The following is a 72,089-nucleotide window of genomic DNA, read 5'->3' as shown; positions in this document are numbered from 1 at the left end:
GTGATGTTAGAAAAACATACATTTTCCTAGATTTTCTGATTGAATATACTTTTGTGTCCCACAGTTTTCAAAATTTTCATGAGTGTATTTTGTCAATATTTCAATAAATTGTTCTGGGCAACACAGTGTCCAGATCTCACTGTCATCACTTGTCCTCCTTAACAATATCCCCTTATATACCTTGTGGTATTGTCCTACCCTTTCATACCCCTTTTCCTCCAGATAAATTTTCACTAACTTCCAATCTGGGTTATAATTTTTGTTCCTTCAGATCTCGTTACGCATGTTTCTTACCTCTTGCCCATCTTTCACCCCCTTTAAATACATTATTTTAAACTCTTATCCACATTTCCCACCGCTGTCTTTAAATTCACACCTCTTCCCCCACTGGCAGCCTTGAGAGTGCTTCTGGAGCCAGGTTATTCTTCCCTTAGATGTATTTGATGATATAGTTGAACTGTTGAAGGAAAAGAGCCCATTTAGTTATTCTATTATGATGCAGTTTTCAGTCGTGTATGTATTAAGTTCCTTTAATATGCCAAAATGTTCCTTCCAATTTCCCCAAGTAATTATATGTCACTACAGTGCAATGAGGGCTAGTTTTTCCAAAAGTTCTCCCCCCCAACACAAATCCAGTGCATGAATGAATTTGGCTATAGAAACATGAAGTCAAAAAAGTAGAACACAATATTTGTAGCACCTCCCTTCAAAACATAAATGGATTGTATTTTCTGGAGTTAGATATTGGTGGTGTTTGGTAGAAACAAAAAGTATGATCTAAACTAGTTATGAATTGTATACATCCAAATTTGTCCAGCAATTCATCAATATTTCCCAGATTATCTGTGTTTCTGTTTCTCAAAATTTATTTAAATGCCTTGAGTCTAAAACCAGTCTTACGCACCTATCTCATTTTGAAATTACAACTATAATCACTTTCACTCCTCTCAATTATCTACCAAAACTCAATTTTTTTATGTCCTTTCTCTACAACCTATTTCTTTGAAAGTGGTACTCCATAAAGTTCAGCAAGGAATTCATGAGGTCTTAATCTTACCATACATTCATAGTTTTTCACATTCCCTTGTCTACCATAAAAAAACATTATAGTGCTCCCCTAGTAATTCTTTTAATTAATCTTTTTTCCAAGACTTAACTTTTCTGCTCCTTCCAGTTTAGCCTCAGCTAAGTCCCCACTATTGTTATCGTGATTGTAGTACCCTCTCTCATCAGTAAAACTTACCTCCCTGATCTGTGCATTACTATCTAGAAAGTTTTGAGTAATCAGATTTGTTTCTGAAGTGATTTTTGTTTTTGAGTCAGTCTTTTGTTGATTGAGTTGAATTCTGCCTCTGTTTTGATTATCCAGTTCTTACGCAAAAGAACATGTGTTTTAAATCAAGGATCACAATGAAACCTTTTGTAAACTGACCATCAATAATGGGAAAGACACTAGTACTTGCCTGTGAACAATCTTACTATGCCTACCCTTTGTTCCTTTTATATTAATCAAAATGTCTAGTAATTCAACAGTCTTTATCCCAATATCAGGTAATTCAACAAAGTCTTCAATATATTTTATTTCTTAATTTTTCTAATATACTCAAATAGGGCTACTAGTGTCAATAAGACACTGAACTTCCCAGTTTTCAGTCCTTATATAAATTTATGAACTTCCACATGTATCAGCCTCTTTATCTTCCTCTTCTTCATGTAATAGGCCACTGACTTTTAACAAAACCCACGTCTCTTAGCCCTTTCTTATCTGTAGATTTTTCCTTTTCTGTTTGTAAATTACTTATAATTACACCAGATTCCCCTTCGCTGACATGATTTTCATGCACAGGTCAATTGATTTCTACAGGATTTCCTTCATCATACAGTGTATGATGGGGATTTTCCTCACAGAGTATTTTTACCTTTTTTTTAATCACTTTATTAAAATTATGGTCCTTTTAATTAGCCTCAGAGAAAACTGACGTATTGTTAAAAATATTATGAAAAAGATAGCTGGTACCCACCATATAGCAGAGACGCTGAGTTGCAGAGAGCACACACACACACACACACACACACACACACACACACAAATGTTAGAAAGTGAGCTTTTGGCAAACAAGGCCTTCATCAGAAATAAGAACATACATACACACACACTCATGCAGACACAGCTCACACACATATGACCCCAGTTTCTGGCTGCTGAGGCCAGAATACATATGTCTAAGCTTCACTGACAGACTATGATGCTCATATTAAATCTTAATACATAATTCCATCTAATTCCCCTCCAAAATCATCTCCACTACTATCATCATTATTGTATACACTGTTATCAGTCCTTAGAGCATTATCACCACCATCATTCAATACTGACACATCTTTGTCCCCATTTGCATGATCATCATCCTCTCCAGTAACAATATTAGGATCATCAGTATGGTTCTCTAGATCACTCTCTTCATTACTCATTAATCTACCTAAACCAAATTAATCAGAGTTACCATCTGAAAGAATTTTCCCCTAATTGCCCATGTCTTCACATTGATTATACGAATTATTGACAGTTTTTGTTGTCTAATTATACCTCCTCCAATGCACTCTTGATTACTACTTTTTCTATTGTTTGCATACTTATTCCTAGCTTTGGCACAGTGAATGTTATTTATCTAATGTGCCCTCAAATTATTCTTACTGCATGACTCCCTCCAGTTTCTTTGACAAATTGACTCTGGTATTTTCTCCCACTGTCCCTTACTCTGTTGTGACTAGCCTGGTTTTGGTTCCAGTTTCCTGCCCCAAACTGACAGGCTCCCACTGGGATGTTGTGCAGTTTAAAGTTCTATTTTCTTCATTCCTTGATCTCTGATTTTCCTGTTGCCTATTATTCTCTTCCCATTGCCTACCTCTACTTTCAAATTCCCTATTCTCATCCCTGTTTTTATCATTCCAATCAATTTTTTTTCTGTTTTCTTTGTCAAGGGTGTTCATTATTATAATTTCAATTTTCTCTATTATGTAAGTTTTCCTTCCACCCCCCATGTAGTGGGCTTCCAAAGTTATTTTAATTAAAATTTTGTCTCTCGTTTTTTTGAATGGTCTGTCTACCTTATCAAAATTTTAAGAATTAATCTATGGAATCATCTGGTCCATAAACTGATCCCCACTGAACTCTCTCAAGTTGTTTTTAATGTGTCTATTTGTCTTCATTTGTGAAAAGGTTTGTCTAAACCAATTAATCTCCTTAATGACAGAAAATTTTTGTACTCCCATCACATGTACATTCATCCTTTCAGGAATTTTCTCTCAGTCCTGGCCTTTACTGATTTTGGCTAAAATTTATTCAAAAAAATTTTCCCAAATCACTACATGACATACTTGGACTTATTCTGATTGGCTCATGAAAGTGCCTGCCTTTCTAAGAACTTTGTCATGAATTTTATTTTAAATGTATCTGTCATTTCAAATTAAAAAATATCATGGCAGTGCTGGAAAAGTCAGTGTGATGCAACTTTCCATCTCCTGGAAAACTTTTGATTGGAAAGCTATTGCACATGTGCCACAGCTACTGGCAAAACTTTTCTGATTTACTCCTTCTTGTAATTCTACAAATTTTCTCTTTAAATCTAGTACATTATTTTTGCACGTGTCATAGGTATTGTTCCAATTTTTTTCTACATCATTAACTCTGTTACTGATAGCACTGTTACCTGTGTAGGAATCTACATTTTATTCTAAAAACTGCCTAGTCTGGGCAGTCTCTACTTTAAAATTTGAGTTTCATGTTTTAGAAACCTACTTAAATTCTCAAAATTTTTCTGTCCTCTTTGTAATTTCTTTTGGCAGATTTCATTCTGTGTTTTGAATTCTACTTTCTGCTAGTACTTCCAAGGGTTGAGGAGCCCTGCACTGATTCAGTAGCAACTTTCAGTATTTTAATTTCTTTCCCCATTTCCACAACCAGTGTGCAGTTGTTTTCTATCCATATTTTTAACTTGGAGGAAACTTTATAATTTTTTCATTGATTTGATGTCATATTTCATACAGGTTTTATCAAAATTCGAAAATATGTTGTTTGTTTACAATTCATTTCAAGAAATTACTTTTGAAATTCTGCTGTGTTACTTGGTTAGTTCCTCATAGCTTTAAGGTGCCATGATATCTTTTGTGGGAATAGGCATACGTAAAATATACAGAGCTGTGAGACATTTTGTATCTGGTTGTATAGTAATATGTAGTGCTGTAATTTCCAGCTGATCTGCTTGGTTTGTCCCATTACAACACTCAACAGTATACCTTGGATATAATCCAAATATTTTCATATGCTCCCCTGCTCACTGCTTCCACAGGTCCAAGAGCTGAGTCCATTTACAGACACTCCAGAAAGTGTCCATAGTTACATTCATGCTCAAGAACCAGTTACATGAAAATTATTTGCAAAATTATATGCTTATCTCTAAACCTATAGAACAACAGTCAAGAATTTCCATTTTTTCCTTTAACATTTATTACCATTGTATGAAAATACATTACATAATTCCTGTTCCATAAAATTTCAGGTGTGCAGTCACATAAATTCAGCTTCCTCTTCTAATATTTTGGCTGAATACCATCCAGCCATCTTCAGAGTGAGCCGAGGTGACTAATGCTTCAGCACTTGCTCCATCCTTTAAACCCGAGGACCGAACCACTGCATATGTGGCCAAAGATACAAATGGCACCAGAAACATTGATAGGTGCTAAAGAGTGTAACATACACATGTAAATTAACTCTATGGCTGCACAGTCTATCCACACGGTGATATCAGTGTGTCACAAGAGCTGCACCATCATGACACCTTTGTGATTTAATTACAGAATTTGCCAGATTCTATGATTTGTCCACATTGAAGCCACTTTCTCTATTAATTAAATTCATCATCAACTGAATTTCAATTGCTTCTCTCACTACTGAAGCCCAGAAAGATGAAGTCAAGGCTAAACTTTTGACATTAATGTACACCATAGAGTACCCAGTGTCAATACAGTGGTCAGTCACCACAGATTTTAAGGTTGTAAGAGACAGGTGTACTTGCGGTGCTCTGTGCATCTCTCCTGGACTGTACGTGTTATCTGTCTGATGTGTGAATGGCTGCACTCACAGGGGATATTATAAACCCCAGGCTTCCAAAGCACCAAATCATCTTTAACAGAACCCAGGAGTGCTGCAGTCTTTGGTGGAGGCTGAAAAATCACTTTTAGTTTCTGTTTACTGAGTATCCATCCTATTTTTGATGAAGGGCTTCAGGAAGTATGACAGGAAAGCCATGGATTTAAAACTTTCTGCATCTTCTTCCACTTTTCTTGTGCCCACTGTTGATTTCATTTGTAGTGCCTTATGTATCTGCTGAGGAGAGTACCCGTTGACTTCAGAAACTCTTCTCAGGTGTAGTAGCTCGCCCTCCAGACTGCTTTGTCAGCAATGATGTGTGCTCTGTGTACTAGAGTTCTGAGTACACTCATCATCTGTGAAGGATGGGGGCAGCTATTTGTACATAAATATAAATCTATGTGAGTCAGTTTGTGATATGTTGCATGCCCCAAGGTGCCAAAATCTTTGCACCACACCAGCACATCCAAAAATGGAAGGTATGCATCTTTTTCGATTTCCATTGTGAACTGAATTTGTCTGTGGGTAGAATTCAGATGTTCTAAAAATTCCTTTAGCTTGTCTTCAATATGGGGGCCACACTAAAAACATGACATCAACATACCTACAAAACACTATGGGTTTCAAGCTAGCTGATTCCAGCACTTTCTCCTTGAAGTCCTCCATAAAAAAGTTGGCCACACAGGTTAGCAAAGAACTACCCATGGCAACACTGTCAGTCTGTTCATAAACGTTTAAGCTACCACTCTTCCCTGCATACAAGAACCCATTAAAGTATTGAATCACTAAGACAGAACCCATTTCCTTAACATTAATTAACAGAAGGATACAGTTTCCATTGACCGCTTAAGGCCAGGATACATGGAGGATTTCTTGATTAACAGTGTGAGCCCTAAATAGTAATGTGTACCACAACCTTTTACAGTTCCTTCTCTGGCACCTATCTCCCTCCAACCAGCCTCATTTTCCCAAACCAATTGGCAGATTAAGTGCCGCTTTTCTCATAAAAGAGGAGCTCCTGGTTATAGTTATATATAGTGCATCAATTGTTTGATCATTCCAATGCTATGCCCTTCTATACAAAAACAAGAGAGGATGATGTGGCAATGGTAAGTGATACAATCAACCACCAAAAGTAATACCATTGATTAAAATGTATTATCTTTTCTGTTTTGTATTCTTAGAACATTGGAGTATGGACACTCCTTTATGTGGATGTCTATTGTGTGGTGTTTCCTGTTCAGTGTATTTAGTGAGTAATAAAGGTGTTTCAGTCTCTTTACTGTTGTGTGTGCTCTTTGTATGAATAGTTTACCTTGTGCACCCACAGACTTATTCCATAGCTTGTTAATAATGTTCTCAAAATAGATATATGGCTGGCACAAGCAGAGTATTTCTTAATGATTTCTTTCACGATGCTTTTCACATGGAAAATAAGAGGAAATTTTTAAATTAATGATTTTATTCCCATACTGATCCATTGAAAAAATCTATAAAATGCAAACTGAAATCAGATGTCTGGTAAAAGTGAACTTGGTACCCCCACACTGTAAAAGTAATCAGCCTCCAGTTTTTCAACAATGGTTGTGGTTGTGGCATTGTCTTTCTTTATAGGGTATATTTTCATGTGTTTTGAAACTGTATCCAGAACTACAAAAATATGCTTACAGCTTTCTGTGGATGTTTTCAATGGACCTAGAAGGTTGACAACAATTAATTCTCTTGGGGCATCAAAAAGCACTGAATGCATTAAATCCTTGAATGGAACATGAAGAATAGTAGGATGTGTACCCCCACTTATCTGCTATGGTTTCTTCCCCAAAAAATTATTATTTCTTTCCAAACATCCTTTATCTCTAATAAACCCATGGGCATAGTATGTTGTAGGAATATAAAAACTATAAGTCCATAAATAAACCTAATTTACCTTTACTTCAGTAATCAGTACATTCACTCGTTCATTCTACTTGACATGACATGGTTACCATGGAAACTCTTTTATCTAGAAAATATCATCAACTGAGAATCATTCTCTAATATGACCTGATGGATTTGGAGAGAGGTAGAAGTCATATTTCAGAATAATGTCCTATTTTAGTCAATAGTGCAAAATTCCAACTTTACAATAACATATCTTTTTTGATGTAAGATCTATTAGTTTCTGAAATAATTAGTAATGAAGTTCCTGAAAACTTTCTATCTAAAATTCTCCTCTTATGCTTGTTAGGTTCCGTACTTTTAAACACATAGTTTTGTTGCTTAAATTCTTCTGCATCTTATGACATATAGTACTAATTCATTAAGTTACCAATTAATAATTTCATATAAATTAATAAAATTTCCATTATGGTGTAAATTCATGACAACAAAGGGATTTACATTCCATAAGCACTTAAAGTTTCATGTCTATTTCAAAATTTCCTACTCATAATATGTTTCACGAAACAAGTTCCAATTCCTGTCTATAGTTCATTTAAAGCAGATAAATTTATTATAGCTGATTTCTGAAACATTATGTAGTTATGGAAATAGCAGTTTATTCTTATGCCACTGTTTATAAGACCCGCCCTTACTATAAAATAGTCAATCTGCTGTGAGTCTGCAATGGAACAACTTCTGCATTGGAGTTGGAATGAACGAGTGAATGTACTGATTACTGAAGTTGAGGTAAATTAGGTTTATTTATGGACTCATATTTTTTATATTTCTACAACATACTATGCCGATGGGTTTATTAGAGATAAAGGATGTTTGGAAAGAAATAATAATTTTTTGGGGAAGAAACCACAGCAGATAAGTGGGGGTACACATCCTACTATTCTTCATGTTCCATTCAAGGATTTAATGCATTCAGTGCTTTTTGATGCCCCAAGAGAATTAATTGTTGTCAACCTTCTAGGTCCATTGAAAACATCCACAGAAAGCTGTAAGCATATTTTTGTAGTTCTGGATACAGTTTCAAAACACATGAAAATATACCCTATAAAGAAAGACAATGCCACAACCACAACCATTGTTGAAAAACTGGAGGCTGATTACTTTTACAGTGTGGGGGTACCAAGTTCACTTTTACCAGACATCTGATTTCAGTTTGCATTTTATAGATTTTTTCAATGGATCAGTATGGGAATAAAATCATTAATTTAAAAATTTCCTCTTATTTTCCATGTGAAAAGCATCGTGAAAGAAATCATTAAGAAATACTCTGCTTGTGCCAGCCATATATCTATTTTGAGAACATTATTAACAAGCTATGGAATAAGTCTGTGGGTGCACAAGGTAAACTATTCATACAAAGAGCACACACAACAGTAAAGAGACTGAAACACCTTTATTACTCACTAAATACACTGAACAGGAAACACCACACAATAGACATCCACATAAAGGAGTGTCCATACTCCAATGTTCTAAGAATACAAAACAGAAAAGATAATACATTTTAATCAATGGTATTACTTTTGGTGGTTGATTGTATCACTTACCATTGCCACATCATCCTCTCTTGTTTTTGTATAGAAGGGCATAGCATTGGAATGATCAAACAATTGATGCACTATATATAACTATAACCAGGAGCTCCTCTTTTATGAGAAAAGCGGCACTTAATCTGCCAATTGGTTTGGGAAAATGAGGCTGGTTGGAGGGAGATAGGTGCCAGAGAAGGAAAGCTAACAACTACAATAACATTTAACAAGCTAATACCTGAATGAGATGTTCACTCTGCAGTGAAGTGTGCACTGATATGAAACTTCCTGGCAGATTAAAACTGTGTGCCAGACCGAGACTCGAACTCAGGACCTTTGCCTTTTGCGGGCAAGTGCTCTACCAACTGAGCTACCCAAGCACAACTCACGCCCCGTCCTCACAGCTTTACTTCTACCAGTACCTCATCTTCTACCTTCCAAACAATTGTAGAGCACTTGTCCGCGAAAGGCAAAGGTCCCGAGTTCGAGTCTTGGTCCAGCCCACAGTTTTAATCTGCCAGGAAGTTTCATATCAGTGCACACTCTGCTGCAGAGTGAAAATCTCATTCTGAAAACATCCCCCAGGCTGTGGCTAAGCCAAGTCTCCACAATATCCTTTCTTTCAGGAGTGCTAGTTCTGCAAGGTTCGCAGGAGAGCTTCTGTAAAGTTTGGAAGGTAGGATACAAGGTACTGGTAGAAGTAAAGCTGTGAGGACGGGATGTGAGTCGTGCTTGGGTAACTCAGTTGGTAGAGAACTTGCCCATGAAAGGCAAAGGTCCCGAGTTCGAGTCTCAGTCCGGCACACAGTTTTAATGTGCCAGGAAGTTTCAGGCTAATACCTCTTAATAAAGGAGGGCACTCTTGGCAACAAAGTGGTGCCAAAGGTGCCAGGGTTAGAATAGAAATAAATCTTCCTGGTAGTCCTGCTGTCCACTGCATTTCACTCCATTGTTTGGACTACACTCCATGCACTGCTCTAATTGCTGATACTGGGAGAACAAACCAGACATCTGGCACCAAGCTTTGCACACCCACAGTCAATAGAAGCACCTTGAGAAGACATAGCTTGTGCAGGCAGCACGGAAAAATGTGGTAGACCCCATTTTGTTAGATGAACTGTGACAAAACAGTGATGACAAGTGAGGGTTAAAAATTCTACGGAATGTGCATACCCCAGCAAAAGGTGTACCCTGGTGAAATGTGGCAAATAGTGACGTGGGCCATGTGAAACTGTGTGGGCAAGCTCCTGAGAGCACAGCCAAGGGTGTTGCCACAATGGAGTGGAACAAGAATCTGCTGGAGCAATGGTTCGGCATGCCTCATGTCTGGAAAGTATGGCCATCTAAGTTCTCCCTCAGTGGAAGTGACCAATGAGGGTGTTGTGGAGCTAGTTTCTGGTCTATGCAGCCCATTGTCTACTGCTACAGATGAAGGTGATGGAAAGAGTCACCATACCGTTCCCCCATTTCAAGGAAAAAATACTGGTGTCAATTGCACAGAGGGGTGTTCGAAGCTGACTGATGATCTTTCTGGGGGGCATGCACTGGTTATTGCTGCTGTGTTTGTACTCATGCATTGGTTTCCAGTGAGAGGAGGGGCATGGATGCCTGCAGCATGCAGCATTATGAGCGTGAGAAATAGCATTGCTGCTCCAATGGTGCAGGTTCTAACAATACCACCACTTGCAAAGTAGGTTAGAAATCAGATTAATAATGTTGCTCACACAGCATATATTCACTTTAACAACAAAGTTATTGACTGTGGATTGTATCATCAGAATGGAAATAATGAGGTCACTGTAAAAAAGTCATTAATTTGGCACTTATCTTGAATGGATTCCCACATAGATTTCATCAAAGTTGTTATGGCTCAACTTGTTGATTCTAGGGTGATTCCACTTTGACTGATAGAAGGTCTAGATCTGTATTTTAACAATATTTGAGGACCTAAGAAATGCGTTTTTCTGGAAATTCTTAATGATCAAACTATCCCAGATCTGAACAATGGTATGGTAGGAATAATTTTTGACTTGGTGTTCATGATCCACATTTTTATTAAACTTCTTGTAAATTCACATATACTTCTTCTTAATTGTCACATCATCAAGAAAACAGTTTTGTATCAATCTTCATATATTTAATTTCCACTTTAAACAAACACAAGACTTGACTGTTCTTTTACAAAGCAAAATAACAACTTAACTTCTGCCAAAGTGAAACAAAGACTGCTCTGTGCGCATTCATACCAAAAGGGTTACAAGTAAGTCAAAGATTATGACAGTCTCACAGAAATGAATACACACAAGAACCATATCACTGTAATATATCAGTACATAATAGTACCTGTACATTAATAAAACCAAATGTGAATATTGTCACTAAAATATGTCTGTTACTTCGCAGAAAAGTAGTACGATATTACTGGTATTGAGAACTGGGGTTGGAGTGCCATAATGTTCACGTAAATAGAGAACCACTACAACCCCTCACACACACACACAATTCCATGCACAAGCTGCACGGGATTGGGTGTCCCAAAAAACAAAGTTATTAAAAGAAATTAATCTCTAATTGAAAATAAGTTGCAATACGTATTATGAAAATAATGATTTCTGAAAATGCTCAATGTACCTACAAAACTATTCAATATCCATTATATACACAAAAAACATTAGAAATGCTTATAATACATCAATTTAGGTCAGTCTGTCATTCAATAATCCACAGTATTTTGCATGTAAGACAAAGTCAATAAATTATTCAGTTTTAATCATTTCCTCACAAATCCAGTTCTTTGTATTTCTCTCCCAACATAATTGTTTGAATGTACACATCTCCATTCCTTTAAAAACATGACACACTATCCATTTCATCACTATCAATCTTGCTCTCATGGTCAAGTCTCTCCTCGATAGGTAGGTCCATAAATCCTTCCTTTCATATAGTTCCTTTTTGTGCTAGTGTGTTATATTGGTCACTCAGGCAGTTAGTCTGAAATTATTACATGAGTCTTAATGCTTAGTTCATTACAACTTTCTATACAAATATACATAATATAAATATAAAAAAACAAAGATGCTGTGACTTACCAAATGAGAAAGCACTGGTAAATAGACACAATAAAAAAACACTTAAACACAGACACAAATTTCAAGCTTTCACAACCCGAGGTTGCTTCATCAGGAAAGAGGGAAGGAGAGGGAAAGACAAAAGGATGTGGGTTTTATGGGAGAGGGTAAGGAGTCATTCCAACCCCGGGAGTGGAAAGACTTACCTTAGGGGGAAAAAGGACAGGTATACACTCGCACACACGCACATATCCATCCCCACATATTCAGACACAGGCAGACATATGTAAAGGCAAAGAGGTTGGGCAGAGATGTCAGTCGAGGCGGAAGTACAGAGGCAAAGATGTTGTTGAATGACAAGTGATGTACGAGGGGCGGCAACTTGAAATTAGCAAGGTTGAGGCCTGGTGGGTAACGGGAAGAGAGAATATACTGAAGGGCAAGTTCCCATCTCTGGAGTTCTGATAGGTTGGTGTCAGTGGGAAGTATCCAGATAAGATGTGCTGGCCGTGCCAAGATGTGCCAAGATGTGCTGGCCGTGCACAAAGGCATGTTTAGCCACAGGGTGATCCTCATTACCAACAAACACTGTCTGCCTGTGTCCGTTCATGCGAATGGACAGTTTGTTGCTGGTCATTCCCACATAGAAGGCTTCACAGTGTAGGCAGGTCAGTTGGTAAATCACGTGAGAGCTTTCACACGTGGCTCTGCCTTCGATCGTGTACACCTTCTGGGTTACAGGACTGGAGTATGTGGTGGTGGGAGGGTGCGTGGGACAGGTTTTACAGTGGGGGTGGTTACAAGGGTAGGAGCCAGAGGGTAGGGGAGGTGGTTTGGGCATTTCATAGGGATGAACCAAGAGGTTACGAAGGTTAGGTGGACGGCGGAAAGACACTCTTGGTGGAGTGGGGAAGATTTCATGAAGGATGGATCTCATTTCAGGGCAGGATTTGAGGAAGTCAGATCCCTGCTGGAGAGCTACATTCAGAGTCTGATCCGATCCCGGAAAGTATCCTGTCACAAGTGGGGCACTTTTGGGGCTCTTCTGTGGGAGGTTCTGGGTTTGAGGGGATGACACAGATTCACAGCACACAAATTATAAATATCAAATGTCCTCTTATGTCTAAGCAAATGTTCAATGAATGGTATGTATAAAATTACAACTGATGTATTACATGTCATAGTACATAGGTAAATCAAAACGTGAAAATAGGTATCTCTATACAACAAATGATTCATTAAGCAATAAGCACACAAAATAATCAGTGCTCTATATCTCCTTCAAACATTAAGTAAATTTCATAATTATATGTAGTCCTCACAGCATATACTGTACATAAAGCAAAATATGAAAACAAGTATCCTCACATGATAATTAGTCCAATAAATGGCAAGTGCCCAGTACAAAACACATTCTGCATCTCCTCCTAACAGTAGATAAATTGTATAACAATATACAGACCTCATAGCATAAGGCATTGCATAAATTTTATAAATAATGCATAGTGTGAAAAATCTTCCTTGTGTTTTAGGTTGTTGAATTAGCAAGTTTCATCTTAGGTCTCTGACTTATATGGTTTCAGCTCAGTTACATTTCAAAATCCAAATAATTTTCTAGACTTTGGGTAAAATAATCTATAAGCATTGAGATGAGGGTTTTCTTTCACTTCGAATGGCTCTATATAAATGCCAAATGCAGCTAGCTCTTTATTCGCATGAAGTAATGGCCGCTATCAACAGGGGATCTCAAGTTAATTCCGTATTTCTAGATTTCCGGAAAGCTTTTGACACCATTCCTCACAAGCAACTTCTAATCAAGCTGCGGGCCTATGGGGTATCATCTCAGTTGTGCGACTGGATTCGTGATTTCCTGTCAGGAAGGTTGCAGTTCGTAGTAATAGACGGCAAATAATCGAGTAAAACTGAAGTGATATCAGGTGTTCTCCAGGGATGCGTCCTGGGACCTCTGCTGTTCCTGGTCTATATAAATGACCTGGATGACAATCTGAGCAGTTCTATAGGTTGTTCACAGATGATGCTGTAATTTACCGTCTAGTAAGGTCATCCGAAGACCAGTATCAGTTGCAAAGCGATTTAGAAAAGATTGCTGTATGGTGTGGCAGGTGGCAGTTGACACTAAATAACGAAAAGTGTGAGGTGGTCCACATGAGTTCCAAAAGAAATCCGTTGGAATTCGATTACTCGATAAAGAGTACAATTCTCAAGGCTGTCAATTCAACTAAGTACCTGGGTGTTAAAATTATGAACAACTTCAGTTGGAAAGACCAGATAGATAATATTGTGGGGAAAGCAAGCCAAAGGTTGCGTTTGATTGGCAGGACACTTAGAAGATGCAACAAGCCCACTAAAGAGACAGCTTACACTACACTCGTTCGTCCTCTGTTAGAATATTGCTGCACGGTGTTGGATCCTTACCAGGTGGGATTGATGGAGGACATCGAAAGGGTGCAAAAAAGGGCAGCTCGTTTTGTGTTATCACGTAATAGGGGAGAGAGTGTGGCAGAGATGATACGCGAGTTGGGATGGAAGTCATTAAAGCAAAGATGTTTTTCGTCGCAGCAAGATCTATTTATGAAATTTCAGTCACCAACTTTCTCTTCCGAATGCGAAAATATTTTGTTGAGCGCAACCTACATAGGTAGGAATGATCATCAAAATAAAATAAGAGAAATCAGAGCTTGAACAGAAAGGTTTAGGTGTTCGTTTTTCCTGCGCGCTGTTCGGTAGTGGATTGGTAGAGAGATAGTATGATTGTGGTTCAATGAACCCTCTGCCAAGCACTTAAATGTGAATTGCAGAGTAGTCATGTAGATGTAGATGTAGAAAAGGGCTGAGTTCATCCCACTTGCCGACAGCGCTCGGTAGACAAGTTGGTTATCCATGCATGTGCTAGCCCAGCCCAACAGCGCTTAACTTCGGCGATCTAACAGGAACTAGTTTTAATACTGCAGCAAGGCCATTGGCAACAAAGTGAAAAAAACTGGTGATGAATCAATACAAAAATTCAAGACAACACTGGTGATTAATGGTTACTAACAGTGGAGAGAACATGACTGTGAATAACCCTTCAGTGCTGTAACTAGAATGTCTATCATTTGAACGCTACTCAGTGTTGAAGCAAGTGAGAGCATGACACTTGCACAAATTGACGTTTCAACAGCTTTTCTTTATGGTGATTTGAAAGAAGCCATATATATGCCGCAACCTGGAGGTTGTGACAAGGGGTCTGAAAGAGTATATTGCTTGAAGGACACTCTGCATGGACTGAAGCAGGCTTCTTGTTGCTGGAATGAGAATTTCAGTAAACATACCACCAAACTGGGCATCCAGAGGAGTGAATCTGATCCCTGTTTTATCTTGATGATGCAGCTCACAATGAACAGGAACTTCGAGCACTTATCTTACGTCTGTAAATTTATCAACAGGAAGATGGATCTGTTCATTTAAGTCAAGCTAATTATATTACTAGAGCCCTTCAACATTTGTTACTGCAGGGCTGTAGCTACTCTGGTTATAAAGGACAGTGATGCAGAAGAAAGTCTTCACAACACTGACTTTCCATACAGGCATGATGTTGGTGCACTAATGTTTCTGATGTGTGAGACATGTGCTGACATGGATGTCAGTGTGGTATCAAGAAATCTTGAGAAATCAATAGATCATGACAGAGTTAAGAGGATTCTACAACACAAATTGTGGGCTTGTTTAGAAAACCAGTTCAAAGCAATGGATTTAGGAATGCTATAGTGATGCAGATCACATTGGTGATATTGGCTCAGGGTACTCAAAGAATTGGGCTATTTGAAAGCAACAACAAATTTACAGACTGAAAATGAAGCTGCTATCTGTCTTACCCTGTACCCTGAATTTAATCAAAGAACTAAACAAATTTGCATAAGGCACTCCTTTTTTTGTGAGTTAGTTAGTGTTGCTGAAATTATAGTCTTAAAAGTTGGCACTAAAGGACAACTTGCTGACACATTAATGAAATCTTTGTTTTCAGTTAGATTTCAATATTTGTGTAATAATATTTGAACTTCCAAGTTATTAAATAAGGAAGAGTGAGGATTAATTTTACCTTTGCATTACTTAATAACTGAACACTGTATCTTTGTGTTCAGTGGCTGTTAGTACAAGTGTAGCCTTCTTCTTTCTCATGTGTGTTATGCCTTTTGAATAAAGCATTTGCTTTACAAGTCTGTAAATGTTCTTTTTTTATACAGTAATTTTCAGCAATCTGCAATGGCATCAGCTAGCTTTTGATCATTAAAATCTTTTTCTCTTCTATTTCTTAGTTGCACTATTCATCTTCCTCCCATGCATCTAACTTTGCCTCTCACCCTACCCTCATCATTGCACATTTGAACTAGTCTCTCTGATGCATCACTACTCACATTCATCTCCACTCAATCACACTATGGGTTGGACTCTGTTGTTCCACCCTGGGCACTCCCTTCCCTGGGTACTGTGGGAAGCGGTGGTTGGCAAGTGTCATCATGCACATATGCGCATGACCAATCATACTGTAGCAGGTGCATGTGATTTTGGTGAGGCAAGATAACTGACATTATTGATGATTTCATTAACACATTGTCAGTGATACAAAACCATAACATCCACCCTTCATGTACAATCCTCACAAACATATGTCCCTTTCCACTCTGATGAAGACATTTTTAGTTATGAAAGATAGGTAGTATATGTGTCTTTACTTTGAAGTTCACAGATCTCACAATCTGCAGTCCTGGTCAGAGATGTTATTTCAGTGATGTCCACACAGAGACCCCCTTCCCTCTCCCTTCCCTGGGAACTGTGGGAAGCGGTGGTGGCAAGTGTCATCATGCACATATGCACATGACCAATCATGCTGTAGCAGGTGCATGTGATTTTGGTGAGGCAAGATAACTGATATTATTGATGATTTCATTAACACATTGTCAGTGATACAAAACCATAACATGAACAAAATTGTACAGGCACCATTCAACTGGTTGTATCATGTTCTCAAAGTGGAATGTGTAGCAATGATGCAGTGAGTCACTGCACTGGTGTTAAACTGTCTAGCTAGTTGGGTAATGTGAAACTGGTCAACCTAGTCTGACTCACAGTACATGCATATTATTCCATGAAGAATTCCAGCTGCATCAGTGTGGAGCACTGAACATGTCAGAAGGTATTCTCTCTCCAGGTGAGCCATTTTCTGAGTACTAATATAGGGTGAAACACAGAAGATGCACTGCATTTTTCATCACTGTTGCTGGTGTCTGAATGATGTTCAGTAATGTTTGTAGCTATGTTCATGTGTGTCAGGTTTTCATGGGGGAGTTCACCACTATAGGAAGAGTGAACTATGATACAATAGAAACTGCTTTCCCAATGATATATTAGATTATTTCAGTATAATTATACTTTACTAATCGCACACAATACAAGACACATCCAAACGGCAGTGAAGTCTAAACCTGACTGAAGTCCACAGATCTCCCATTACTTGGTCTGGGGACCTTGGTCAGAGATGTTATTTCACCGGTGTTCCCACAACCTTTATATATGCCTGTTGGCAATACTACATATTTTGGAGCCAGAAGGTAAGAGATGGCTTGCATTTTTACTGCAAAGTTTAGAGTCATAATGGCAGTGATATAGAAATTGGCTATACATTATAATACCCCATGACAACTGAATTGTACTATTTTTAATGTTTCATGATAGTTAAAAAAGTTGCAGATTTTCTATCACAAAAGTAAAGTAAATTTCCTTTGTCCTTCAAACTGCCTGGCTGTAACTAGATGAGCTAAAGGAATCATTACTTCAGAAAAGTTTAGAAGTAACCTCGAAGGAAAGAAATTGAAGATAGCACTGAATGTGGTGAAAAACAAGAACTGTAAGATAAAAAAAACCTTTAAAATGAGGCTTCAATTCAGATTTCTTTAGGATACTGAATGACCAGAATTTTGGCCACAAGGAGTGTATCACACTACAGCAATAGGGGGGCGGGGGGTAAAAATATTAATATGTTTAACTTTAGTTTTTGAATTTCAAAATGCTTGGTAGGCTTGTACAAGTTTTGAATACCACACCCTTCCTTTACAAGGACTTGAAAGCTATTTGTGCAAACATCTAGAAGGCAATGGAGAACATACTGTTCATAGTGTCCAGTCAATATGTCCACATTCATCACATCAAAACTGAAATTGGTCTTTTTATACTCATGGTGTGGACAGTGAAGGAAACACTCACTCCAAAATTGGTTACAGCATGGCAACAACATTCATCCAACACCCTTTTTGACTACAAAATTGTCTATATCATCATTAGTTGATGACCTGCAACAATCTCAATTTTCTTCAAGGTAAATCTGTACTCTATTTTATTGTATAAAATTCTCAGCCTGATGACTTTTAAAGTTTAGCCTCCAGAATTTTACAAATGGAACAGTGGGTAGATGATGGCCTCTGAACTGCCACTTTTTAGTTTCTGTGTCTTTGTTAAACTACAATATCGTAGTGAAAGTTGATACAGTTTCACATTTATTTACATCAGTTACAGAGCTGTCATTTTCACCTTGTATCTTATATACTAATATTAGTTAATCTATTCCGTTTCTGTAGTTTTTGGTGCAAAAATTGCTTATTGCTCAATAATGAAAAATAATTCAAACAGTTAACAAAAGTTCATGAAAACTTCTACTAAATTTTTATGACAAACTGATTCTTATTCCAAAGTAAGACCTTGCTAACTATAATATTATGCACTTTTGAGATTTAGAAAAAAAGTGGAATAATTCAAGAGGTAAAAGAGGTAGCCTCTTGAAACCCTATAGGCTCAGAAGCAGCAGCAACAACACATTTCTTGAATAAACTTTGAATAGCCTCTTCAAACACTATAGGTAGTGTTTTTATAACCAGCTGAACTTAATTCCAAAAGTACAACTTTCCAAGTATAATATTACATGCTTTTAAAATTTTATATAAGCTACAATTTTTAAGAAACTAGTTTTCAGATCACCCTGAGGCTCAAAACCTTTGATACTGGCTTAGTTTTACATAATCTGACCAAGTTTTGTAAAAATATTTAAACATTTAATTTTTCATAAGATTGTTGCAAGATCCCTTTGTTCACTGTTCATGATGTGCATTAGATATTGTTGGCCTGCCCTGACCAAGTGGAAGAGAAAAATAAATAACTCACTTATCACCAGCCATATCAGTAAGTGCTTGCTTCTCCACAAGTGCACACAAATATTCTCTTTTGAAACATCAAAGGCTTAGAAACACAGTACCATACATACCAACAGAGAAACCATCATCCTCACAGAAACCTTTTCACCAGAAGAGTATAATACGAAAGGGTGCTACAAATTTCACTCTTTCACATGCCAAACCACAGGCAGATCATCAGGAGGAATTTCCATCTTCCTCAAAATATATCCAGAATTCACAAAGAAACAAAATGAGATAAAAACACAATTATTGTTAAATTGCATCACAATAATAGGCTCAACACAGATGAAATTCAAAGAATAGCAGAAGTTCTAACAAAAAAACAAAGGCTGAAAAATTAATACTTGCAGGCAATCTCATCACAAGGGGAGACAAACCAAAACTAAAACAGAACTGATCCTGCAAACACTGTAAGGAGGAGGATATATCCTCAAAAACAAACCTGTAGATCTTCTAATGAAATCAGTGCAATAGTCATATTATTCAGTGACAGAGCACATCAGTGGTAACACCAATAAGAAAACATATACCAGTCACAACATCTTTTGAATTTCATCACCTATTACCAATAACCAAGTCCAAACCAATGGGATATCCAGGAAATTAGCTATAGAGAAGTTAAAAGAAAGTGTAGGAAAAGTAGAAAAATCAACACATCTGATACAGTTCCACCAAGCAATAAAAGCAGTAGAACTATGTGCTGTAACTCTGCAGTCCTATCAAACACAAATAAAAGATAGGGAAAACACAACCAAGGTTTGACAAGGTGTTTTATGATGAACAGCAGAAGACAATGTCAGCACTAAACTGTGCCAAAGCTACAACGAGGCAGTATGATGTGTCACTATGTGCCAGGCAGCGAATATCAAACAAAACACAAATAAAGAAGAAGAAAAAGGCAGACCACATAGAAGGAGATGCCAGACAATGAGAAGCACACTCTCTAAGAGACCCACTGATAGCCATCAGAAAATCAAGACCACCAGCAATAAAAGGATTCTTGATGAACACATGAGAAAACCATTTTGAAGCCATCCTAAACATCAAACACAAGGAAACCCTTTTTGAATACAGTGCAATGGAAACAATAGAAATTCATACCCCTATAAGGACACAAGAAATGCACCAAGTGATAACAAAGGCAAAAAGCAATAATACTTCAGCACCAGATCACATATGTGCAGAACACTTCAAAGAATACTGTCACATGATGGAAGACTAGTGGATGTAATGATTCAAAAACCCACAAGAGCTGAAGAAGACTATCAGAATAACAGAGAACATCAGTGATGATAATTATTTTCAAAGCGAAAGTAGAAACCTGCAACCTGGACTCCTTCAGAGACACTGAAAACACATCTTTCAAAGTTCTCATAGAAATGTTAACCAGCAGGCTTACTATGGAAGTGCATGGCCAAATACGAGAAAACCAACTTGTATTCAGAAAGGGAAGAAGCAGCCTACATGCAGTGAACTGCTTAATAGAGCAAGCTCAAAACATACTAAAACATCAAGGGAAAAAGTATGTTGAGGTCTTTATAGACAACATGTCACATTTACCTGCTTTATTTCTTCATTGATAGCCCACATCATCAACATATTGCTTTGTTATACTCACTGTAAAATGGAGGGTAGAAATTCAACACTGACTACTATAAATTATGTAGCTAACTGTTGCACATTTGTGTTTCACTGTTCTTTTCTTGCACTGTTCACAACTTCCAATATTACACAATTATATGGTCAGTTCACTATTGGTAAAAGGTGATAAGCCTCATTAATAGGTTGCAGGCTACAATAGTTTGCTGCTGAACATCTATGAGCAGTAAAAACCTAACCACACAGTTCACAGCTCTTGCAGAATAATGCAGTACACGTGACACTATTTTCCAAATAAATTAAACAGACATTATTGCTAATTGTTGTAACACATGTCCTATTTGTGTTATACTTATTCCACTCCTAAGTTGATGCATTGTTGTTAATCTAATAAATACATGTTTCACGTCTGAAAATCCGCAGTGGATTGACTGACTGTCATGGGACCAAAAATCAGTCCTTTGTATATCCTCACAATAATAGGCACTAAAGTTACATACGCTTCAATGTTTAAGTTACAGAAATTGTGATTAAAACATAACCCATTCAATTAACAGAATATATCAAAAAATTTATTCTTTTTAACAGTTCCTTCTACCACAAATGTTAGGCCAAATTATTTGTTTAAATAACAAAATTCACAGATATAGTTATACAAACAATACTTCTGACAAAACTGGTAATTATTTTGGAATTAATTAAGGGCTGGATTTGCTAATATGTTTCCGAATAGAGCCAAATAAATACTTTTAAGAATCCTAGTAGTTCTTCTTCCAATGTATAATACTTTATAATAAGTACAGAATTTAATTTGGTTGTAAGTCAACAACAGAATCTAAATCATGAAACAGTTACTGATTTCGCCTTATAATGATCTGTAGCAAAACATATTAACTAAGCACAAAATTAGACCTGGTGCTATAGTCCTTAAAACTGAGGGCCAACCTTTCTAATTAGGCAAAAATGAAAATAAAATGAATTTAAGGAGGCAGATAGCAAAACAAGAGAGGAAATAAAGAGATCCCAGCTTGCTACATAACCAACAGTAAAGCTTTTGACACTATTAACAACAAAAAACTCATTGAAAATTCAGCCTGTCATTTGGTGGCACAACCAAATAACAAAAGTGGTTGAAGATGTCCTAACTTACAACCACATCCAGATATCAGATGATATCACTGCTTCCAAGAATTTCACACAAACAAATGGAGTACTACAAGGAGACCCAATAGGTCCAACATGTTCAAGATCATGGCAGCAGGCTTCACAAAGATCACTATGGACAGATCAGCAACAGTTGTTCATTATACAGATAATATGGTAACACATATGGATTTACAGGCATATATCATTAGGGGAAAGATTGATATTTCCTACAGGAAATTTAAAGAGGTCTTTGGCAAAAAGAGAAGCAGTGGTATGAATATCAAGAACTCAGATGGAAAACAAGTTCTAAACAACGAAAGGTGGAAGAAGTGTATAGAGGGTCTATAAAAAAGAGGTCAACTTACAGGCAGTAATGTAGAAATGAAAGAACATGTAGAATAAGATGAAATGGGAGATATGATTCTGTGAGAAGAATTTGACAGAACAGTGAAGTTTTGCATTGAAGCTGAAACAAGGCCCCAGGATTAGACAACATTCTTTCAGACCTACTGATAGCCTTGGAAGAGCCAGCCTTAACAAAACCCTTCCATCTGGTATGCTAGACACATGAGACAGGCAAAATACCATCAGACTTCAAGAAGAATATGATCATTCCAGTTCCAAAGAAAGCTAGTGCTGACGGGTGTGATTATTACCAAACCATAAGTTTAAGTTATGTTTGAAAAATACAAAAATGAATTTTTTATGGAAGAGTGGAAAAACTGGTAGAAGCCAGCCTCAGGGAATGTTAGTTTGGATTATGGAGAAATGTAGGAACATGCAAGGCAGTACTGACCCATGGACTTCTCATATAAGCTAGATTAAGGAAATGCAAACCTATGTTTACAGCATTTGGAGACTTACAGAAAGCTTTTGACAATATTGACTGGAATATGCTCTTTGAAATTCTGAAGCTAGCATGCCTAAAAATCCAGGAAGTGAAAGGGTATTTACGAATTATACAGAATTCAGATGTCAGTTGTAGGAGTCCAGGGGCATGAAAAGGAAGCAATGTTTGAGAAGAGAGTGAGAAGAGCTGTAGCCTAGCAGCAATGTTATTCAGTTTGTACACTGAGAAAGCACTAAAGGAAAGCAAAGAAAAATTTGGCAAATGAATTAAAGTTCAGGGTGAAGAAATAAAAACTTTGAGGTATGCTGGTGACATTTTAATTCTGTCAGAGTCAGCAAAGGACTTGGAACAGCAGTTGAATGGAATGGACAGTGTCTTGAAAGGTGGATGTAGGATGAACATAAACAAAAGCAAAACAAGGATAATATAATGTATATGAATTTAATCAGACAAGGCTGAGGGAATTAGATTAGAAAACTAGACACTTACAGCGGGAGATGAGGTTTGCTATTTTGGCAGTAACATAACTCATGATAGCCAAAGTAGAGAGGATATAAAATGTAGACAGGCAATGGCAAGAAAGCATTCTGGAAGAAGAGAAATTTGTTAATGTTGAATACAGATTTAAGTGTTATGAAAATTTTTCTGAAAGTATTTGTGTGGAGTGTAGCCATATATTGAAGTAAAGTATGGATGATAAACAGCTTAAATAATAAGATAATAGAATCTTTTGAAATGTGGTGTTACAGAAGAATGCTGAAGATTAGGTGGGTAGATAACTTAATTAATGAGGAGGTGTGGAATAGAACTGAGATGAAAAGAAATTTGTGGCACCATGTAACTAAGAGAAGGGATTGGTTGATAGGGCACATTCTGAGACACCAAGGGATCACCAATTCAGTATTGGAGGGAAGTGTGGGTGCTAAATGTCATAGAAGGAGAGAATGAATTTGTTATACATTTTCAGGAGGATGCAAGTTGCAGTAGTTATTTAGAGAAGAAGAGGTTTGCACAGGATAGAGTAGCATGGAGAGCAGCACCAAACCAGTCTTCAAACTGAAACCACAACAACAACATGGTAATAGGTTCAGAAGAGCAACAAAATGTGCTGAACAAAGTCATAATACTGACTCTGTAAATGACCTCCAAATAACCATGGCAAAGGTACACAAATGATTTTCAGGAGAGGTGATAAGTTGATAACTCTTACCAAAGGACATGCTGGCCCTCCAAAAGAAACCACTAGAAGTGGTACCAAAATATGAACATCTCAAAGTTGCTCTGCTAACAACACTCACACCATTTAACACCCGTGTGAAAGAAAGAGCAACAGCAACAATAAAAGTAATTTACAGCTTATAACAACCTTAAAAACACTCAATAGAAACAGCAAATGACATTGTTTAAAATGACTGTAGTACCAGTAAATACTTATGGGACCCACATAATATGGGACAAACTAAAAGTCAATGACATAACATTAGTGAAAGTCAAATCCCCCTATGTGAAACAAATCCTGGGCATTGGGAAAACAGAGCCTTCAAGACTGGTTTATGTCTTAATGAAAAAAACCTTCTTCACAACTAACATAAGACTACAGACGCTTTTGCCAAACACAAAGGGCTTCAAAAGCACACACTAAGTACTCATAGAAAACTCTTATCTGGGACAACATCTACTCAACTGATGCAATAATGCCAGAAGAAAGGAAACAGATAAACCAAAAACTTCAACATGTAGTAACATGATATGCAACACAAAGTTCACGCCACAGGTTCTGCCAAAGCAAGACATTCCATCAGCTGTATGAAGACTGCAGGAGTGAACTGTGCAATGTACACTATGAAAAATATCATACAAAAAACTGCATAAAAATAAAAATGTCAATAATAAAACAAAGACTATAGTAATGTAACTCAGATTTGTATTTGCTCATTTTGCTCATTTTCATATATAAATAAATAATGAGAGATGGTGCCTGGATCCCAAAGAATACAGAGAAACTCACTGAAAGAGAATGAATAATTTTAGGCATAATACTGAAAGATAGATAAGAAGTGAATTATGCTGAACATAAGATGATAAGTGATTAAAATCACAAAATTTGTAGTTAACATGTACTTTAACATCTACATCTACATCATACTGCACAAGTCATCTAATGGTGTCTAGTGGAGGGTACTTTTTGTACCACTAACTGAGCCCTCCAACCCTGTTCCACTCACAGTGCGTGGGAAGAATGATTGTCAGTAAGCTTCTGTATTGGCCCTAATTTCTAGAATTACCTCCTCATGGCCATTACATGAGATGTATATGGGAGGAAGTAATATGTTGTCTGACTCTTCCCTGGAAGTGCTCTCTTGAAATTTCAATAGTAAATCTCTCTGTGGTGCCACTATTATAATGTCTGCCAACAGAGTTTGTTGAGTGTATCCGTAATGCTCTCGTGTTGATCCTTTGATGGAATGTGCTGCTCTTCATTGGATCTTCTCCATCTCTTCTATCAGTCCTATCTGGCAGGGATGCTGAATAGATGAACAATACTCCAGATCTGGTTGAACAAGTACCTTACAAGCCACTTCCTTCATGGAAGAGTTACATTTCCATAAGATTCTTCCTATGAATCTGAGTCTGGCATCTGCTTTTCCCACTATTTAGTTTTATGTGGTCATTCCATTTAAGGTTGCTCTAAATAGTTACTCATATATATTTTACAGAAGATACTGTTTCCAGCAGTTTGTCATCAATAGTGTAGCTTTACATTAGTGGATTTTTTTCCTATGCACATGCAATATGGTACATTTATTTGCATTCAGGCTCAACTGACAGAGCCTAAAGTGTTTCATTTCAGCTTGGGCTGCTTTGTGGATTGTTATACTTCACCTCAAACACCAAACACTTAAATAAGAGGCCACTTTAACACTCCTTTTTTGTACAATCAATGTTGTTTACTGAATATTCAGTCACCATTAAGTAACATTAATCAGTGTCCAGCTAGACTGTGCCCTGAATCCTTGCGCCTTCTTCCTCCAAAATGATGCATAAAACATTAATGTAGGCCTTTGCTGTGATAGTGCCATGGAAAACAACTAGGGGTGCAAGCCCCCTCAATGAAAAACATAACCACACCATAAAATCACCACCTCCGAAAATTACTGTTGGTAGATGATGTTCACTGGGCACTTGCCATACCAATGCCCTGCCACCAGATCACCACATAGTGTACAGTGATTCATCACTCCAACAACGTTTTTCCACTGTTCAGTTGTCCAATGTTTATGCTCCTTAAACCAAGCGAGGTGTCATTTGGCATTTGCCGGCTTGATGTGTGGCATATGAGCAGCTGCTCAACCATGCAGTCCAAGTTTTCTCACCTCCCACCTAACTGTCATAGTATTTGCAGCGGATTTTGATGCAGTTTGGAATTCCTTTGTGATGGTTTGGATAGATGTCTGCCTATTACACATTACGACCCTCTTCAACTGTTGGCTGTCTGTCAGTCAACAGATGAGGTCAGCCTATACACTTTTGTTCTGTATGTGTCCCTTCATTTATTTCCACTTCACTATCACATCGGAAACAGTGGATCTACTGATGTTTAGGAGATGGAAGTTTGGTGACTCAAGTGACACCCAATCACCTGACCACATTCAAAGTTCATGAGTTCCATGGAGTGCCCCATTATGCTCTCTCATGATGTCTAATGACTACTGAGGTCGCTGATATGGAGTACCTGGCACTATGTAGCAGCACAATGCACCTAACATTAAAAAAAAAAAAAAAAAAAAAAAAAAAAAAAAAAAAAAAAAAAAAAAAAAAAAAAAAAAAAAAAAAAAAATTGTTTTGAGGGTGTCCGGATACTTCTGATCATATAGTGTATTTAAGGATGTGATACCACTCATTCAAGAAATGGGACATATCACTATGTATCCCTCGACTAAGAGAAAAGATGCCGTGACCACACATTCAACTTAAATTATTATACAAGTGTTACACAGATTGACATGATAGCTTTGTTATCAATTTCAGTTTTTCTTTCAATTTACCATTGTAGTAAGTAGCTCTTTGTGTTTGGTTTTACCATTAACACATATTTCATTATACCTTATTAAGAAAATCTGTTTCTTTCTTGGAGAAGGTAAATATTATCTATAATTCTGGGATCAAACATCAGAGCACTTTAAAATTACATCGTGTCCTCTGAAACAGGTAAATTACTTAACTTTAATAATTTTATTTAATCATTCTGGAGAAAATGCTCCCTTATCCAGGGACTCTACCATTGTGCACATAGTAATGCTTGTAAACATTTCTCAGCACTGCCCTCCTCTAACTTTGAACTCTTGCTAATGTGATGCACCTCTCTTCCCATAAAGTGGTTGGGGTCCTCCCTTCCTTGGGTCCACCTGAACTGGGTATAAGTTTCCTTCTCTGGGGCAACTTACCCATAAACTTCGATGAAGGGGTTGGGGTCTTCCCTTCCTTGGGTCCAGTCAAACCTGGTATAAGTTTCCTTTTCTGGGATAACTTAACCATGAATTCTCATAAAGTGCATCACATAACTTCTTTACTACTATTTTGAGTACTCCAGTTCTTCTACCTTCTGTTTTTCTTTTTCCCATCTCTACACCTCCCATCAAACTCCTGCAGACTCCTGATTTTCTCTGGACAGTTCTCCTGCCTGACTGCTCTTCCTATCACTACTCTCCTCCAAAACCCTTTTGCTTCTGTTCCTATAATGTTTCTTACATCTTCTTGAGATTGTGCAATCCCTTGGGCATTGTTGGGTAATCTTGTAAAACACTGCTTGATTATTGTCTTTCGTCCTTTGTCATATTGTACAAGATCATATTATTGATAATAGTTTTCAACTTAAGTTTTGAAAACAGTTGATCATGTGTTTTATACATTTACGTAACCCAAAATGTTCATTCCCTCAATGGATAAAGTTAATTAAACCACACCCCACTGTTTGTGGTATACACAATCTCCATTCTAGTCAAACTTTGTTAATTCTCCAAAATAGCGCATTCTGCAAGTCATGTGGCTGTTGTTACAATTTTCCTCCTGGATATTTGGTCACTTGGCAATAATTTACTTCTTGTTTCTTATGAAACTCCTAGTTATACTTCATATTTTCATGACCCACATCTTCCTGATTTGGACTATTCTTTTCATTGTTCATGGTATTTAGATTTTCCACAAATGATAACAACTCATTTACAGTAGCCTCCTCCCAGTACAAAATTTCTCTACTTACATAATAGGGTAGCCATCTCACTAATACTTTAGCTAAATGAACTTTGCCTAGTGGGTTGTATAAATATTTAGATCATGTTAAATACCACTCAACATACTTTTTAAAGCTTCCCAATGAACTACTGCAGTGCTTTGGACTGAGTAATTCAAAAGTTAATTTGTCTTGTATCATTTGTGACCAGTATTTATGTCTAAATTTCTCTTGAAAATCCTTCCATGAAGTAAATTCTTCTGAGTGAGGATTCCCCCAGAATCTAAAGTCTATTTTCCAAGAATCCTCCCATTTTTGAAGTAAAGTTCTCAAAAAAGCTCATAAGAAATATGTTGGGCGTACATCTCGGTCAGGTTTAAGTTTTGGGAAATGCTTGTATAGGTTCACACTACTGCCTGATTGTATTTCTTATAACAAAGTAGTTGTAGCTAAAGTTTTTCTTCTACACTAACTTTCTTGATTTCTTGTCTCTTTGTAGCTAATGCACCCCACAATCATTTGAATTCATTATTTGGTTGACTTATTCCATTCCTGGAGAGCTGTGCACTATTTAAAGATTGTGCACTCTCTTCCAATTTTTGATCCGCTAAGGCCTGTACTTTTTCCTTCAAACCTGCAAAGATACCATGTGAAGAAATGGCATCTCTGTTCTCACACCTTTGCTCTAAAGGTATGGTATGGTTTTGCACATTTGAGATCTGATCATTCACAAGTTTACATTCATTACTGCAAATTCTCACAAACTGTCCACATCAGTATGAATTTCCCTAACATGTTCCTGAATTTTTTTGCATTCAAGTTTGCATTGTTGAAGCATTTCAGTATGAATTTTGTTTTTAAAAATATTTAATTTATGATATGGTGTGTTTGCTAAACACTCCTCCAAATGCTCAAGTTTCTCATCAAATCGAGCAAATCTGTCATTGGTACTGTTAAGTACCTCTTCCTTGGATGACTGTATTTTATTATTAATCTCTTTAATTTTTTCCAAAATTATTTCTAAATTAATTTCTCCTGACATGATCCCCATTCTTGCGTGACAGGCATAAACAAATATTTTATTTCGCATCTCAACATACTTATTGTCTATATTGATGTTTTTAATTTTAAAATAAATTGTTTTGTACTCTTGTCTTATTGTATCACTTACAATACATACAAATTTTTTGAATTGTTTACAAGCACAGCTCACTGTTAACATTATACTGTGTGCTGCTGACGGACTACATGTCGACTGCTAGTTGTACATGGCTGCATGCTGCCAATGTGGTGCATGTAGCTGCAATGTGCTGATGACTGCATGTGCATTGCAATCTTTAGATGACACCTTGTAGATTGTGTACTGTCATTGGGTGAATACTGGTCCGTTACTCCTCAACAGAGTTCTTCTTCCTTTTTTCTTAATTTTATTATTCGTTTCGGATTCAGTTTGACGTTTGTACTGTATAGAACATCTTGTTGTTGTTTTTCACATTGCATTTTATAAAGATTTTCTCTTTGGCAGTTTCTTATGAAATTTTCTTGAGATTTAGCTTTTTTGTTACACTTTATCTGTCTTTTAGCTGCTACAGTCACCACTTTAAGTGTTTCAGATTGGCTTGTGGTTTGTTGTACTTCACCTCATGCACCAAATGCTTACATACGTTCCCAGCTGAACACCCCTTTTTTATACAATGAATGTTATTTACTGTACATTCATTCATTGTTAAGTATTACTAATCAGGCTCCAGCTAGTCTGTGTCCTAAATCTATGTGCCATCTTCCTCCAACTTGGCTCAGACTTCGCATCCTTACAAGCTGCAGATAAAGCTACTGAATAGTAACTTCCCATTCTCATTCACTCCACCACATAGTTAAGAAGTGAGATTCAATTCACCTTTTTATATAATCTTCAAAATTACAACTCAATACATGATAAATGAGCTATGTTTACCAACTTGTATATGGCCTCTCTGTACTATGTGCATAACACATCTACTATTCAGCTTGATAATTAATTGTTACAATACATTTATCTTTGACATTTCACGTTCTTAGTTTTCATGGAGCTGTTTCTTCCTCACCGCCCGCTCAACGGAACACCTATGTCCATCTCAGCAGGTAGGCGTCTGACTGCCACCCAATTCCATACAGTCTCTGGATCATTAGTTCTGGTACCAGCACCTATGATTTAAAACACATCCCAACAATTGGGTGCTCACCACTTATCGACTACTCTGTCATGACCATCTTTTCTCTGACATATGTATTTAAGGATGTGGTACTTCTCATTCAATGAATGGGGTGTATCACTACATGCCTACAACATTCATCAATTCTCTGGAGATCATTCTGAAAATTTTTGCTATCTTCTGGCATTGCTAATTTGTTTTAGGCAACTGCATCACCTGAAAATGGTCTTAAAGAGCATCCAACCCTTTGTACCAGATTTATATATTATCCTGGCCTCGAAAACATCAACAAATTACTCCGCCAGGGATATGACTTTCTCAAGGCAACCCCTGAAATGAGATCATCCCTTGACAAAATTCTCCCCACACCACCCAGAGTTGCCTTTCGTCGCCCCCCTAACCTCCGTAACATCCTTGTTAAACCCTACAATATTCCCAGACTACCTTCTCCACCCAGCGGTTCCTACCCCTGTAACTGACCCCGCTGCAAAACCTGCCCCATGCATCCCCCCACAACCACCTACTCCAGCCCCGCTACTGGTAAAACATACACAATTCAAGGAAGGGCTATGTGTGAAACTACACATGTCATTTATCAACTGACATGCCTGCACTGCACAGCCTTTTACATCGGCATGACAACAACCAAACTGGCTGAGCACATGAACGGACACAGACGAACTGTCCGCCTAGGAGATGCCCAATACCCAGTAGCGGAGCATGCCCTCCAGCATAATTCTAGGGACCTAGGAACCTGCTACACCGTATGTGCCATTTGGCTTCTCCCACCCAACACCAGTCCCTCTGAACTGCAGAGATGGGAACTTGCACTCCAACACATCCTTTCATCCCGCCATCCCCCTGGACTGAACCTACGTTAAACAACCTCACTCCCATTCACTCTTCAGTCTTCTCCTCTTTTCCTTTCTGCTTTAGACATTCACGCATCTTTTCATCCTACATAGTTGTGTTTATCTTTATACTGTATACCTCTTTACTTCTGTATGCATCCTCTTTGGTTTGAAGCTGGCACAGTACTTACAGTAGAATATCTTTGGCTTCCCTCTGACAACCATGCCTCCATCCTTGCTATCCTCGTTTACCTTTCCCTGTTGCTTCATAACCTGGGTTGTGAGTAACTGAATCCACTTTCCCTTCTTCCCTTTTTTCCCCTCTCTCCTCCCTGATGAAGGAACAAAGTTCTGAAAGCTAGGAATGTAAATTTTCAGTTCTGTTTTATGTGTATCTATCGGCTGTACTGAGCTGAGGTATATATATATAATGTGACTTACCAAACGAAAGCGCTGGCAGGTCGATAGACACACAAACAAACACAAACATACACACAAAATTCAAGCTTTCGCAACCAACGGTTGCTTCATCAGGAAAGAGAGAAGGAGAGGGAAAGACGAAAGGATGTGGGTTTTAAGGGAGAGGGTAAGGAGTCATTCCAATACTGGGAGCGGAAAGACTTACCTTAGGGGGAAAAAAGGACAGGTATACACTTGCACACACACTCATGCCCAACCGCACATACACCTCCTGTCTGCTTGTGTCTGTGTATGTGCGGTTGGATATGGGTGTATGTGCGAGTGTATACCTGCAGCTGGGTATTCAGACAGTTTTACATTGTGTACATGGAATAGATATGACCAACTGTCAGAGTTGAGTGGAGAGAAGCCTCATGTGGCTGTAGATGTAGGGAACATGCAGCAGTCCTCGGCAGTTTGGAGGCCTAGGTTAGTTGAAAAGTCTAGCAAAAAGAAGAAGGTTCTGCTGCTAGGTAGTTCCCATGGTAGAGGTGTGGACCAGCAGTTGCAGGAAGTGTTGGGGAGTGAGTGAGGTCATCAGCATTGTGAAGCCTAGTGCAAGGTTGGCCCAGGTGACTGATAGCATAGGGGAGTTACGTAAGAATTTTATGAAGGAGGCTCAGGTAGTGATAGTGGGTGGAGCAGGGAACAGTCTTGATGTTGTTGTTGTTGTTGTTGTGGTCTTCAGTTCTGAGACTGGTTTGATGCAGCTCTCCATGCTACTCTATCCTGTGCAAGCTTCTTCATCTCCCAGTACCTACTGCAACCTACATCCTTCTGAATCTGCTTAGTGTATTCATCTCTTGGCCTCCCTCTACAATTTTTACCCTCCACGCTGCCCTCCAATACTAAATTGGTGATCCCTTGATGCCTCATAATATGTCCTACCAACCGATCCCTTCTTCTGGTCAAGTTGTGCCACAAACTTCTCTTCTCCCCAATACTATTCAATACTTCCTCATTAGTTATGTGATCTACCCATCTAATCTTCAGCATTCTTCTGTAGCACCACATTTTGAAAGCTTCTATTCTCTTCTTGTCCAAACTATTTATCGTCCATGTTTCACTTCCATACATGGCTACACTCCATACAAATACTTTCAGAAATGATTTCCTGACACTTAAATCTATACTCGATGTTAACAAATTTCTCTTCTTCAGAAATTCTTTCCTTGCCATTGCCAGGCTACATTTATATCCTCTCTACTTTGACCATCATCAGTTATTTTGCTCCCCAAATAGCAAAACTCCTTTACTACTTTAAGTGTCTCATTTTCTAATCTAATTCCCTTAGCATCACCCGACTTAATTCGACTACATTCCATTATCCTCATTTTGCTTTTGTTGATGTTCATCTTATATCCTCCATTCAAGACATTGTCCATTCCATTCAACTGCTCTTCCAAGTCCTTTGCTGTCTCTGACAGAATTACAATGTCATCGGCGAACCTCAAAGTTTTTATTTCTTCTCCATGGATTTTAATACCTACTCTGAATTTTTCTTTTGTTTCCTTCAATGCTTGCTCAATATACAGATTGAATAACATCGGGGAGAGGCTACAACCCTGTCTTACTCCCTTCCCAACCACTGCTTCGCTTTCATGTCCCTTGACTCTTATAACTGCCATCTGGTTTCTGTACAAATTGTAAATAGCCTTTCGCTCCCTGTATTTTACCCCCGCCACCTTTAGAACGTGAAAGAGAGTATTCCAGTCAACATTGTCAAAAGCTTTCTCTAAGTCTACAAATGCTAGAAACGTAGGTTTGCCTTTCCTTAATCTTTCTTCTAAGACAAGTTGTAAGGTCAGTATTGCCTCACATGTTCCAGTGTTTCTACGGAATCCAAACTGATCTTCCCCAAGGTTGGCTTCTATCAGTTTCCATTCGTCTGTAAAGAATTCGTGTTAGTATTTTGCAGCTGTGACTTATTAAACTGATAGTTTGGTAATTTTCACATCTGTCAACACCTGCTTTCTTTGGGATTGGAATTATTATATTCTTCTTGAAGCCTGAGGGTATTTCGCCTTTTTCATACATCTTGCTCACCAGAAGGTAGAGTTTTGTCAGGACTGGCTCTCCCAGGGCCGCCAATAGTTCCAATGGAATGTTGTCTACTCCGGGGGCCTTGTTTCAACTCAGGTCTTTCAGTGCTCTGTCAAACTCTTCACGCAGTATCGTATCTCCCATTTCATCTTCATCTACATCCTCTTCCATTTCCATAATATTGTCCTCAAGTACATCGCCCTTGTATACACCCTATATATACTCCGTCCACCTTTCTGCTTTCCCTTCTTTGCTTAGAACTGGGTTTCCATATGAGCTTTTGATGTTCATGCAAGTGGTTCTCTTATCTCCAAAGGTCTCTTTCATTGTCCTGTAGGCAGTATCTATCTTACCCCTAGTGAGATAAGCCTCTACATCCTTACATTTGCCCTCTAGCCATCCCTGCTTAGCCATTTTACACTTCCTGTCGATCTCATTTTTGAGACGTTTGTATTCCTTTTTGCCTGCTTCATTTACTGCATTTTTATATTTTCTCCTTTCATCAATTAAATTCAATATTTCTTCTGTTACCCAAGGATTTCTACTAGCCCTTGTCTTTTTACCTACTTGATCCTCTGCTGCCTTCACTACTTCATCCCTCAAAGCTACGCATTCTTCTTCTACTGTATTTCTTTCCCACATTCCTGTCAATTGTTCCCTTATGCTCTCCCTGAAACTCTGTACAACCTCTGGTTCTTTCAGTTTATCCAGGTCCCATCTCCTTAAATTCCCGCCTTTTTGCAGTTTCTTCAGTTTTAATCTACAGGTCATAACCAATAGATTGTGGTCAGAGTCCACATCTGCCCCTGAAAATGTCTTACAATTTAAAACCTGGTTCCTAAATCTCTGTCTTACCATTATATAATCTATCTGATACCTTTTAGTATCTCCAGGGTTCTTCCATGTATACAACCTTCTTTCACGATTCTTAAACCAAATGTTACCTATGATTATGTTGTGCTCTGTGCAAAATTCTACCAGGCGGCTTCCTCTTTAATTTCTTAGCCCCAATCCATATTCACCTACTGCGTTTCCTTCTCTCCCTTTTCCTACACTCGAATTCCAATCACCCATGACACAGTCTGGATAGGGACGGGGAATATGATGTAGGTGGTGACCTGGTTAAGATAGCTACTCAGACTGGTGGCCCTAATGTGCATTTTGTGCAACTGTTAAGCGTCATGATTGGCCTCACCTTAATGCGGCTGTTAGGTGCATTAACATGGGGCTGGGGAGGGCGCTGATGGCAGAGGGTATGGGTCACATCTCAGTGGTGACAGTTGGGTCTGTCAGTAGATCGAGTTTTACTAGGCATGGCCTGCACCTCAATGGGTATGGGAAGAGGAGGCTGGCTAAGCTTATAGGAGACAGTGTAGTGGGTGGTGGTGGTGGTGGTGGTGGTTACACTCATGGAAAAATTCCTGTAGTAGTTGGTGTTAGAGCTGCACTATTTTTAGATTGAAGTCAGCTGACAGGTATACCTGCTTAAAGGAAGTCCATCTAACTAAGCGCTCACCTTCCAAAGACATAATGTTTCCAAGTAGAGAAGGAATTAGCATATTTTATCAAAATGTAAGAGGTATTAGAGATAAAGTTAGTGAATTGCTTATAGATGTTGACTCTGAAATTATTGCTATATCAGAGCACCACTTAAATAATTTGACAATTCAGAGGCCTCCTTTACCAGGCTACAGATTAGCTCGCTATTTCTCAAGGAGTTCCTTGGGGGGGGGGGGAGTGGCTATATACGTAAAATATAGTATTTCATTTGAGTCCATAGATGTATCATGACACTGCACCGAATAGATATTTGAATGTTGTGCAGCGGTAGTTGAATTCAGTGAAACTTAACTTCTAATTGTTGTTGTTTATAGGTCCCCTAACTCCAACTTCAGAGCATTTTTGCTCAAGCTAGAGAGGGTTCTTGATTCACTTTATGAGATGTACCAGAAACTAATTATATGTGGTGATTTCAATATAAATTTTGTATATAATGGTGCAAGAAAATGGATGTTGGTAGATCTCCTAAATTCATATGATCTGATGCAGACTGTGTTTTTTCCAACTAGGGTGCAGGGGAACGGTAGCACAGCCATAGACAATATTTTTATTCATTCTTCATTACTAGATGGGCATTCTGTTAGTAAAAGCGTGAATGGCCTTTCAGATCATGATGCACAAATTTTGACACTAAAAGGCTTTTGTACTCAAACCAATGTCATATTTAATTACAAACTACGTAGGAAAGTTAATCCAACAGGAATAGAGAGTTAAAAAACCTTGTCAAGGAACAAGACTGGCAAGATGATAAATACAATACTTTCTTAACACATTTCTCATGCTCTTTGAAAGTTGCTTTCCATTAGAACATTCTAAAAGGGGTACTAACAGTAATGGGCAGCCTGGTTGGCTGACTACTGTGATAAGGATATCTTGTAGATCAAAGCAGGAATTATACCAAAATGTTAGAAGTAGTCACAATCAAGCTACAGTAGCCCACTACAAACAGTATTGTAAGGTGCTTAAAAATGTTGTTAGGAAGGAAAAGATTATGCAAATAGAATAGCTAATTCACAGGATGAAATTAAAACCACATGGTCAGTTGTGAAGGAAGTGTCTAGACAGAAGCACAAGGTCGACAATATAAAGTCAGTTCACAGTAAAAATATTTCTGTTACTGATAAATCAGATATATGTACAGTATTTAACAATCATTTTCTGAGCATTGCTCGTGAATTAAATAAAAATTTAGTTCCTACAGGAAATCATATAACTTTCTTGGCAAATGCCTTTCCGAGATTGATGTCTGAAATACCCCTCTGTGATACAGACAAGAGGGAGATTGAGTCAATAATCAAGTCACTGAAGACTAAGAACTCTCATGGCTATGACGGAGTGTGTAGCAGAATATTAAAGTACTGTGCTAAACATGTTAGCCCTGTATTTAGCCATATTTGTAATTTTTCTTTTAGGAATGTTCAGTTTCCTGAGCGATTAAAGTACTCAATAGTAAAGCCGTTTGATAAAAAGGGAGAAAGGGATAATGTAGATAATTTTAAACTAATCTCTATGCCATCAATGTTTGCAAAAGGTATTGAAAAGGCTGTGTATGTAAGGATAATTGATCATTTTATATCACACGATTTGCTGTCAAATGTAGAGTTTGGCTTTAGAAGTTGCTTAACAACTGAAAATGCTATGTTCTCTTTTCTCTGTGAGGTACTGGATGGGCTAAAAAAAAGGTTTCAAACGCTTGGCATATTTTTTGATTTAACTAAGGCATTTGATTGGGTTGATCACAAAATGTTGCTCCAGAAGTTGGAACATTACGGAGTACGGGGAGTAACTCACAATTGGTTAACCTCTTACTTTAGCAACAGGCAGCAAAAGATCATTATTCACAATGTTGATAATGGCTGTGATGTGGGGTCTGACTGGGGTACTGTCAAGTGGGAGGTGCCCCAGGGATCAGTGCTGGGGCCACTCCTGTTCCTTATTTGTATAAATGATAGGCTCTCTAGTATTATGGGTAACTCTAAAATATTTCTGTTTGCAGATGACACTAGCTTGGTAGTAAAGGATGTTGTGTGCAACATTGGCTCAGTTTCAAATAGTGCAGTACATGACCTCAGTTCATGGCTTGTAGAAAATAAACTAACGCTAAATCACAGTAAGACTCAGTTTTTACAGTTTCTAACCCACAATTCAACAAAACCTGACATTTTAATTTCACAGAATGGGCATATGATTAGTGAAACTGAAAAGTTCAAATTTCTAGGTGTTCAAATAGATAGACCATGGAGAAAGAGAGTAATGGACAACTAAATTTTTTGGATGTAATGGTTATTAAACAGGCAGACAGGACTTTAGGGCACAAGGTATATAGGAAAGACACACACACACACCAATCGTTACCTACATAAGGATTCAAATCATCATCCTAGGCAGAAGAGAGGATTCATAAAAACTTTAGTGGACAGGGCTAATAACATCTGTGAACCAATGTGTTTGCAAGATGAATTAAGCCATTTGTGAATGGCTTTCAAGAGAAATGGGTACACTGAGAACAAAACAGATCGAACACTCCACCATAGAAGAAAAGTGCCCAAAAATACACGACAACAACAACCGTCGGTTGGAAAGGTTTTTCTTCCATTTATTCATAACATCACGGATCGAATTGGGAAAGTTTTGGCCAAGTTTCAAGTAGAGACAATCTTTTGACCTACCAAGAAAATTAGTGAAAGTTTAAGATCGGTGAAAGACGCACGACACCCCTTAGCTACCCCAGGTGCGTACAAAATTCTGTGTAGCTGTGGCATGGTTTATATTGGACAACTAAAAGGAGTGTTAATATCTGCCTAACAGAACACAAAAGGAACTGTAGATTGGGACAAATTGTCAAATCAGCTGTAGCGGAACACGTTTTCAAAGACGGTGATCACGAAATAAAATTTAGTGAGACAAACGTGATAGCTAGGACATCACATTATTATACCCGCATGTATAGAGAAGCTATAGAGATCTAGAAGCACGAAAATAATTTTAATAAAAAAGAAGAAGGATTAAAACTAGACAAGATGTGGCGGTCGACTCTGTACCAATGACGTGACTAACAATTACCTGTAATCAAGAGAGATGGCACAAGCCTGAGATAGTTTTACAGTTGAAAGCACATGATGAGTGGTGGCGCCATCTAAGTGCTCTATATAAGCGGGACCTCCAGCACCTAGCTGCCAGTCGCCGACTCACCTCAGAAGATGTTGCCTGCAGTAGACAACGAAACATCAGGAAAGAGAAGCAGTTTTATATATGGAACACGGTAATTCAGCCCAGAAGTTTTAATTAATGAAGACACCGGTCATGAAAGCTTACATGTTATGATTTTATAGCACTTTTTGCAGCAATTTTCACACCCTATAAAAGAGATATGATGTTATGAGAATGCATGTGTGACTTCTTTGGCAGGGCTTGTGACTTCCACACTGTAACACTTCACTATCTGCACCATAACCACTGTTTCCTCTTTCATCACTCAGTGTATCTTGTTCAGTGTTGGAATCGTTTTCACACCCTGGTTTCTGGATTTCTTCAAAATCAAATTCTCCACCTTTGGAATCATCAGTTTCACTTTCAGCCATCACTGCTTCAATCAGCAGCATAATTCTCCACTGTTCTGCATCATAAAAACATGCAATGATGCATTTAAAACACTTACAAGACACTAAAATAAGGTACTAAATAAGAAAGGGTCACTTCTAACACTTAATGAAGCCAATTCATGCATGCAAGGAAATAACGATAAACTGACACCAGTGCATGCAGCTCATCCTTTATACGCTAGAACTGTTTGTCATAAGCTAGTTGGGAGTGCTGTTGTTAAAGTATCAGGCACACCATACCATCCGACTATTATTATGTTCATTGAAAGGTACTGAGAAGATACCTTCTTGGAAGCAATCGTCAGACACTGTATTAATGTGAAGATATTGTCCTTGGTCTCTCAGACCATGTGCTTCTACTTATAGATGAACAGAACATTTTCAGTGATTCACTAATGTGTTGCATATAATAATGATCATGTGCAAATGAGAGTACCGTGTGGGCAAAGAAACTGTGCTACCATTTGACATAAATCATTCTTTATTTATTTGCTTTTGAATCATCTAGTTAGTGTTTTTTTTTATTTGCTTATGTGTATGTGTGTGTGTGTGTGTGTGTGTGTGTGTGTGTGTGGTATTAGTAGCAATTTGACATTCTATGTCAGGAAATATTTTTAAATGCATGATTGAATTACCAATTATTGCAGTTAAAAGCCAACAAATCTTAGTAATTTTTATTAATTTATATATCTTTGTAGGAATTATTGTGTGAATTATTGTTACTATCATTAAATGTTATCTCTGTTTGGAAAGAATTATGCTTCATTTATGTTTCATTTGTGTACATGCGCCAGGTACGTAATCATATTACCATTGCAGTTCTAGAGTTTGTCATTCAGATGCTTATTATTTCTTTAAAAATATACCTTTCTAATTTTATTGTTTACTTCAACATTACCATTCCAGGTATCAGCACCAAAAGCTCCACGTTTGAAAGCAACAAATCCCGTGGATGAAATTAAAGCTGGTGAGTAATTTGCTGATAGATATCTTTAGTCTAATTTCAAACATTTTTGTTTATTTTACTTTCACTGGTAACACTGGACCATGTTTGCCTGCTGCATTATGTGATCTTTCTCATTCAGCCACCATGTTTTTTCCTATTTGGGGAGGTTTTAACAGTCAGCTAGTCAGGCAATACCTGCAAAATTGCAGTTATTATGAAAGGGAATAGATGGCATCTTAGAAAAATATTCCAAAACTCATAAAAATTGAGGGCAAGATTTTTGTTTTTTGGGTAGTTCAATGGTGAGGTGGAGAGAGAAGTGTCAAAATGCTTTGACTGTTCATCCATTAGTCCATTTCTGGAGAAGAGAGGTTTTTGCTCTGCCATTATAGCAAGTAACTGTCATAGTGTATCCAAATGGGAAGCTGTTTTCTACAGTGACTTATTGCTCAATTTCCATTTATTATACCACGTCTTTTTGTAATTTATAATTTTGAATATTTTTGTGTGCGATCTAGAAGATGGGGTGTATTTCAAAGAATTAAATATTATAATCGGTAATATTGTTGGCGGTTTCCCAGCCTTGGTTGCATCTCTTGTTGAGAGTATCATCTTGATCTGTGTTAAGTGTTAACCATTCCTACATCTTTCCTGATTAACATACAGCAGTTTTGAAAGCTGAGGTAGTCTTTTGTTCTTTCATGTGTAACTGTTAACAGAATTGGAAATGAGCTTCCTTGTAATTTTATTGTACCTAGCATTTCATACAATACGTGAAAATATCTGTTACATACACTGGAATGAACCATCAGTTTCATTTTATTTATTTAAGATGTATTCCCCTGGTTATCATTCACAATATTAGTCAGAATCCTTCCTCCAGTTAATTTAGTTTCTGACACATTCTAGACTCTATGTAATTTTATCTTATGCTGATCTTGCCCCTGTCTGTTTAAAATATGGTTAAACTCTAACTTAAAACAGATGATTCATGGAACAGCTCCCAAATTGTGACACTCATCTTAGAGATACATCTAGGAAAGATGTAGTAGTAGTATGAGCATCTGTCATCAAAGTTACCCAAACACATCATTCCCCCTAATGTGAGACAAAATCATATCTGATTTAAATTCTGAGCTGTGTACATTGTTCCTTTGCCACTCATATACTTGTCCATGAAGAGAAAGTATGCCAGTGAATGCAATGATACATATTAAAAAGAAGGACAGATTTTATTTCATATTAGCATACTGGAATGCAGATATTATGTACCTTGTGATGTAAATACATTTTGCATTATTTGTAGTACATGAAATGTTCCATCTTGGACTACTTTAACTTATTTGATGTTATGTTAATATTTTCCAGGGGTGAAACTTCGCAAAACTGGGCGGTGGGAATCAGAGGATCAGAGAGAGGTGCGAACTCCTTTATTTTCATTTATTGATTCACCCTTAAAATTAAAATTTTCAGTATGATAAATTCATGATATAAGCAGTTAAAATTCTTGGACGCTTGTCTGGCATTTGTATGAAGCATATAGTACCATGATATGTGGAAAATTAAAACTCTTCTCATCATTAATAATTAGCTTAAAATTTTCCTTCATTTGCTTCCAAGAAAACTAATAAATCATGAGTCCAGAATGATCAATCAATCAATCAATCAATCAATCCCTTTATTCATCCATTAAAAATATATACATTGTATGGGTGTAGTGAATTACAATATAATTTGTTATATTTAATTTGTTTCAAAAACTTGGATAATAAATACAAATATTTTATATTAGTATACATAAATAATAGTACTTTTCCAAATTCAGATATTCTTCACTGTTATAAAAACTATGTGTTAGTAAAAGCTGTTTAAGATCTATCTTGAATTTATGAAATTCTTTAATTTTCTTTATTGTAGCAGGCAATGCACTAAAAAGTATTTTTGGCTGTAGTTAACACTTTTTTGGTAGAGCGCTCCTTCGTGGGTGTCTCTGTGAAAATGATCCCTGTTGCTTGTCTTATGGTTATGAACCTGATTATTTAAAGTTGAAAATTACTGGTCAGTTTTCAGAAAACAGACACATTCGTAGATGTATAAGCTAGGAAGAGTCATTATTTTAAATTCTTTAAATATTTCCCTGCATGACACTCTACAGGGACCCCCTTTCATTATTCTAATAGCCCTTTTTTCAAGTCTGAAAGCTTGTTTTGCCATACCTGTATTTTCCCAGAAGATCACTCTAAATGATTCAGAGCTGCAATAGTTCTGAAGCATTCTTAGTACATAGCAGCATTTACTTAGTTTTTTATTCAAAACTTCTTTTCCCATCTCAGGTGCTCATCCACCCATATACATAGGAATTTTGTGTATGGAGCTTGTGCAATAACATAGTTCCCTAACTAAGCTTTTACTCTTCTTCTAGCTTTACTTTTAATATTACAGAAATTCACCAATACCATTTTATCCTTATTTATGATCAAAGCATTATTGCTAAACCATTTTCCTGTGTCATTTATTCTCCTAGAGACACTCTGCTGTAGATTATCCTTGGTGTATCCTTTTATGCTTGTGTCATCAACGAACATAATCATTTCTGCAACTGTCAGATGGTTTGGCAAATTGTTCACTTACACCGAGAACAACAAAGGGACTAACACAGCAACCTGGGGCTCCCTATAGCTAGTTTTTTGGTATCTGAAAGATACTCTTTGCCTTCATGATGTATTTGTACTCTCTGTTGTCTATCAGAGAGATAAAACTTGAACCATTTGAAGGTAAGTCCCAAGACCCCATAAAATTCAAGTATCATAAGCAATAAGTCATGGTTGGTTAGATCAAATCCTTTAGATAAATCTAAGAATATATTGGAGCTTAATTCATTCTTGTCCAAGGCATTTAGGACCATTTTCATGAATTGGAAGGCTGCCATTTCTGTGGATCTGTTCTTTCTAAACCCATTTTGAGCATTAGTCAGTGTTTTATTTTTATTTTTGTTTTATTCTAGGCTTTCATACATTACTATTTCAATTACTTTAGATAAACCTGATAATAATGACATTGGCCTATAATTATTTATGTCAGCTGTATTATTCTTTTTGTGAGATGGCTTTATTATAGAGAGTTTTAGTTTTGATGGGAACACTCTTGTCCTGAAAGAAGTATTAATAATGTCAGTTATGTGAGTATCTGCACTGGTAGAACTATGCTTGATTATCTTGTGTGGAATTCCATCAATACCACAAGAAATTTTATTTTTTAGTTTATTAACAGCATTTTTAACTTCACATTCTGGTACTGAGTACAGAAACATTGTCTTTTCAGAAGTTGTTACTTTTATGTTTTTGTTGTTTGAATTGCACAGACTTTTAATTAGGTACAGTGCTATGTTCACATAATGTTCATTGAATATACTGGCTATCTGTTGAGCATCTTCTATCAGTTTACCCTCACTTTTAATTTTGAAATTATGGGTCTTGATTTTACATTTTCCTATGCTATTGTTTATAACCTTCCAAATCGATTTTGATTTATTGCTTCCCTTGTTAATGTATGAATCATTGCTTAGCCATTTTGCTGCCTGTAAAACTTTCCTATAGATCCTTCTATATTTCCTATAGTATGGTTTTATTGTTGTATTTATTTTAGTATGTTTGCTTAGTTTTCCAAGGATGATTGCTGATTATTTAATCCCTTGTGTTATCCATGCGTTAGTCTTCTCACTGACTTTAATTCTTTTTAATGGGAATACCACATCATAGCAATACTTATAATCAGTAAGAAAACTGTCATACTTTTTGTCTACATCATCAGTTTGTTCTATACCTCACTGCACCCTTTTTAGCATACTATTAAAAACTCTTATGTTGTTTGCATTAATAAGTCTTTGTATATATTTTTCAGTTACTGCACATTTCTTATTGTTCTCATTCCTTATCACTATTTTTAAAGCCATATGGTCAGAAAAGCCTGTATTTGTTACTTCAATGTTGTACTCACAGCTTTGTTTGTTGTTAAATATCTGACTAAGTGTTACTGCAGACCCATCCCCATAGCTGCTAATTTCCTGCACCTTAAGTTGCATGTTGGATGAGTTAAACAGATTTAATAATTGTACCTTGTTCTTATTACTTTTGTTAAAATTAATGTTAAAGTCACCAAGAACTATCGTGCATTTTGATCTGTCTCTCAATTCATTTAAAAGATCATCTATATAATATAAAAATTGCATAAAGTCACCTGATGGGGATCTATAGATGCAAGCAATGGTAGTTTGATAGTCTAAGTTCACAAATACAACATTCATAATCTTTTACTGCACACTTCACCTTGCTAAGTTTTAAGTCATTAGATTTAACATTACTTCTAACATAGATGCCTGCACCTCCACATTTATGTTTCCCTGCAAAATCTACTTATTGAGTCAAAGTCAGGTATATTTGCTGCCCACATCTGAGTGCCCCAAAATCAGTGCTCATTGATACATAGCGCAGAAACCTCCTTAAGATTACAGTTTAAAATTACTTCCAGCTCACGCAATTTGTTGCCAAGTCCTTGTACATTCTGGTACAGCAAAGTCAAGCCACCTAGATTTGGTACATAGCTCACCTTAGTGTCCCCTTCAGGTTGCTTGGTAGAAAAAAATCCTTCAAGTGTAAGGGTCGTGTTACTCTTCTTCTGATTGACGCTCTACTAATTGCTTCTACTGGACTGGATGCCTCTGTTGACAATGATGGTGTGTCTGCTGCTGCTGCTGCTAAAGCTGACAGATTCTTTGCTGGTACTGGTGGCTGCTGTTGATCTGCAGCTGATAATGATGATGCTTCTGTTGTTTGTTGTTGTTGTGCTGCTGCTGCTGTTTCTGGTAATGATGGAAACTCAACTGTTGCTATTCTTCTTTCTGCAAATTAGGTCTGTCTTCTTAAATGGTGTCTTCTTTCCTGCCACATCATTTGCTGCTTCTTCTAACTTTTTCACTGATCTCTGGGGTATGTTTATTTCTTGAGTACTTGTGCTCTCCACAGATACAGTATTCACTTTTAAGGATACTGTTGTTGTTTGTGTAGGAGTTGTGTCAGTAAGAATTCTCGCTGATTCTTTATCTGAAACTGCAGTATCCTTCCATTTAAGCTCTATTGCTGTTTTGTACACTTCCCTGTTTTTTTCCACTGATTCATGAATTCTTGTAGCCATTAGTTCTTTACCAGTTGCATTTAGGTGTTGTCCATGTGCTGTATATAGCACCTTGTTACTATGAGTATTAATAAAGCTAGTGTTTTGGAAGCCTTTCACTGTTTTTTTAATTTTTTTTATTGAATTTCTAGGTTTACACAAGACCATTCAGGCAGGTCATGCCTGTGTGGTACTCCAACTAGAGTCACATTTGTATTTTTTAATGCTGACGAGGCTTTTTGTAATGAACAAATTGGCGAGTTGGCTTCATTCATTGCTACATCATTAGCCCCTGCCCAAATGAGTGCAAAATCTTCATTTGTCAGCTTATGAAGGTCATTGCATTTTTGTAATATTACACTAATTGGGGCACCTGGTATCACCTTCTCTTCAATTTCATATTTATTTGAAGCTAAATTTAAAGTGTTTCTTGCACAGTCTCTGCTGTGGCTGTCACAGTCAATGAATATTTTGGGTCTCCTACTCACTATCTGACTCTCAGGAGCAAAGTTTTGCATTTTCATTGCTGCACCCTTAGATTGCTTTCCCTTCAAAATGCCTTCTTAGTTGTGATATGCACACCGTGTTGTGAATCGATCTTTATGTTGGATGCCTCGAATCTGTAGTTTTTACAAATTTCTTTCTTGGCTGATTCTCGCTTCTGGAGTTCGTTTGTTAGTACGTAAGTAATTGTTTTCATATACTTGAGTTTCTTTCTTCTATTTTGAGTTCGTTCTTTAACTTTTTGCACACACACGTTTTTAGCAAGTCTGTTTTGATTTCGTCCATATTGTCACATTCAGGATGAAAACAATCAATGCATTTCCAGCTTTTCACTCTATTTGTTGCATTTATGAACGAGTAATGGAATTTCCTCTTACACTTTGCACAACTTATGACTTTTTTTGCTGTTTTGTTACAGGAACATGGTTTATTTCACTCTTCCTCACTTATTTCATAAATAGTATTCAAATTTTCCAATCTGATAATGGCCATTGTGCATGAGTTAGCTACAAAACACTATATGTCCCTGTTATTTCAACAGATCACTATACTTTTAGTTATGCACAAAGAACAATTACTAATCCACATGTACACATAATAATATGTTTAGCTTAAGCTCATTATACTATCAAAGTAACTTATTTCATGTACATTATCAGTATACAGCCATTCCAAAAATCGTCCAGACTAATGCTGTTACTTACCTAAAGCAGACAAAATATAAAGTACTGCAGTTGACCCATTACCTATATATCAGTATTAACAGTTCCCTCATAAGGGAAGTGATTTGTTTGTGGTGGAACATGACAAAGCAAGAGCAAATCACCCAGACCATGGAACGAGTGAGACTCATCTGCAGTGTGGATGAGAGGAGACAGAGATTAAGTCAGAGATGTGTGAAAGAGTGGGTTAGACATGGTACTGCATAAGACAGCTTTAGTAGTATCTGAGCAGAGTGGCAGTGACAGGTTTTCAGAGGTGAATGAAAGTCATACTAAAAAAGTACTTCCACATATACAGTGAAACCTCTTTATAACATTCCTCCATATAATGTTTTCCTCTATATTACATCCGTTTTTTTCGGTCCCAACAAATAGCCCATATAAACAATGTTAAATTTTCCTCTTTACTGAGTTTCCTCTGTATTACAATTTCCTCCATGTAACACTCGTATTTTTGGAACCCTGGTCAATTATTTACCTCTTTATAACATTTAAGTGACTGGATGTAGACACATAGTTTTCCGTTCTGTGGATTCACAATTTGCACCAGCTCAGAAAGCCCGCGCTCAGCGTGTTTCATAGCTCAGTGGCAGAACCCGGTCACATGACATGTGATGCACATTCTGCTTGTGATCTTTTTGGTGCCATTTCAGTCAATGCTTTGTATTCATAGTGCTTTGTGTGAGCTGAGCAGCAAACAGTTTGTGTGTCTAGTGAGAGTGTGTCTTCGATATAACTTTCATCAGTGGACATGAGTGGAAAGTGGAAGAACATTTCTCTGGAAGAAAAGTTTTCTGTTATTAGAAATGTGGAGGCATCTCCTGGTGTGAGTCACGGGGAGCTAGCGAACCAATTTGAACTAGCCCCCTCAACACTCAAACTACTATGAAAAACAGATCGTTGATGATGGAAGGGTTTGAGAATTGTGAAAATTCGAAACGTATGCGTGTGAAACCATCGACTTACAGCGAAATGGAGGAAGTTTTATTAACTTGGTTTCAGCAAGCACGTCCTGCAAACATTCCTATAAACTGAACTATTCTGAAGGAGAATGTGCTTCATGCAGTTAGGAGTGGAAAATTTTAAGGCATCCAATGGATGGATTGATAAATTTTGACAGCATCATGGTGTTGTATACAAAGCAGAATGTGGAGAAAGTAAAAGTGTGGATGAACCAACTGTAACTCAGTGGATGCAGACTCTCCTTAATCTGATACATGGCTACAAACTGTGTGACATTTATAACGGTGATGAAACCAGCATGTTTTTCAATTTAATGCTGGATAAGACATTTACTTTTCGTGGGGAAAATTGCCATGGCGATAAGAAGAGCAAGGAACGTCTTACTGTTTTGTTGTGTACAAACGCTGATGGCAGTGAAAAACTGAAACCTTTGGTTATCGGGAAGCCAAAAAATCCGAGGTGCTTCAAAAAAATTTCCATGTTTCCGTGTAAATATACAAACAATGCCAAGGCGTTGATGACGAGTGATATATTTTTACGTTTTCTCAGAGAATTTGACGCCAAAATGGTGAGTGCTGCAAGGAAAGTGCAGCTGTTTGTGGATAGATGTGTGGCACATCCACCAGATGTATCCTTTCTGAGAAATGTGAAAGTAATTTTCCTGCCACCCAACTGCACCAGCCACCTGCAATCTTTGGACTTGGGAATGATATACACCCTGAAGGTTAAATATAGGACAGCCCTTGTAAAAAAGGCCTTGAATTTGATGGACCAAAGAAAACCGGGAAGCCAGCAAAGCTCACAACTGAAGCTGAATATTTTACAGGCAATGAATTTAATTATGCACTCGTGGAGGAAAGTCAGTGCTGAAACTATTAAAAGCTGTTTCACAAAAGCAGATTCTGTGAGAATGAGATGGCAGCTCCAGTGGAAGATGTTGCAAGTGATTTGCAAGAGTTTCAGGAATTAATACGCAGTGATTCTGTCACTTTTGAGGACTTTGTGGCTGTGGATGACAACGTGGCAACCACAGGAGGACAAAGTATTAAGGAGTTGACTGCAGATAGAAGCTTGGAGAATAATAGTGGTAGTGAAAGTGACAGTGACAGTGACAAGGAAGATGACCCTGTGCCCTCATATACTAAGGCAGCTGAAGCCTTTGAAACATTCAGGAGATACATGATGACCCATAGACTTGAGGACAGAACGAGCAAGAAATGAATGCCATAGAGTCAAGGAGAAATAGAAAACAAACATGCTTGCTTGAATATTTTAAAAAATCATAGGTATGTGATTTTCAGATTGCATAGGTTCCTAGAGTTTTGTGCAAATTTAGGTTTCATTTCATAATTTAATTATCAAAGTAATTTTTTTGTAACTAATTCTTTTTTAATCTGTACCACTTACTGTGTTTTTATGTAATATGTGCAGTATATCATAAACAAAATTTGGCTCATATTCTATAATTGGGTCAACTGAAGAATGGGATACCACCTGTCAGCTTTGGACAATGATGTCATATCTTAAGAATCTATTATAACTTTTTACTGTACGAACTGATCCATTTACTTTCACCCATCCACCTACCGGGCCCCATGTTTTAATTACAAAATACTTATCATTTGATACATTGATCATTTGCAATGAATATCATATTACAGTATTGTGAAAATGTAAAATGTCATCTGTGGTACCACTTGTCAAAGCTGATTAGTGGTATCCTTATCTTCAGTAATGCCCTATAATTATTATTTGGAAGCCTTCCTCTTTATAGTGTTTTCCTCTATACAGTGTTCAGAATTTGTGGTCCCTTGAAAAACGTTATACAGAGGTTTCACTGTATTGATTTGGGCTACAGTGGAACCCTTCAGGAAGAATAAATGCCAGAAGTGTAGACAGTTTTAGAGGAACGATTATATTGTGGGGGGAAAATCTGAACTGAAGACCAAAGGGCAGATGCAAGATAAAATAGAAGCAGGAGAACATGATTTAAGCCAACTCATATGCAGGAAAGCTAAAACACAAGACATGCAGGGGCAGACAGCATAAGGCCATTTGCCCAGTAGGAGGTCTCAGGCACAAGAGAATGAGATTCAGAAGCACCTCTCTGCAAGAAAATGTAAGAAGCATTCACATGTTCTCCCTCCTGTGCCTTCAGATTGTTTATCAAAAGAATGCTCTGCTATGTGGTGTCTAAGAGCAGTCTCTGTACTGTCTTTTAGCTAATGATAATTGATATTAGGCACATCTAGCTGCCTGCTATGGTTGAGTACTGAATGTAAAATTACAGGTAGATGGAAAGACTTGTCAGGACACCTGGTATCACCTTCCTTTCAATGTTATATTTATTTGAAGCTAAATTTAAAATGTTTCTTGCACAGTCTCTGCTATGGTTGTCAGATGCAAAGAATATTTTGGGTCTCCTACTCACTAACTGATTCTCAGGAGCAAAGTTTTGCATTTTCATTGCTGCACTCTTAGATTGCTTTCCTTTTAAAACCGTGTTTTCAGTTGTGATATGCACACTGTGTTGTGAATCGATCTTTATGTTGGATGCCTCGAATCTGTAGTTTTTACACATTTCTTTCTTGGCTGATTCCCGCTTCTGGAGTTCGTCTGTTAGTACACAAGTAATGGCTTTCAAATACTTGAGTTTATTTCTTACTATTTTGAGTTTGTTCTTTAACTTTATGCACACACATGTTTTAAACAGGTCTTTTTTTATTTTGTCCATATTGTCACATTCAGGACAAAAACAATCTCTGCATTTCCAGCTTTTCACTCTCTTTCTATATAACCTTGCAACCAAGCAAGGAAAGCTATCATACTGCAAGCTACAGCTACTGGCACTAGACTTCATAAAATTCTTAGTAGAATACCAACTGATCCAGGAGGTACTCCAAGGGAGGTGGAAGGGGATATACAAGGACAGCACCTGAGTTGTTGGATGTGCTCCTCTAGACCTACTTCCTTCAGTGCACTCTGGCAGATAACACAGACCAGGAGTCAGTCCCTGAGAGGTATTGCTTTAGAGTTAATCAAAGGGAAAAGTTTGAATCTGACAAAGAATATGTTTATTTAAAAAAAAAAAAAAAAAAAATCCAATGCGTGGTGGGAAACTTTTGATCATTCAAATCACCAGGCCCAGATGGATTCTTTCAGTTTCTGCTGCAACAAGCAAGAGTTGGTTAAATTGAATTCCTTTGTAGGTGGTGTAGGATCAGCCTAACAACAACCACCATTCCAAATACTTGGAGCTTAGTAATGGTTTTTTCCTTTGAATCCAGGGAGAACTGACCATACCAAGGCTAAGGAAAAAAGACTGACCTATTTGTTCTCCTTTCTTCTAAAGACATAAGATAAACTGGTTAATTTTCATGTTAAGGAAAGAGGTTAACTGAGTTTCCTCTGCATGTAAACAAAAACATTTATCAACCAGGGAAATTATGTGAAACAGCACTTCACCAATTTGTTGGGAAGATAGAAAAAGCTCTACATTTTCAGGAAACTGCTCTCTGCAACTTCCTGGATATAGTGTGGTTTTTCTAGAAATATGATCTTTGAATACATGGCCAGAGTTGCAGAAGAGCATGGCAGGTGGGTTAAGAACATGCTAAGTAGAAGAAAGGTAGAAGCCACCACCATGAAAGTGAAAATGGTGATCAACACCACCAGGAGTATCTGCAAGGTGGGGTTTTGTCCCCCCTGCTGTGGAATCTATAGTGGTGAATGAATTCATTGAAGAGTGATAATACTAGTTGCTACTTTTTCTAGGTATTTAGTCATAGTAATACTTGGCAAATTTGATAGTAATGCTAGAGTAATGGCACAATGATCACTGAACATTGTGCAAAACTGGTGCCAAAAGCAGGATCTGAGAGTCAGTTCGAAGAAAACCATTGTAGTACCTCATACAAGTAAGCATATTCAGCACAGGTATCACAATCTCAATCTCCTTGATGAAATCATACCACTAAAGGGTATAGTGAGGTATCTAGGTGTACACCTGGATGAAAAAATATCATGGATGCCTCACATAAAGAATATACATTTCAACACTAAAGGCACTTAGAAAGGCCTGCGATAAAAACTGTGATTTATATCTCTGCAGTATGTGCTGGATATATACCACAATTGAACAAAGCTCCGGGGCCCAATGGATTCCCTATCAAATTCTATACTGAATTTGTGGCTGAGATAGCCCCTCTTCTAACTATAATCTGGTGTAGATCATTTGAACTAAAAACTGGGCCCAGCTCTTGGAAAAATGCACATGTCACACCCATCTACAAGAAAGCTAGTAGAAGTGATCCACATATCTGAAGTGATCCACATATCTACCATCCAGTATCCTTGTTGTAAATTTTTGTAGAATCTTAGAACATATTCTGAGCTCAAAAATAATGAGGTATCTTGAACAGAGTGACCCCCTGAATGCCAAACAGCATGGATTACAAAAACATTGATCATGTGAAACTTTTCTCACATGATGTATTGAAAGCTTTGGATCAAGGCAACCAGGTACATGTAGTATATCTGTATTTCCAAAAATCATTTGATTCACCACCAGACCTGTGCTTATTGTCAAAAGTATGATCGTATGGGGTACTGCATGAAATTTATGACTGGATGAGGACTTCTTGGTTGGGAGAACACATTATGTTATCTTGGGTGGAGAGTCTTCATTTAAATGTAGAAGTAACTCCATTTGTGCCCCAGGGAAGTGAGTTTGGACCCTTGCTGTTCATGTTGTATATTAATGATCTTGCAGACCATGTAAACAGTAACCTAAGACTTTTTGCAGATGATGCAGTTATCTATAAAAACAAGATCATATGACTATAATATCACTGCTGAAATTGGCCAACTCATAAAAATACTTCAGTGTAACAGTTTGTAGGGATATGAAATGGAATAATCAAATAGGCACAGTTGTGGATAAAGCAGATGGTAGACTTTGGTTTATTGCTAGAATACTGGGGAAGTGCAATCAGTCTACATAGGAGATTGTTTACAAATCACTCACGTGACTGGTTCTATAATATTGTTCAAGTGTATGGGATCTGTACCAAATGGGATTAACAACAGATGTTGAAAGTATAGAGGGAAGGGCATTATGAATGGTCTCAGATTTGTTTGATCCATGGGAGAGTGTCAGAGAGATACTGAAGGATCTGACCTGGAAGACTTGAAGGCAGATGTAAGTCTATTAACAAAACTTCAAGAACTGGCTTTAAATGAAATCTCTAGAAATATACTGCAACTTCCTATGTATTGCTTGCATAGAGATTGTGAGGATAAGAATAGAATAATTACCACACATTTTAACAACCTTATTTGTTATGCACAATTGGGTGACCGTTAATTGTAAAAACTGTTTGTGGCCAGCTCTAGTGGTAGTTTTGAAGAAAAAATACTTATCTTGTTTTTTGAGGGTCTCCTTCAATCAGTTGCTTGAATTTCTTTTGTCAGGAGACCAGATTCTCTTGCAGGTCTGGAAACCTAAAAGGTTGACCTGTTTCTTGAATAACATAGATGACGAACTGATTTGTATGTAAATTTCATATTTAATAGTCCTAGATGCCTTGCTCCCATCAATTATACTGTTTACTCAGTAGAAAAACACTGCATGTGCACACAACTTGAATTTGCATTTTGTCCAATAATTGAGTACAACAGAAAAACTTTACATCCCTCCTTCCTTCCCGCACTGAAAAAATGCAACACAACTCACACACTGTTAACATCATTCCAAAGTACATCAGTAAAGATAGTGTTCATACTAAGATTGAAACATAGAACATTAAGGGGCTCCGGAACGCCCTATACTTACAATGTTAAAGTAACGCTTATAAATTACATCTTTCCTCACAAAGTATTTGAGGTAGGAAGCTGAACTTTTTACAGATTATTTATTGGAATATGGGCTACAACTTAACACAGGGATTTTACAAAATTTTAGTTCAGTTATTAAAGATGATTTTTTTTCAATTGTAATGAAAATTCACAACATTTTTTTGCAATTTTTTATTTATATATTCAAAAATATACAGTTTTTTGGAAAAAGGCTGTGCTAAATTATGCAGAAGGTACTGTGTAACATTTACTGAAAGTTTGAAACAAATATGTTTGGAAGATCCCTAGAAAACATGTAATTAGTATGAGAAAATAAAAGTTTTGGGAATTGAGCGACAAAGATTGGATTAACTTTTTAGTGCATTCCAGGTCCATAGGATGGATTATCTTCATCCTCTGCAAACTCCTCCTCCAGCTTCCTCTTGTTCCTCCTCCTGTTTACTCTTGCTTGTATTTCTAGACTCTTTACAGCCCTGTCTGCAGCCTGAAGGCGTTCCTTGTCTAAAGCAAGCATCGCTCGTTGTTGTGTTCGTAGATTTTGCTACCATTTTCTTCAGTTGCAGTTACTGCAACACTGTTCCAAAAGGTGGTCATGTATGAACACTTATCACATTTCAGTTGTATTTCACTAGCAAGTCCTATGTGCTTTATTATGGAGAGTTCTAGACCAACTTCACTACAATGAATACATCTTACACAGTTTGAAAAAAGTCCTTTGAGAACCGACATATCAAATATTTCATTCACATCCGATTCGCCCATAAAACATTCATAGTTTTCAGTCATTGAACCAAGCTTCTTCTGTGAAGTATTTTCTTTCCCACTCTGACTGCTATGGGCAGGTGTACTTGAAAGGTTAGGTTCACTCACTTGGTTATCGTCTTTATTGTTTACAGTAATAACACAGACCTTTGGCTTTCCAACATTTCTCCTTTTCTTAAAAGCCTTCAGAGGATTTCTAATAACTTTACTTTTACTCATTATTATACTTCAACAAAACAGAGACTCAAGAAACAGAATTAATTACGAATATTTTTGAGATAACGACAGAGTAAATAAACATGAAACAATCGACAATCACACCAGCGATATATATTGAACCATCACAGGTTAGCCACAACACATACTTTATCTCACATCACTAAAATGTACCTGATGAACACGGACGTTAATAATAACACCATTTGACAGCAGTTTAACTGCGCCACAGTGGGTCACGCCCATGTAGAACACATTTCAAAAAAAATTTAAAAATAGTTGTAGTCTTCGGAATTGAATAAATTATATATCTATTAAAAGGTAATAGTCTGCAGATTCAGAAAACGCAAAAAAGTAAAAATTGAACTTTTCATGATTTTGAGCCTTCACGGAGCCCCTTAAATCAAAATAATTCACTTAACAGCACAATAGAACAATTATGATAATATATATTCACATAAACAAAAATGTATCTTTATGTAGTACAGTAATTTTATGAAATTTGATTTTTTAATCACAGGGGTTCAGTTTTGCAAGATTTTGTAAAATAATTATTTTTTTTTATTCCTCTTTTTACTTAGGCATTTTTAGTTTGTTAAATGAGTTAAGTATTAAGTATCAGATTTTAAATATATTTTTCCAGTGTGAATTTTTTAGATGAATTAATTTCATAGGTGTCAGAGAAAATTTTATAACTGTGTTAGCATGACATATACTATTACACAGTCAGAGTTTAAAACATTTCAAATAAGACTGAAAAGAGAATAAGATCATAAATTTGAGAATATATATGGTCCAAATGGCTTATTGCACATTACAAAACACAGAAGCATTCAGACGATCATTCTTCCTGCATCCCAAATGAGCAAAGAACGGGAAGAAACACTAATAACTGGTACTGTGGGATGTGCCCCTTGCTGTGCACTTCATGGTGGTTTGCAGAGTATAGATGTAGATATAGATATAGAAGGAAGTGGTGGAAGAATGAACCATGACACAGGTCTGGGGATATGGTATGGTTTACTGTGGTAGAAAACAGATGAAGCTGCTGTGCCCAGATTATGTGGGGTGCAGCCTAGACCAGCAATGTCTCTTTTCAAGCTGGCCACAGTATTCTCAGATTGTTGCAGAACGCCATGAAGCCCTTGTAAGACTAGGGGAAAGTAACAGGGTAAACCTACTGTGAGTGCCTTTTCAGTGAGTAATTAGTCACAATGAACAAGCTAAAAGACTGCCAGGAGAGATCTGATGACTCCATTTATTGGATTGAAACCTGTCCTCACCATCTCTAGGGTGATGATAAAATCAAAACTGTGTAGCTGTTTGAGGAGGCAGCAAGTACTGTAGGCCTATATTATGCTACTTATTAAAAGACAAAAATCTTTGTAGAGGTGTCTGGCCATTCGGATTATGTTTCTTGTCTCACAGACAAGTACTTCCTCACTGCTGCTTTGAAGAGAATTTGTCATTGTGTGTATGAATACCGTTTGTAGTTTGGCTGGATTTGTCTAATCATGTTTCTTCCAAACACAATATGTTACTCAGATGTTGACATATCTGCTGAGATTTGATTCCACTATGTACATAAATTTTTGCATCTCGCACATTAAAGTTTTTTAGCATACTGTCACTTATAATGAGAAACTTGCTTTTAATATTTTTCTCATTTTCTTGTTTATGGTGTACAATAACTGGAGTTTCCACAGAAATGCAATTCTCTTGTTGCTTCAAGTCTTTATTTTCTTCCATCAATAATCATGTCTCACTTTTCAGTACATCTGTATCACTTAACTGCCATTTTGTAATTTGATGTTTCAATTCCACTGACAGTAACAGACACACATTTTATTCTTCCCAACAATCAGAACAGAACCACTGTAAATTCTTGCTAATGAATTTAATCTTACTTTGGCACTTAAACATGTGACTGGCAATCACTTTGCACATCACATTATAAGTGTGATAGTGGAGTTGTGATAAACAGCAAACATTCCAACAATATGTGCAATACTTCACAATGTTCAGAGCTGCATGTTGCTTGAGGAGCTGGGCATTAAACACTGACATTGTTCATGTAGTAATTGTCCCAAGATAGTAGTGGTGGTTGTGGTGGTACTGATATGTGTAGGATGCTCAACTGCAAGGTCATCATTGTCAGTACTCAACTAATAGAATACCAGTGTGATTATGAGTTGTGAGAAACATGCAACAAAAGGAATTGGCTCCAGCTGACTTCCTCATGCATCACAACTGGCACTCTGTTTCACCATGTGACATCTAGGACTTTTATTTATATCACTTCCTTGTAAGGTAACAGTGGAAAAACAGCACAAAATTCGTATAACAGCTCCTTACACAATCTTCTATAAAAACACATTGTAACTGTGAGCACTGAGTTCCGATTTCATTTTCCTTATAGAGCTGCATCATACTCTTAACTATTGTATGCAATACCTGTAATTTCAAAACTTCTTCTTCACTTGTGGCTAAATTTTTGTATGTGCCATTCATACTGCTCTTATAATTCTTGAGCGTTTTAACAAATATTGCTACCCTTATATTCTGATCTGCAGAAATAAATTTTGTAAGAACATTGTCTTTTATAGTAAAGCTGCTTATCTGATTGTCTTTTAATCCATGTTCACTTAGATGTGAACATGGATTAAAGGGAATGAAATATGCAGTTTTACTATAAAAGAATATGTTCTTGCAAACTATTTCTGCAGACTGGAGTATAAGGGTGGAGGAGTATCAGTATTTGTTAAAAAAGCTGAGAATTATGAGAGCAGTATGGATAATACAGGCAAAAATTTACCCAAAAGTAGAGAGATATTCTGGAATTATAGGCATTGTGCACAAGAGTATTTTGTGTGTACTGACCATCAAGTGACGAAATTAATATTTTTCTACAAAAAAGTCCAATCTACTACACTGGGTAATATGCTTTGATTTTAATATTGATGTTGGAAGAGAGACAAAAAGAAAGCAAAAATTTGAGGAGCTGCTAATACAGTACAACATGCGGGTGTCTGTAATGGAACCTTGTAATCTTACTCTCCCATGCATCACTATTGAAATTCACTATCGCTGCACAAATTGTGAAAGCTCCAAGAGGTATAAGATATACAAAAGCAAAACTTTTTACTTATCTTCATTTTCTCTTGTTGTTGGCTGCAGTTCTCACATCTAGGAGTACATTCTTGAGGCTGAAATTTTGATTTTGTAGGTTCCTGTTGATTTGAATATTGTATGAATATTTGCCTGTTTTACTCTTGAATTATATTTTTTGTCATGTTTTTCAATGTCACACCATCTTTACAGTTTCCACTTCTATAACACCACAGATTACACTGTTAGTGTCAATCATACAAATATGTCTGTCTCCATCAGATGCATACCAACTATTCCTAGCATTATGCAGAACTCACAAAATTTCAAAGAGTTTACAAAACAAATGAGTTTACAAACTTTCTTGGCAAAAGAAGAATCTTCAAGTTATATCATTTTTTTAATAATGAATCCAGAAATAAATTTAATAATTAGCAATAGATTGTGCAATTAATAACATAAATTTTAAGCATGCCAGATATTTTGTAATTTCAAATATTTCAAAAAGAAGAATAATTTTAACATACCAATTGTAACAAATGAATTTCTTTTACTACATTTTAGCCTGGAATATAATACAGAATACACAAAAGCAAATGAAATTCTTTCAGTGAAACAGCTGAGAAAGTTCGCCTACACAAGATTTATAATAGTTTTTGGTATCGTCTATTTCTATAAAAAAAGTTATATTAGAAAAGGGTGTCCCATTACAACCTGCAACAGTAACTTTGGAGACTGAGTCAATTATTGATAATATCATCTCCAATAGAGAGTAGCAATGCATATAAAACAAAGCTTCCACAAACAGAACATTCTGATCATTTTGGATAGCTATGTGAAATATATGGAAATCTAAAGTCAAAACAGAAGATAAAAATGTAAAAAGAGATATTAGGCTTTTAAACCAACAAAACATCGACATATTTAAAGATATTTCTGAGAAAAGAGCAATGGGCAGATATCCTTCAAGCCCAGGGAACAAATGAAAAGTACAATGTCTTTCAAGAAACCATAACACATTACTTCAGTATAGCATTTCCAAATACCAAGAGGAAAAGAAAAATTCTCAAAAACAAACAGTGGATCATGGAAGAAATAACAGAACTTAAGGTAGCCTTAAGAGTAAGAAAACAGAGGCAAATTGCAAACAGCTCTAGAAGGAGTACAGGCAGTTGATAATACAAGAAAAAGCCAAATCAATTAATCAGATTACTTCAAAATCAACAAATAAAATGAAAACAGCCAGGGATATAATTAATTCCAAGACAAACAGCAAAAAATACACACAGAGAACAAATGAAATACAATGTATGAAAATGAGTGACAAAATCATTACAGGTAAAACAAAAATTGCTAACATCCTGAATAATAACTACTTAGATACAGTAAAAAATCTAAAGCATGAATGTAATAACCAAGAAAGTCACCATACCATGATGACAGATAGAACAAGACACTCAGTGTTCTTGAAACTGGTACCTAAAGAGGAAGTGACAAAGGTTATAAAAAAACTTAAAGCATAGATGTCTGCTGGACATGATGAAGTGTCTAACTACCTAATCAAGTAGATGGAAGCAGAAATAATTACACCACTGTTGGATATTGACAACTGCCCATACCAAGGAAGAGTGTTCCACAATCTACTCAAATTAATTAAAATAGCACCTATACAAAAAGGAAAGGATGATGATCATAACAATTAAAGACTAGTGTCCTTAGTACAAGGCATGTACAAAATATTAGAAATGCTCATGCTCAACAGACTGCATACCAGGAAATGCATAATATAGTAGTAACTCCAGCATAGCATGGATACCAGAAAGAGAAATAGTTGTACTGCTAGTTAAGTTGGCAGTGGTACCTTAGTGCAACTTGACTTTCTATGTTCTTCGCTACAATTTTATCACCTGTGTAGTAGTCTTTTGTGTGTGTACAAGCATATAGAGAGCAAAATAAAATGTGTGGTTTTTATATGAATGTATTACTGTACAACCCAGTACAAAGCCTAACAACTGACGTGAGAAATTGAAGGAGAACTCAATGTATGAGCCTTTGTGTATAAATTTTTGCTGAAATAGTGTGTGGGGGGAAAATTGTCTGAATTAACTGTCAACTACATCCATGTCAGACACCAATAGCAAGTGTGAGGACAAGCAACTAGCAAAGAAGATTTAGGTGTCTGTGGACAATCCCAGTGTCATTGCAATGCCTATGTTCACAAAACAACTGCAGTGGGGTGTGTAGATTCAGATTCAGATTCAGATTCATTATTGGTCATTCAGCATTATTACATGCATAGACTTCATCAGTTCACTTAACCTATTAATTTTACAAAATAAAGTTTTACATATTTATGTAATAGAGGGAAACATTCCACATGGGAAAAATATATCTAAAAACAAAGATGATGTAACTTACCAAACGAAAGCATTGGTATGTTGATAGACACACAAACAAACACAAACACACACACAAAATTCAAGGTGCCAATGATGTGTACAGGAATGAGTTACTGAATGCTGTGCACAACTTAAAGAAATTTCTGGACGGTACTAAGATGCAGAACATGATTGTCACTAGCATTCCTTTTAGACATGACCTTATCCCCACTTCGTGTGTAAACAGTGAAATTAGGGAAGCCAACTCACAATTTCAGGAAATATGCAAAATGCATCCAAATACAAACTTTCTTTGTACAGATTTTCTTAAGAGAGACTGCTTCACGAAACATGGGATGCATCTGAACAAAAAGGGCAAGAAACTTTTGTGTGGGAAAATCAGTGAAATGTTAGAGAGACTGAACAAACATAGTGACAGCAGGTCATTACCATTAGCTCCAGCAGTTTTAAAGCAAGCACCAGCAGCAGTATTTCCACAAAAAATACTAAAAGCATCAGAAACAATCACAGCAACAACAACAACAAAAGCAGCAACAGCAGCTACATCAACAGCAGAGCCACTTCTGCTACCAGCAACGGCAACAGAATCAATGGCAGCTGGACCAACTCCGCCAAAAGTAGTAAAAGCATCAAGAACGGTTACACTAACAACAACAAATGCAGTAACAGCTCCATCAACTGCAGAGCCAGCCCTAATACCAGCAGGAAAATCAACAGCAAAAGCAACAGAACCCTCATTAGCAACAGCAGAACCATCCACAATAGCAGCAGAATCAACTCCAACATTATCAGAACCAGTACTGTCAACTAAAAAAACTTAAGACAGCAGATGGAAGCCAGTGCCTCCATCCCATCTAAAGGATTTTGTAGTGGAGACCAGAAAGAGGAGAAAGCCCACAAGAGAAAGAGAGATTTGACCTTATTTAAGTCAGTAAAGCAGAGAAATCTACAACAAGGTATTTACAACTTTAAAATAATCCACCAGAATGTACAGGGCTTGAGCAAGAAACACGAACAATTAGACGTGTTTGTAAATGAAACTATGCCTGATGTACTTGGTATTGGTGAACACTGGCTATCTGATGCCAAATTAGAACTTTTTAAACCTCTAAACATGGTACTAGCTAATAAGTTTAGCAGATCTACTATCAGAGGTGGGGGTGTATCAATGTATGTAAAGAGCACTTGATTTTAATTCTGTAAATGTAAGTAAATATTCATTAGAAGGAACAATTGAATTATGTGCAGCACATATAAAGATACCAAATGATGAAATTTATGTTATATGTTTATATAGACCGCCAGGTGGAAACTTCGAAGTTTTCTTAACAAAGTTTTGTGACATGATAGAGAATGTTTTTATATCCCACCTGAACAAGTTAGTAATTATAGGAGATTTCAACATAAATGTATTAGCAGATAAGTTACACACTAGACTATTCGAGAACACTCTGCTTGAATATAATGTAAGATACCTGATAAACACTGCAACCAGGGAGACTGAAACATGCCAGTCTGCAATAGATAACATATTCACTGGTATTCATCTTTATGATCTTACATCTTCTGTTATTGTAAGTGCTTTGTCAGACCACCATGCAGTAGAACTAAGTGTGCACATAAATAAGGTTCCTACACACAGTTGCTATAGATATACACTCCTGGAAATTGAAATAAGAACACCGTGAATTCATTGTCCCAGGAAGGGGAAACTTTATTGACACATTCCTGGGGTCAGATACATCACATGATCACACTGACAGAACCACAGGCACATAGACACAGGCAAAAGAGCATGCACAATGTCGGCACTAGTACAGTGTATATCCACATTTCGCAGCAATGCAGGCTGCTATTCTCCCATGGAGACGATCGTAGAGATGCTGGATGTAGTCCTGTGGAACGGCTTGCCATGCCATTTCCACCTGGCGCCTCAGTTGGACCAGCGTTCGTGCTGGACGTGCAGACCGCATGAGACGACGCTTCATCCAGTCCCAAACATGCTCAATGGGGGACAGATCCGGAGATCTTGCTGGCCAGGGTAGTTGACTTACACCTTCTAGAGCACGTTGGGTGGCACGGGATACATGCGGACGTGCATTGTCCTGTTGGAACAGCAAGTTCCCTTGCCGGTCTAGGAATGGTAGAACGATGGGTTCGATGACGGTTTGGATGTACCGTGCACTATTCAGTGTCCCCTTGACGATCACCAGTGGTGTACGGCCAGTGTAGGAGATCGCTCCCCACACCATGATGCCGGGTGTTGGCCCTGTGTGCCTCGGTCGTATGCAGTCCTGATTGTGGCGCTCACCTGTACGGCGCCAAACACGCATACGACCATCATTGGCACCAAGGCAGAAGCGACTCTCATCGCTGAAGACGACACATCTCCATTCGTCCCTCCATTCACGCCTGTCGCGACACCACTGGAGGCGGGCTGCACGATGTTGGGGCGTGAGCGGAAGACGGCCTAACGGTGTGCGGGACCGTAGCCCAGCTTCATGGAGACGGTTGCGAATGGTCCTCGCCGATACCCCAGGAGCAACAGTGTCCCTAATTTGCTGGGAAGTGGCGGTGCGGTCCCCTACGGCACTGCGTAGGATCCTACGGTCTTGGCGTGCATCCGTGCATCGCTGCGGTCCGGTCCCAGGTCGACGGGCACGTGCACCTTCCGCCGACCACTGGCGACAACATCGATGTACTGTGTAGACCTCACGCCCCACGTGCTGAGCAATTCGGCGGTACGTGCACCCGGCCTCCCGCATGCCCACTATACGCCCTCGCTCAAAGTCCGTCAACTGCACATACGGTTCACGTCCACGCTGTCGCGGCATGCTACCAGTGTTAAAGACTGCGATGGAGCTCCGAATGCCACGGCAAACTGGCTGACACTGACGGCGGCGGTGCACAAATGCTGCGCAGCTAGCGCCATTCGACGGCCAACACCGCGGTTCCTGGTGTGTCCGCTGTGCCGTGCGTGTGATCATTGCTTGTACAGCCCTCTCGCAGTGTCCGGAGCAAGTGTGGTGGGTCTGACACACCGGTGTCAATGTGTTCTTTTTTCCATTTCCAGGAGTGTATTAGGATGAATACAGACCAAAATAAAACTCAGTTGAATAATATGCTAAGGAATGTGGACTGGAACAGTGTTCTAACAACACTTCATATTTATGGCAAATTCTCAAGTGAACTATTCTACATTCTTAACCAAGCCTGCCCAATAATAAAAAAGAGAATTCAGTCACATGCTGTAACCCGAAACTGGATATCAAGTTCAGTCACTGAGGCTAGAGAAAACTAAGATGGTTTGAGTATGCTATGTTAAATGACTTGAGCAATAAAAAATTAAAAGAAGAGTTCAAAAAATATCAGAAATACTATGTAGACCTCCTAATTTCAGAAAAATTGAAACATTTTTAAAGTGTCATTCAGAACTGGTGTGAAAAAAATCGAAAAAGTGTTGGTAAAAGCTGAGCTATGTTGATCCTGTGGTGAAATTGGGTTGGTAAACAACGATGTGCACAAAGGTTAGGTGGTTGTGTTGCCGCCAAAACACGTTAAAGGGCGGAGAAATTTGGAAAAATTTCGAAAAAACTGCGTGTAAATGTATTAAAAGGAGTGGTTTTGTGGTGGCAGATTATGAAAATGAGGCTAACAATTGCCTGACGAAGAAATAATGACGTTAAAACCTGTGGGAAGCGGCTAAAAATGATCAGTGATTTGGGAAAAACGGAAATGGAAATAAAGAGAAAGTTGTTAGAACTAAGCATAATGGTTGTTTAATAGGTGAAAGGAACTGTTTGTGAACTGGGAACGGTGGATTTTATAGCAGCGGTAGTGTTGAAAGCGGAAAAAATTGTTTGGTTATGGTTTGGATATGGTTACGTATTATTGAGTATACATAGGCAAGATAAAATTGTATGGTGGATTATGGTAAAATGGAGAAAGTGAATACAAAGTGAAACTACTTGCACAAACACAAAGAGAAAGTAAGATGACAGAAAAGATTTTGAAATGCAACAGTGACAATAACAAACGTAATTGATGGGTTCAAATTAATGATATGAATATAATAGAGAGGAACATTCCATGTGGGAATAATATATCTAAAAACAAAGATGATGTAACTTACCAAACGAAAGTGTTGGTATGTTGATAGACACACAAACAAGCACACAAAATTCAAGCTTTCGCAACCAATGGTTGCCTCATCAGGAAAGAGGGAAGAAGAGGGAAAGACGAAAGGATGAAGGATGTGGGTTTTAAGGGAGAGGGTAAGGAGTCATTCCCATCCCGGGAGCGGAAAGACTTACCTTAGGGGGAAAAAAAGGACAGGTATACACTTGCGCGCACACACATATCCATCCACACATATACAGACACAAGCAGACATATGTAAAGGCAAAGAATTTGGGCAGAGATGTCAGTCGAGGCGGAAGTACAGAGACAAAGATGTTGTTGAATGACAGGTGAGGTATGAGTGGTGGCAACTTGAAATTAGCGGAGGTTGAGGCCTGGTGGGTAATGGGAAGAGAGGATATATTGAAGGGCAAGCTGCCATCTCTGGAGTTCTGATAGGTTGGTGTTAGTGGGAAGTATCCAGATAACCTGGATGGTGTAACACTGTGCCAAGATGTGCTGGCCATGCAGTTATAACAGCATGCCACCCTCTACATCCAAAAACTATCCAATCTCCAGGTTTCCCACCTCCAGAAAGGCAACTCACTCACCCTCTTCAACCTTTTCAGCAAACCTAAACCTCCTGTCATTGCACACAGACCCAGTCTCTCCCATCTACTCAATCTCCCACTTCCAGCTCCACTCCCCCCAAAACCTCAAAATTCTAATCAACACAATCTGGAACCAAAACACCCTAATTCAGTAGTTAACCTTTCCTCCAAACCTCTCTCCCAATCCGAAACCTCTGTCCTATCCAAAGGCCTCACCTTGAGCCCTACTCCCAGATTCAACCAAACAGCCCTTGTCAAAGATTTACTGTTCTACACTCGTACTCTCTGCTGGAAATATCACTTTGCCACAAAGAAAAATAATCCTAATCCTACTCCTAATGATCCAACTCCCCAAGACACTATCCAAACTGAACCCTGCGTGGAACAGTTCCGTCCTCCGTCACAGTGGGACCCACCTCCTCTTCCTCAAAATCACCCTCTCCAAACCTTCCAGGAATTTCTCACTTCCAGCCTTGCCTCTCAATCCTTCTTGAAAAACCTTAATCTCACTCCCAACCTCACCACTGCTGAAGTCCAGGCTATCCATGATCTGAAGGCTGACCTATCCATCATCATTCTTCCGGCAGACAAAGGTTCCACGACCATGGTACTTGATCGTTGGGAGTATGTGGCTGAGGGACTGCATCAGCTTTCAGACAACACTACATACAAAGTTTGCCAAGGTAATCCCATTCCTGACATCCAGGCGGAGCTTCAAGGAATCCTCAGAGCCTTAGGCCCCCTACAAAACCTTTCACCTGACTCCATCAACCTCCTGACCCCCCCCCCCCTCCCGACACCCCGCACCCCTACCTTCTACCTACTTCACAAACCCAATCATCCTGGCCACCCCATTGTAGCTGGTTACCAAGCCCCCACAGAACGTATCTCAGCCTACGTAGATCAACACCTTCAACCCATTACATGCAGTCTCCCATCCTTCATCAAAGACACCAACCACTTTCTCGAACGCCTGGAATCCTTACCCAATCTGTTACCCCCAGAAACCATCCTTGTAACCATTGATGCCACTTCCTTATACACAAATATTCCGCACGTCCAGGGCCTCGCTGCGATAGAGCACTTCCTTTCACGCCGATCACCTGCCACCCTACCTAAAACCTCTTTCCTCATTTCCTTAGCCAGCTTCATCCTGACTTACAACTTCTTCACTTTCGAAGACCAGACATACCAACAATTAAAGGGAACAGCCATTGGTAGCAGGATGGCCCCCTCGTACGCCAACCTATTTATGGGTCGCTTAGAGGAAGCCTTCTTGGTTACCAAGGCCTGCCAACCCAAAGTTTGGTACAGATTTATTGATGACATCTTCATGATCTGGACTCACAGTGAAGAAGAACTCCAGAATTTCCTCTCCAACCTCAACTCCTTTGGTTCCATCAGATTCACCTGGTCCTACTCCAAATCCCATGCCACTTTCATTGACATTGACCTCCATCTGTCCAATGGCCAACTTCACACATCTGTCCACATCAAACCCACCAGCAAGCAACAGTACCTCCATTATGACAGCTGCCACCCATTCCATATCAAACGGTTCCATCCCTACAGCCTAGGTCTTCGTGGCAAACGAATCTGCTCCAGTCCTGAATCCCTGAACCATTACACCAACAACTTGAAAACAGCTTTTGCATTCCGCAACTACCCTCCCAACCTGGTACAGAAGCAAATAACCAGAGCCACTTCCTCATCCCCTCAAACCCAGAACCTCCCACAGAAGAACCCCAAAAGTGCCCCACTTGTGACAGGATACTTTCCGGGACTGGATCAGACTCTTAATGTGGCTCTCCAGCAGCAATACGACTTCCTCAAATCCTGCCCACAAATTAGATCCATCCTCATGAAATCCTCCCCACTCCACCAAGAGTGTCTTTCCGCTGTCCACCTAACCTTCGTAACCTCTTGGTTCATCCCTATGAAATCCCCAAACCACCTTCCCTACCCTCTGGCTCCTACCCTTGTAACCGCCCCCACTGTAAAACCTGTCCCATGCACCCTCCCACCACCACCTACTCCAGTCCTGTAACCCGGAAGGTGTATACGATCAAAGGCAGAGCCATGTGTGAAAGCACGCACGTGATTTACCAACTGACCTGCCAACACTGTGAAGCTTTCTATGTGGCAATGACCAGCAACAAACTGTCCATTCGCATGAAGGGACACAGGCAGACAGTGTTTGTTGCTAATGGGGATCACCCTGTGGCTAAACATGCCTTGGTGCACGGCCAGCACATCTTGGCAGTGTTACACCGTCCGGGTTATCTGGATACTTCCCACTAACACCAACCTATCAGAACTCCAGAGATGGGAACTTGCCCTCCAATATATCCTCTCTTCCCGTTGCCCACCAGGCCTCAACCTCTGCTAATTTCAAGTTGCCGCCGCTTGTACCTCACCTGCCATTCAACATCTTTGCCTCTGTACTTCCGCCTTGACTGACATCTCTGCCCAAATTCTTTGCCTTTACATATGTCTGCTTGTGTCTGTATATGTGCGGATGGATATGTGTGTGTGCGTGAGTGTATACCTGTCCTTCCTTCCCCCTAAGGTAAGTCTTTCCACTCCCGGGACTGGAAAGACTCCTTACCCCTCTCCCTTAAAACCCACATCCTTTCATCTTTCCCTCTCCATCCCTTTTTCCTGATGAAGCAACCGTTGGTTGCGAAAGCTTGAATTTTGTGTGTGTTTGTGTTTGTTTGTGTGTCTATCAACATACCAATGCTTTCATTTTGTAAGTTACATCATCTTTGCTTTTAGATATGTTTTACATATTTAAGTTGATATTGGGCATTTCACAAAATTCTTCTAATGAATAGAATGGATTAGTTAACCAGAACTTATGTACATTTTCTTTACATAGTTTGTCAGGCTTGATTGACACATTCTTAGACAATTTGTTGTATATTTTCTTTGTCATATACTTGTAACTATTGTTAGTTTTAGCTAATCTATTTTGTGGCAACAGCAGAGAAGTACTGGTTCTTGTATAGTAGTCATGCCTTTGATTTGTTACACTTAAAGTAGGTAGTTCAGCATGTATGTAGTTATCACTGTCAAGAATATATTAATTAATAACTGTTAAAATTCTATATTTAATGAATAATGGTTTACAATGTGTCCTATTATCTACCTTAGCCATTACTCTGATTGCTTTCTTCTGGATCACCATAATTTTATTTATTTTTCTGCTGTTTCCCCAGAGTATTAACGCATACCTTAAAACAGATTGAAAAAAGGCAAAGTACACTGTCCTTATGTACTCAAATGTCACACAACACATCAGTCCCTTCAACAAATATATAACTCTTGACAACCTAACAACTATGTGGTCAACATGAGAGTTCCATGTTAGACTGCTGTCAAGTATGATACCTAAAAACTTTGCCTTTTGTTTTTCTATTTTTGTAGTCACTGATAGACTGAACCACATATTCTGGGTCCTTTTCTCATTTAATAGTAGACCATTTGCATTAAACCATGATGTTGCATTTTCTTTTGCCAATTTCATACCACTTACAAGGTTATCAAATACATGGCTTACAGATAGAAAAGTTGTATCATCTGCAAACATGTATGTCTTTACATCTATATTTCCTGGTTAGTCAATTATGTGTACAAGGAAGAGAAGTGGTGCCAGTTTAGATTCCTGCGGCACTCCATGTTGAACCTTGAGTGTGTTTGACAGATGACTTCCTGAACTCACTACCTGTTTCATTTTATTGAGGTATGATTTGATGAGTTTTAAACTTTTATCACATATTCCATAGTTCTTAAGTTTAGAGAGCAAAAGTGAGTGGTCAACAGTGTCAAAGGCTTTGCTCAGATCACATAAGTTTACCTGTGTGTGAGCATGGTCCTTGAATGCTGCTAAAATGTCTCTGACTAAGAGCTCCATGGCATGTGTAGCTGACCTTCCTTTTCTGTAACCAAACTGTGAAGCACTTAACATATCATTTAGTTCTAGGTACTTGTACATCTGCTGATATGCCTTCAAAGACTTTTCCTGGTACTGGAATTAGTGAAATTGGTCTGTAGTTTGCAGGACCTGATTTGACCCTTTTTAATGACTGGAGTTACTCTGGATAGTTTGAGAGGATCAGGACAAACCCCTTCTATGAGACACAGGTTTATAGAATATGTTAATGGTGCTGCAATGTGATGTATGATGTCTTTCAATAGATTGTCTGACATATTAAAAATATTTGTACTGTTTGAATTTTTCATTTCTTTGACTATTTTAAGAACTTCATGTTGGCGTACCTCTTTAAAATGTTTCAATGATAATCTGGCCCTATTATGATTTAGATTTGCACTCTTAAGATAATCTATGTATGTTACATTGGGTTTACTGATCAACTTTTTGATGTCATCAGCACAGCTTACAAAATATTTGTGGAATGTATCTGCGGGTAATGGGACTGTCTTGTCAAAGTTTCTGACTCAACCTTTAACAGCATTAATTACTGATCAGGCTGTTTTGCTTTTGTTTTTACTATCTTTTATGAGATTTGTGTTGCATCTTTGTTTCGCCAATTGTAACTCTTTCTTATACAGTTTCTTAGTGGTTTTTTCGAGATACTTAATTTCATTAGAATTATTTACTTTGCCAAGGCACTTTAACAGCAGTAGCTTATTTTTTTTAGATTCTCCAGTTCTTTGGTGTACCACAATTTACCCTTTCTTGTTTTATGATATTTCTTTTGAACAAGATGGGCTTTTAAAGTACTTGTTAAGTAATTGTGGAATGTTTCATATACTGTTTGGGCACTGGAATCACAGTTTTGAAATAATTTGTCCCAATGCTCAGCTGGTGTGTTAGTTTTCTGAGATTGTGTTTTGTTAATATTAAGGTATTAGATTTTGTTAACTTTTGTGCAGCCTTGCTCTCATCCCCTTTTATACAATCTCTTAACTCTACTGTTAACATGGAGTGGTCTGAGAAAACAAATTCCTTTGCCTTGGTGGAGCACATATCATAACCACAGTTGACAAAAGCATTATCTAAGCATGCTTGTAGTCTTATTGGTTCAGAATTTACATGATGGAAGTTGTGCTGCCTTAACATATTCAGTAACTTATTTACACTGGGTTTGTTACATGTTACATCAAAGCTAGAATTAAAGTCTTCCCCAGTTACAGTTACATATTGTTACCACTTTGTTATGTAGCAGAGTACACTGTCTACATTATCTGAAACAAGTTTTATCATCTGAGACTGGGGTAATTTTAAAGTGTGTGTTAAACAATTAGATACTCTTTTGTTGTACTTAAGTAGAAAAAATAGGGGCATGGTAGTTGTTGGGGATTTTAACATAGGTTTCTTGGTTAATTCTCCCTGCAAGGTGGAGTTTGAAAATCTCATGTGCACGTACAACCTTGTTCCCGTGGTTAGCTCGCCCACCAGAACAACAACCTCTTCCAGTACTCTCATTGATAACGTTTTTGTTGATCAGAGTAAAGTCAACCATGTTAATATTGAAATGGTTATAAATGGTTTGTCTGACCATGATGGACAACGAGTTACTTTCAACAGCTTGGGAATTCCTCTGAGTGACACCTCACTTAGATGGAAAACATTAAGGAAAATAAGTGAGGAAGCTATTCAAACGTTCAGATCATGTCTTCAGCATACTGACTGGACACCTGTTTATCTAGCAGAAACTGCTAATTCAAAATACAATTTATTCACAAATGAGATAGCAGGTACCTTTGAAAGCGTATTTCCAAAAAAGTCATACAGAGTCCAACCTGCTAGGTCTGCAAAAAAAACCATGGCTCACTAAGGGCATCATAGCTTCCTGTTAGAGAAAAAGACAACTCTACATAGCATCAAAGACTTCTAACAACCCTGCTCAGCTAAAACATTATAAACTCTACTGTAAAATTCTTGCCAAAGTAATTAAAAACTCTAAAAGTATGTGTATAGCATCTGAAATTACTAATTCTGAAAATAAAATTAAAACAATCTGGAATGTGATAAAGAGAGAAACATGGACTGTAAACTACACCAAAGACAAAAATATTGTTTTAACTGTTGACAACTCAGAGATAACTAATAGTGAGGAAATTGCTGAAATCTTTAACCAACATTTTTTAACTGTCCCAACACAGATAGGTTGCCATGGTTCTGTAGATAAAGCTGCCTGTATAATGAAAAATAATTTTCCAGAGCCTTTCAGTAAAATAAGTGTGCTTCCCATTACTGCCAATGAAATCAAAAAAATCATACAGTCTTTGAAAACTAAACATTCTGCTGGTATCGACGATATTTCAAGCAAGCTGTTGAAGGCTTGCTGTAGTGAAGTGGCCGAAGTTTTGTCTCACATCTGCAACACATCCATGCAACAAGGAGTGTTTCCAGACGGAATGAAATACTCTGTTGTCAGGCCCCTGTACAAAGCAGGGTTGGTTGGTTGGTTTGTTTGGGGAAGGAGACCAGACAGGGTGGTCATCGGTCTCAGCGGATTAGGGAAGGATGGGGAAGGAAGTCGGCCGTGCCCTTTCAGAGGAACCATCCCGGCATTTGCCTGGAGTGATTTAGGGAAATCACGGAAAACCTAAATCAGGATGGCCGGACGCGACATTGAACCGTCGTCCTCCCGAATGCGAGTCCAGTGTCTAACCACTGCGCCACCTCGCTCGGTACACAAAGCAGGGGATGCTACAAATATGTCAAACTATTGCCCTATCTCTCTATTAACAATATTTTCAAAAGTCCTAGAAAAAGCTCTGTACAACAGGATTGTGGCACACCTTGGTGACCTGAACATCATTAACAGTCAGCAGTTTGATTTTCAAAAGGGAGTTTCAATAGATAACGCAATTTTCTCATTCACAAATGATGTTCTAGAGTCTATAAACAGCAAGAGGCTGTCAATTGGTGTCTTATGCGACCTATCAAAGGCGTTCGACTATGTAGATCACCAGATACTCTTCAAGAAGGCCTGTCATTATAGAATTACAAGACCTGTTGGGAACTGGTTAAAATCGTACCTTGAAAATAGGAAGCAGAAGATTATTCTAGATGTTTCAGATAGTGTATCACAATATATAGTGGACTCTGAGTGGGGAATTGTGCAGCATGGAGTGCCACAGGGATCAGTGCTTGGGCCCTTGCTGTTCCTCATATATGTTAATGACCTGCCTTTATCCATCAATAAGCAGTGTAAATTTACAATGTTCGCTGATGATACGAGCATTGTGGTGGATAGTGTGTCAACTACTGACTTAGAATCTGAGGTCAATGATATCCTTAAAGAAGTTCTGGGTTGGTTTAGTATTAACTCCCTTTCAATAAACCTGAAAAAAACCAATTTTATCCAGTTCCAGACAACCCACAAAAACCCAAAAGAAATAGTTATCACACAGAATGATCAGATGATAAAGCAAGCATACTTATCAAAATTCCTTGGCGTATACGTGGACAGTAGGCTGAACTGGGAACATCACGTTCTACAAACACTAAAACGGCTGATGTCGGCAACATTTGCTTTACGAATTTTGTCACGCTTCAATGACATTACCATCTCAAAGTCAGCTTACTTTGGCTATTTTCATTCAGTCATGTGTTATGGCATCATCTTCTGGGGCAATACACCTGCCGCAAAGAAAATCCTCACAGCACAAAAAAGAGCAATAAGAATCATTTGTGGTGTACCCCCATGAACCTCATGTCGAAATCTTTTTAAATGACTTGAAATACTGACAGCAACATCTCAGTACATATATTCACTGATGTGCTTCATAATAAATAACCCCACTCTTTATGAAATGAATTGCCTACATCATGAACATAACACCAGAAGAAAAGAGGATTTCCACTGTGAGTTAAAGAACTTGACACTTATTCAGAAAGGGGTAAAGTACGCTGGAACGAAAATTTTCAATTCCCTACCCAACAGCATCAAAAGTATAAGGAGTAGTACATCAGCATTTAAACGTAGCTTGAAAAATTATTTACTTGAGACCTCACTTTATTCACTAGAAGAATTCTTTCAGAGAAATAAATAAAACCCAGATTGGAAATATGTTTTTAAATTTTTTTGACACTGTTTACTGTTAAACTAATGTAATAATGCCCTAATGTAAAAATTCCTGTTTTTCTCATTTCCATTTATGGGTCACTTTTAAACCCAAAGTGGGAAGTTTTGATTACTGTTCAAGGTTAAAATAAATGCAATAACGCCCTAAATATGAAACTGCTATCTTCACATTTATGTTGACTAGTTTTTAA

This window comes from Schistocerca americana, chromosome 2, assembly GCF_021461395.2.
Source record: "Schistocerca americana isolate TAMUIC-IGC-003095 chromosome 2, iqSchAmer2.1, whole genome shotgun sequence".
NCBI classification, from domain to species: Eukaryota; Metazoa; Arthropoda; class Insecta; order Orthoptera; family Acrididae; genus Schistocerca; species Schistocerca americana.
Note: the sequence above shows the minus strand (reverse complement) of the source record.